Below are 72089 nucleotides of genomic sequence, written 5' to 3'. Positions count from 1 at the left end.
TATAACCTTCCATCCTCTCATTCCTCTGCCAGAAATTCCCTTTCCCTAAAAATGTTATATAAAAGTTATCCTGTACCTAGTAACTGCAAACAAAACAAAACAAAACAAAACAAAACAAAACAAGGCTTGGTGTGTAGGATTGAAATTGCCCATATGTGTCACTTCAAGACCCATCCCTCACTTCTGTCTGCCATCTTGGGTGACTCCCCTTTCTGAGCCTGGCTTCCTCAGCTATAAAATGAGAATACTACTACCTATGTTACAGGGCTTTTTAGATTGCATCGCATATAAAGTATCTGGCACACTGGAATCATTCAATAAGTGTGCGTTTGCATCGTCTTTCATCAGAAGCCCTCGTGAGCCTAATGAGAGTAAAGGAGAGATGCTTACTTAACAATTTGGACCAAAGCGACTCTGGTGAGCTGACGTGCATTCTTGATTTCATTACGTGCCAGAGGATAAAAATGAACAGTCCTCTGATGGCACCCCAGCCCTCGCAGCTGCCTCTCTGCTGAGGGATTTACGTTCTGCGTGATTAGGCCTGAAATGGACAGGAAGCTTTATTGTGCTAGGCTGGCAGGGTATGGAGGAGCAAATTGATAAAGATGCCTGGGTCAGTGGCAAGCTGGGTGGTTCCTAATTTATAGAAACACATCGAGAACCATTACTCAGGCTCTTTCTTCCTGCTCCCATCCCCCCCACCCTTTCTACTAGACCCTTCTCTGCTCCTCTTTGCCAAATGGGGACTTATTATTGGGAGGGAAGAGGATTTACTGATAAGGATGAGGCATCAGCCAACCCACAGCCAGTAAATTCCCAGAGAAATAACATCTGGTAATTTGCCTTAATACAGCAAACATTTGTTGAACTCTCCCTGCCAGGTGCGTGGACAGCAGTGATGTGGGGGACACACAGGTTAGATCTAGTCTCAGCTCCTTATGCATACAGCCTCTCTGAGCCTCAGTTACCTCCTTGGGAAAAAAATGGGGATGATGCTAGTTTTTCTCGCACAGAGTAAATGCTCAATGGAAATTAGCATTTATCAATATCGTCCACCCAGATTTCCAGACTCCAAACCTTGGCATCTTCCTTAAAAACTCTTCCCATTGACCAAACCAAGGCTACAGATGCCAGGTTTACAGAAAATATCCCACCCCTCTCAGGACAACTGTGCTAGTTCATCCCTTCTCTGGACTTCTGCTTCAGGGAAAGGGGAGGATATAGGAGGGGCAGGAAGGGCACTAACATTCATGGAGAAACTCCTTTGGGCCAAGGTGTAGTCATTTTAGACCAATCCTTTTAGTAGTCTCCTAGTGAGTCCCTCGCCTTCGGGTCCACACTTTCCTTCAGTCCTCCAGATCAACCAAGATATATTTCTCAAACAAAGTTCTGATCCTACTGGGGCCTGATTAAAATCTTCAAGAGCTTCTCATTGGCTGTCATATGAAGGTCACAGTCTTTGGTCTGACAGCCAAGAGTCTTCATGATCTGCTCCCAAGTAAACCCAGGTCCCAGGTAAAGATCTAACTACTCTTCACCACCAACTCCACAGTCTACCCAGATTGCTTACGTTCCAAGCATTCCACTCTCACATCATCCTTGCTTTTATTCATGCAGATTTTTACTGATATTGCATTGAATGTCCATATTAATCTGAGAAAGACTGACTTCTTTAAGCTATTGATTGACTCTTCCCATTCAAGAGCACAATACGTCTCTTCACTGATTCTAGCCATTCTTCATGGCCTTCAGTAAAGTTTTATAATTGCCTTCACATAAATCTGGCATATTTCTAAGTAATCCTAAAGAGTTTTATCTTTTTTGTCATTGCGCTATTATGAATGAGATCCTTTTATATATTACATTTTCTAATTACATGTCTCTGATCAATAGGAATGCTATTTTTTCTTCATGTTCATCCTGTATCCGGACCTTATCGAACTCTCTTATTAGCATCAACTGCTTTTAGCTGAATCTCTTGAATTTTCTAAGAAAGCCACATCATCTATTAATCATGACTTTGAGTTTAAACAAGCATGGTAAATTTATGATAGGGATATCAAGGCACCTCACAAAGCCCAGGAGCTCAGGAACAAGCAGAATCAGAGTCTCAAATCCATGAGAATTCTGTCCTTCCATCTCTCTCTAATGCTGAACTTAAATTCAGCATTTTTATGTTAATTTATTTTTGAGTGGATTAAAGTGTACAATCCTTTCCTTGTTGGTTTGCTTCAATTACTTTATGCATTAATTCAAAAAATCTTCATGTTATAAAAACACATATATACACATACTTAGCTACGGATTACTTTTTAAAGACATTTTTCAAAATAGCCTGAAAACTCAAACAATATAAAACAAATTTGTTTTTTCCCTAAACACTGCAAGATAAATAAGTGTTGCACATGTAGTTAGAGTCTATTTTTTATTGTATTTTTTTTAAATAACAATACAGGAAAATTGGATCTTTTTTGGTGCACAGTTCTAGGAGTTTCAACACATATATAGATTTGTATAACCAACACCACAGTCAGGCTACAGAGCAATTCCAAATAATTCTTTTGTACTGCCTCTTTTTAGTTAACACTTCCTCCCATCCCCAACTCCTGGCAACCTGTGACCTGTTCTCCATCATTGTAATTTTGCCTTTTCCAAAATGTCATATAAATTAACCCACACAGAAACGGGAACCCTCTTTCACTGTTGATGGGAATGCAAACTGGTGCAGCCACTCTGGAAAACAGTGCGGAGGTTCCTCAAAAAATTAAAAATAGAACTACCCTACGACCCAGCAATAGCACTGCTAGGAATCTACCCAAAGGACACAGGAGTGCTGAGGCATAGGGGCACTTGTACCCCAATGTTTATAGCAGCACTTTCAACAATAGCCAAATTATGGAAAGAGCCTAAATGCCCATCAGCTGACAAGTGGACAAAGAAGATGTGGTTTATATATACAATGGAATACTACTTGGCAATGAGAAAGAATGAAATCTGGCCATTTGCAGCAAGATGGATGGAACTGGAGGATATTATGCCAAGTGAAATAAGCCAGGCAGAGAAAGACAGATACTGTATGTTTTCACTCATATGTGGATCTTGAAAAACTTAACAGAAGACCATGGGGGAGGGGAAGGGGGGAAAAAGTTACGGGGGGGGGGGGGGAGGCAAACTATAAGAGACTCTTAAGGACTGAGAACAAACCAAGGGTAGATGGGGGTGGGGGAGAGGGGAAAATGGGTGATGGGCATGGAGGAGGGCACTTGTTGGGATGAGCACTGGGTGTTGTATGGAAACCAATTTGACAATAAATTATATTTTTAAAAAAATTAATCTGTACAGATGACATTTTGAACCTTCCTAATATTTGTATGTTTCTTTTTTCTTGTCTTACTGCTTTAGCTAAGATGCCATTAGATTCTGTCGGTTTATTTGTGCTTCCCCAACTAGACTTTGAGATTCTAAAGAGTGGGGATGGTGTCTCCTTGAGCACCTAGGCCAATTCTTAGCCAATGTATGAGTTTACTACATGTTTGTGGAATAACACATCAGGGCATAGTTGTCAATGGGTGGGCTTCCTATAGGGCCACCACTCAAGCTTCCCACAACACCAAAATTATTTCCCAGGAAAGGAGTACCTTCTAGTGCCTAGATGGGTCATAGGCCTGGAAATAAGTCCCCAGGCCCATTTTTGTTAATTAACTCATCAAGACACAAAGGGAAAATCCCACTTATTACATGCTCACTGTGACACATGCAATTGTCAGCCTCTAGTTAGAATTAATTACCTAATGTGGGTTTCAAATTTGAAAGACAAAAAGCTCTGCCTGTGTGCTCATTTGGTGTTAATTATTATGGAAACCTGTTTCAACCCAGAGACTCACTCAAAGGGCTGAGGCTCTCCCTCCCACGTAGGATCAAGAAGATAACCAGTGTGATGCTGGCTGACTATCAACAGGGATCTCTTGTTATAGCAACATCTTGGGGAGAAGAGAACTCACACTCATGGTTCTCCAGGATTTTTATCAATGTTTCCCTCTTAAGAGAACTTCTGTGGAGAATTCAGGATATCTTAGCAATCCAAGAACAAGAGTTCCAAGTTCAACAGGCAAATGGAAATAAAATTAGGAGGGGCTGGGTCTGGAACCAGATGCCCCCATTCAGTGGGGCAGCAGGAAAATTACTCCCAACCACTCTCTATGGAAGGGTCTCTACCCTTCCTTCGAGACTGTGCAGGATGATAGCTTCTTATACTTGCCAAAAAACGAATAGAACAACCTTCTTGTCTTGAGAGATATTTGTTACATTTCACACAGATATTCCACGGAAGCATATCATATTCTGATCTGGTACTGGCCTCCCATAATGTGCGGGTATTTTCCCCCTTTGTTCCATAGCCATTGATGGATCTGGATCCATCTACCTATCTAGACCACAGCCAGAGTGGAAATCAGAATTCACACTGGGGCCAGCTGGGCAGCCAGCAGTTCTAATTTTCACAGCTGAAATAAGTCCTACTTTATCATTCCTGTAAAATTCTGCTGCCTCTTGCTCATTGTTTAGTCAGGGTTGGTAATACAGCTGGTCCCTTAACAAAGGCACTGAGGATAGGTTAATGATTGATGGCAATAATTCCAGAATCAAAGATTTACTTCTACCCTAACCTCAGAACCATGAAAAAAGAGTAAGACATTTAAAAGATAAATTAAAAAGTTAAAATGATTTTCAAAATTCAGGTCCTCTATTGGCTAGACTTAGATAAAAGTCTAAGCTTTTATCTGGACAATAAAGCAGGAGAATGGGCTCATTTTTGCTTCTGTCTCTCAGCAAACCTATTTCCTTCCCTGGGTTGGGTCCTACCAAATCTGGACTGATTTCAACCGGAGGTAAATCTGTAGGCAGGGACCCCGGGAAAAGATTACAGCATACATAGTAATATGCATTGAAATCACCTGGATTTGATATTGAACTGCAAATACTGATTGGTAGGTCTGAGGTTCTTTGTTTCTGAAGAGCTTCCAGGTGATGGTGATGCCATAGACCACACTTTGAGTGGTCATGTGTATTAGTTTCCTATTGCTGCTATAACAAATTACCATAAATTTAGTAGTACAACATAAATCTATCTCCTACAGTTAACGGTGGTCAAAAGTCTGAAAATCTATCTCTAACAGCAGTTAATAGATGTCAAAAGTCTTACAGGACTAAAATCAAGGTGTTAGCCAGACTCTGCTATTTCTGGAAGCTCCAGGAAAGTATCCTTCCTTTGCTTCTTCCAGCTTCTACAGGCTGCTCACATTCCTTGGCTTGAGGCTCTGCCAACAATGCCAGCATTCCAGCCTCTGCTCCCATTATCACATCACCTTCTCTGAATGTGATCCTCCTGCCTCCCTTTATAAAGACCTTTGTGATGACATTGGGCCTATGTGGATAATCCAGGATTATCTCCTGGTCTCAAGATCCTTAATTTAATCACTCTATAAAGTCCCTTTTGCCATGTTAGGTAACATGCATAGATTCCAGGGATTAGGCCATGGATGTCTTGGGGAGTGGGGGTATATCATATTCTCTGTCCACCAGGGATTAGTAAGCCTGAAGGAAATGGTTAAGGATATGGTTGTTAGGTGGTTGATGTTTGGAACTGGTCTGGGTTCTCACAATGACTATGGGCTGCAAAGAAGCAATATTGGGAGTTCCTATGATTTGAGCACATGGGTGGACAGGTTGTGATAGCTTTCAGGAAGTCTGAGAGCAGGTACTGTGGTTTGGCTGAAATTAAGACAGGACTTCAGGGACTGCAACAGAGCTCAGGCAGGGGCCAGGTCAGACCAGCTCTAGAAGTGAGAGAAGCTTAACTTGCTTCACATCTCATTTAAGAACAGAGAATTGAAAAAGCTCTTGGCTTCTCTTTCTCACTATCCCACCTCCCAGGAGACCTGCTTCTCCAGCCCTAATTATTACCAGCAAAGAGGAACCAGTTGGCAAAGTGTAAGTGACAGGAGCCTTGAGGGAAAGTGACCATATCAGCTCAGAGTTCCTAATGGCCAAGAAAAGGTTGGACACATACCCTAAAAGTTAAAGAAGCTTTCAGAAAGTCCAGACAAAGATTGGCGTAGGCTGTGACAGAGAAGATGGGCAGTTCTCAGAGCCCCAGTCTGATCATTTGCGGCCCTGGAGAGAGAGGTCGAACATGTATAGTTAGGGATCTCCCCAGGGGCTGTGGGTTTTTGCAGGTCAAACAAAGATGAAAACTTGGCATATCACCAAAGGGTGGCTGGCATGAGGGTGATACTAACTGGTAAAAATGGATGGGGAATCTAAAGCCCCAAAGAGCTGGGTCTATAAAAAGTGTTCAAAAACAAGATAAGCTTTCATAGTTTGGTTTAGAAGACCAAGAAGATCAAGTAAGGGAAGAGGTCTGATCTTGGGTCTTGTGGGGGATATTCTCTGCTTACCCACCCCTGCCCCCAACTCTCTACTTCTGCCATGAATCCCTAGAGAATGAATGATCTCTATGGACTCTATCACCAAACTCTCTCTCTGGTTTTGGCTGGGCTTGAACAATGGGAGACATAGGCAGGAGACAGAAGGGTAGAAGTAAAGAAAAGTCAAGGTACTCATTTTCCAGTTCCCTCCCTGCTGGACCGGAGTGGGCCATGGCTGTATTCTCTTACTCAAGGCCACGGCCCCTGGCAGATAGCCCTCTCCTAAAGCTACAGCTCTCTCTTGGGTACTGGCAACTGCTCCCACTGAAGACCTTCTGTGTTCCACCAGCTCCTGTTAGTTTCCACTCAATTGGCCTGCCCCTTCCTCAAAATCTCTTCAATGAGCCCTCTGAGGGTCCCTCTGTACCCCAGCACAGCACTTGTAACCTGCCTTGTTCCCCACCCACCACACTTCCTTCTTCCTGCCCTACTTCCCCCTCCCCTTCTCCTCCAAGGCGCTCAAGCTCCCTGTGTGCCCCCCACTCCCTCCGCACTCCATACACTTGCTTCTCCGGGTGCCTGTGTTCACGCACAATATGTCTACACTGGGACTCATTAAAAAGGAAACAAGTTATATTCAGAGCTTGAAATTTTTCCCCGGTTGGAGAAATTGGCAAAGTCTAACTTCTGGAAAACATGGAGAAGAGATTCTTCTAATTTTATAATTCCATTTTGCTTGGTCATATTCTGTTTGGGTCTCTGGGGCACAATTAGCTACAATTACCTACAAGGCAGAATTATCCTGAAATAGTCCTGAAACCCAACAGTCATGCCAACCACTGGAATGGAGGCTCTGGCTCTGTTTTCCCCCCAAAATAGCCCTTCCTCCTGTATCCATATTGATTGGCTCCATCTACCCAGTGACCTAAACCAGAAACCTGTGGATCACCTAGACTCTTAAGAGCCCTCACTCTCCTGCGATGCCTGGGTATGTGGCTCAGTCACTTAAGCATCTGACTTTGGCTCAGGTCATGATTTCTTGGTCCGTGGGTTCGAGCCCCACATCAGGCTCTGTGCTGACAGCTCAGAGCCTGGAACCTGTTTGGGATTCTGTGTCTCCCTCTCTCTCTGCCCCTCCCCCACTCACACTCTGTCTCTCTCTCTCTATATATATTAAAAATAAATTTTTTTTTAAAAAAAGAGCCCTCAGCCTCCCTCATCCCCTGTAGCTGATGAATCATCAAGTCCTGTCCAGTCTAACTATATAAAAATCTCTAATGGTTCAACCTGCTTCTCCAGTCCATTTCTCCTGCCTGCTTCAGGACCCTATCTATCAGTGCTTAGATTATTGGAACTGCTTCCTGTTTCCCGACTCTAGTTGTCATACATACCCCCTCCAGTTATGTATACCAGCTGCCACTTAAAACCCCCAAAATGCTCAACACCCACTCTCTATTCAAGAACCTTTGGTGGTTCCCTACTGTCCAGCAAAAAAATGACCTGAATTTGGAACATGCCCTTTGAGTCTCTTTGTGATCTGAAACCCTGCCTATGTGTCTGTCAGAGACTCAAAATGGATAATGATGATAATTCAACATTTAACTGCTGGCTTTTTTGCCATGCTCTGTGCAAGAACGTTACGTGGAACCTCAAGTCTCAGCTCAGTTGGAGGTCTCCAAGGGATCCTTGACTTCCAAAAACTTGCAATAGGCTGAGTTCTGATGTGTCCTCTCAATTCCAGCATCCATGTACCCCAAAGCTCAAATTAGAAATGCTACTTAACTGTCAGAGAAAATCCAGGTCCCTTTCAAGAGGGCCATGAAAATGCAGAATAATGTGGGGGTAGATATCCTAAAGCAATTAGTAAAAACAAAGACAAACCATTATGTAAACATACAACTGTTTAGTTCCATGCAGATTGCAGTGAAGATACTGAGAACAAGCAGAAGGAATCGAATCCAAGTTTTTTTTCTGCCTCTTCTCCCAGTTCATTCTAATTCTCTTTGAAAATTAGGCTTCCATATGGTTAATATCAGGTCTCTGTAGCATTAAGAATCTGCAGTCTTAGCTCGTTAATACTCATTAACAGGAAAGGCTCATAATAATAACCCTTCGCGTCTGTGCAGCCCTTTATGGTTTTAAAGCCATACCATATGCATTATCTCATTTAATCGTCTGTAATCCGTGGGATATAGGGTCCAGCTAGAGGAGTTCATTGATTGAGGAGGAGGATACCCCCACTCAGAAACCACAGGAAAGGATGGGAAGAAGACCAAGGGTGTCTAAGATGTAATGAGATGTGATGGCGAAATCAGTTCAGTGTAAGGCTGTGATTTACAAAATATTTTTAAAAAGAAATGCTGTCAGTGCTGCTTGCAAGAGAATAAAGGAACAGGAATGGATTTAACAGAGGACTGCCCAAACAGACCCGGCTTTAATGGGCAGATAAAAGCTAATTTATAATGAGCACATCAGAGTGTGGCCCATCCAAGACTGAACTTGGCTTCTTTTGAAACAATGTACTTGAAAGACCACAGCATTCTCAGGCTGGGTTAATATCATTCTTGCCCTTGGCCTTTATTTTCACCATAAACCAAGAGGGATGTTCCTGCTTGTGCAAGGTGGGCACCCACAATCACGCATAACACAGTATGATAGAAGAGGAGATTTAGAGTAGGGCTCTGGAATCCCAATGACTTGTGCTCAGCTCCTTTGAAAACCCTTCTCTTTCCAAGATACACCAGCTCTTTCAAGCTTGGGTTTCCTCATTTGTTAAAAAAAAAAAAAAATACTCCTTATGTCATAATGTGGCTGTGAAAAATCAAATAATCCAAATGACAATTCAACAAGTTAGCAAATCCTCACCTAAGTTTTCCTATTAGTATCACTAGTATTTAAATACAGACTTCTGTGTGCTTGCTGGGTCTCCAGTGTAGCGGGATTCTCACACAGAGAGATGGACATGGAGACTCTTCTTTCCAGGAAGCAGCTTTATTCGTGCCGGCAGGGACTCAGCAGGCTAAGACTCCAAAACTGCTGAGTCCTGAGCACAGCAGGGCGTAGACTTTTATGCAATTTCTACTTCTTTGTCTCCCATATAGGGTGACACATATAGTCTGATTGGACACAGTCCAAGTTACAGAATCATGTCAGTTATGCATATGTGTATAGGAGGTGATTGGGCCATGTTGCACATTGCCTTCCTTTGTTCTAAGAAGGCCTCTACCACATTCCTTAGGGAGGGGCTCCACCACACCACCACTACACTTTGAACCCCAGAAGAGCAAGAACTGTAGCTGATCTATCCATCTAGTGAGCCAGCACAGGACAACCCAATAGCCCTGGCTGCAAGGATTAGATGAGTCCCTCCAAGTCACATGATTTAACAGTGCCCGTCATAAGTACACGATCATTACTGGCTCTTATTGCTATAGTCTGTTAATATGTGTGGCCTTGAAAAACTTCTAAGTCCTTGAGAAATGTTGCTTTGTAAATATTTAGGGACCCCAAAGTCCACAGGGGTCCACAGGAGTTCATATAGCAGATAAGGGCCAGACCCCAAGTCAAGAAAAATGGCTCTCTGGCTGGCTCTACCTCCACTCCAAATGCAACTCCAGACAGCACACTTTTGCTCTCCAGACCTCTGTTGCTACCATCTGTTAACTGAAAATAGAGTGAGAAGTTCCTTGAGGGCCTCTCAACTGGAGATAGTACACCCTAGGGCTGGAGCTATATAGGTGATGAGGGAACATAAGGCAAGCTGACACCCCCTACACACCCCCTCCCCCAGGTGGGTTATGTGTGACGTTTCCCAGGCACTCCTGGCTGCCCAAGAACAAAGAAAAGGGAAAAACCAACATTTAACTGATAGAGATCACAATCATGTAGGACCGGAGTCTGCATCAGTTTGCAACTGCCTTAATGATTTACAAAATAAAAAAAAGGCAATCTTATCAATAGCCTAACCACCAAAACCCATAGACTCAGTTTCCTGGAACCCTAACATCACCCTCCCCTCCACAGTGATGTGGGGGAACAAAGGCAAAAAGGAAATGGTAGGTAAAATTAAATTTCTTCATAACCTGCAGCCCATTGACAAGTACTTGAGGCAAATACAGAGTATAACACTTCTCCAGGAACTCCCTACCTTCCTAATGCTAATACCCTACTCTTGGAAAACAACAACCTTAGTTTGATAACAGCTAGGCCTCCAGTATCTTCTGAGTCTCTTTAGCATATGAATGTCCTTTTGGAAACTTACCTCCCCCAACTCTACAGTATATAACCAGTCACTTCTCACAACCCCCTGTGCAGCCCCTTCTGCCCACAGGTCCTGTCCCCATGCTTTAATAAAATCACGTTTTTGCACCAAAGATGTCTCAAGAAGAATTCTTTCTTGGCCATTGGCTCTAGACCCCCACCACTCCAAACCCACATCACGTGGGCTTCAGTAGGCCTATCTTTTAGTGCGGGGAATGTGTTAATCCAGAAAATACAATGAATCTTGCATCCTTTGCAAAAGGGAAGTGATCTTGTCTATACTGGAAAGTTCTAAGGATTACATGAACTGAGATGAGCAGGCCAATGACAGGTAGCAAACAACAACTGTATATTCCCTTTCTCCCCATTCCCTAGCATGCTGTGGTTCTAGAGTCTATGGTCATAAGACAGGATTGGGCAAATCACAAATCCAGTGAAATATTACCAAGAAGATCCAATGTGTTACCATATTGGGGTTACCATATTTAACAACTTCTCCATTGAGATAGAAGTAGCCACACCAGACTCCCCTCTGAGAAATGGGGCAAAGACCTCAGGCCACCTGGGGAATGCCTGAACTCATAGCCAAGGTCTTTGTAAGAAGTTCTGCCCCACTCTGGGCCTTGAATTACAAGGCATGATGCTCTTGGCTCTGGGTTGAGGCCTTGTTTCTGTATGTGATAGTGAATTTTATGTGCCAACTTAAAGGGGCTATATGGTACCCACATATTTGCTGAAACATTATTCTTTGTGTGTGTGTCTGTGAGGATGTTTTTGAATGAGATTGACATCTGAATCAAGTAGACTGAGTAAAGCAAATTGCCCTCCCCAATGTGGGTGAGCCTCATCCAATCAGCCAAAAGTTTGAATAGAATAGGCTGATTCCCCTTCAAATAAGAATAAATACCTCCTGCCTGCCTACCTTGAGCTGGGACATTGGTCTTTTCTTGCCTTGAGACTCAAACTGAAACACTGCCTCTTCTTGACTATCCAGTCTGCTGGCCTTTGGACTGGATGATACCACCCCACCAACTCTCCCAATGTGCAGAGTGCAGACTTCAGGACTTCTCAGCCTCCATAATCATGTGAGCCAATTCCTTATAATAAATCTATCTATCCCATTGGTGCTATTTCTCTAGGGAACTCTAACATGCTTGATCATCGCCCTGAGCTACAACTAGAGTGGAAATAATCATCCCATTAATGATGCCCACCTTGACTACTGGCTGCAGATATCACTGTTAATCCCTCCGGAGAGAGAGACTGCTGACCCAGCCCTAGGCCTTGGATCTGCTGCAAGGGAGTCTTGGATTAGTCCATGCAGCATGAAGGGAAGTTCTCTGGATCAGTAGTTCTCAAAGGGTGGCCCCCAGATGAGCAGCATCCGTATTACCTGGGAACTTGTTAGAAATGCAAATTCTCAGCCTCAGCCTGAGATCCTGTGAATCAGAAACCCCAGAGGGAAAGCCTAGCTGTCTGGTTTTAACCAGGCCTCCAGATAATTCTGATGTACTCAAGTTTGAGAACATGGCTGTATAAAGTTTGGTGTTTGGGAGAGGGGCTATATCCATTGAATTGAGGCAGCTGGAACCATGCAGTTTAGAAGTCTGGGTTCAAGTCCTGACCCTACTATCCCTCCACTTATCCATGGGATCTTGAGCAAATGATTTAATCTCTGTAAGCCTCAGTTTCTCCCATGTTCAAATGGGTATAATAATGTCTTTCTAGGTGCTCCTAGTTCTTCAGGGAATACAATACCTCCTAGGGTATGAGAAGTTAACATGCACAAAATAATGACCTGGACCTTGCACAGAGTTCTAGCTCTCAAATCTTTACTTTCCCTTCCCATATGGCTAAATAATTCTCTTCATATTTCCCTGAAAAGTCTCAGTTCTTTCTCATCCTGTTCACTTGATGTTGGTGCTTCTCAAATTTTAATAGGGCCTATGAATTACCTAGACATATTAATATGCATATTCTGATTCCTTCGATCTGAGGTGAGATCTGAGATTTGGCATTTCTAGTAAGCTCCCAAATGTTGGTAAAGCTTCTGGTCCATGGACCAAACATTATTTAATAAAAGTCTAACCAAAATAGCATCCAATTTCCACCAGATAAAGTTCTACTCACCTTTCACTGCCCAGTCCTAACAGGACAGTTTCCATCAAGACACTGAAAATAGATTAAAGTATGGGTTGGAGAACAGAAAGGCTGAGGGCAGAAAGAGGCTTTAGGAAAAAAAATATGACAATATTACTGGCATGAGGGGGTCAGCCCTCTAACTAGGAAAGATCACTGGTGGAAGCAGTTAGGAAAGGACATGACTGAGAAATTTGAGCAAAGGTCGAGCTTATTGACCAATGAGTTGTAGAGAACCAACCAGAACAGGTGATATTTATTGAGTCAGAGAACAATTGAGAAGGAGCAGGTGAGAGAAAAGGAAGTATATAATCAGCTTGGGTATGGACCCTGGGTTGGGGTACCTATAGGTCATCCATTGCAGATGCCCAGTAGGTATTTAGGTATTTGGGTCTCGAATCAGCAGAGGTCTATGATAAATGCTAAAATTTAGAGGTCACTTGCATGCAGAAGTAGTCATAATTGTGGCTGAGATTGTCCAAAGGAGGATGGAGAAGGTACCAGAGCTATATGAGCAGTAGGGTGCATGCACATACCCATCCATGCCTGTCCTATCTCAACCCCTGTAATAGTCCATTCTTTAGGTCCATCTCTCCCAAGCCAGGGCTTTGAGGGGCTGGAGATCTGGAGAGGAACTTACATATCTCCTTGGTGGAAGAAACATGTGAGAATTTTGAAGGCAGTTAAATCCTGGTTAAACTTCAGCTCTACCACTTACTAGCTGTGTGGCTTCAAGCACATTGACTCAGCTCTCAGAGTCTCTATTTTGTCATCTATAAAATGAGAGTAATAACATATCCCCAGCTGGATAGCTGCTTCTTGGCACCCAGTAGGTGTTCAGAAAACATGAGGTCCCTTCTCCCTTTCATCCCCTTGCTGCCCAAAAGCCAAAAATTTAATGGTTCTCAGTGGTGACCCTCTTGGATAGTGGCCATTTCAAATCTGCCTCTTCGAACCTATACTCCATGGGGCTCAGGATGCTTCAACTGCCCAAAGCAGAGATTTCTTTCACCATCTTTTCATGTCTTACCAAGAAGCATGGTTCCATGCACCTCTCTTCTGCCCCAACGCCATCTCCATACCTGACCCTTAAAACTACAGCTATCCACACCCCCCAACACTATTTCCCATCTTAAATATTTGTTGAATAAATACATCTACATATGAAAAATCCTAGGCCCAGAGATGTCAAGAAACTTGTCCAAGATCACATTTTTGCCTTAAATCCAAGGTCACACAGTTGAGTACAAAATCTGTGCAATTTTCATGTTCCAATGATATCTGAACTTGTTTTCACTTGAGTAAGACTTCTGATGTATTTTTATTTTTAATTCTGCTTCTCCCAAGCCCAAATTTATGGTCTGCAAATGGACCCAAATGGCTTCTGCATTTGCCAAGGTCATTCTCTATCTGTCCAAGGGAGAGCTCTGCCCAGGGGTCACTGTGTATAGATGCTGCCCCAGTAATGCAGCTGTGAGGAAGTTTCCCCTGGGGCATAATGGACTTCAGGGGTCAATGCTTGTTGTTCCTGGCTTTACACTGCCTCTTGTTAATGTGCTAACTGCCTCCCAAGGAGAAAGCCCTAGTCAAAGTGGTTGATATTACATTATGCTCTTGAGAACTAGAAAGCAATTCACAGTGACAAGGAAAAAAAAAAAGCAACAGATGATGTTAGGAAGCCAGGGAGCAGCTCCTCCATCCCTCATGTTTTCAATTGGGCTTCCTAGCAGGGGGTAAACAACAGGTCTTTCTCTCTCCCCCACCCCTCTTGTTGTCACCACCCACTGTGGAGCTGAGCTGGGCCTCCACCCACCCCTCAGACCCCTGTCAGACACCACAACACCACCACTGCCAGCCAGCATCCTCCTAAGATCTGTGAGCTCTCTTGATTTCAGAAATAATTGCATGCCCCCTGGTAACAGGTCTCTATTTCCTAAAACCTTTCATTGAACAAGACGACAAAGCATCCCATTCAGGGCTCATGGTTCAAGCTTAACAGCATTTGACCCAAGCTGCAGTTCATAACTGGGAGGCAGGGACAGAGTGTTGGCTTATTAATAATGCACCAGCTAGAGTTACCAGACCAGCAGAAGATCAACACATTCACTGGGCTCCTTTGCTCACTACCATACATTGCTTTTCACCCTGAAGCTGTACAGAAGAATTTTTAAAGTCCTAGGCCATCTTCCCAAAATGTTAAGAAGCAGGTAGTCTACAGATTTCCATGCCAACTTAGTACGGAGTTTGTAATTACAAATGTGTGTGGTTATTTGACTGAAAGCTGTCTTCCCTACTAGGCTGTGAACTCCATGAAGACAGGGCTGGCACCTGTTTTGTTTGCATTTCTTTCACCGGAGGTACTCAACATTTATAGCATGAGTAAATGAATGAAAGATATACACAGAAAGGGTAGAACTTTCTAACCTCCCTACTCTGTCACTATGCCACAAGGCATGCTGGGAGCCAATGGGGAGGAAGCTGGAAGACTGAGTCTAGGGGAGCCCAACCAGCCCTAATGATCTGGCCCCATGAGGTCAGCAGCCAGAATCATATAGTCTGAAGGGGTTGTCAACTATCTCTTCCTAAGAGTCCATGTTGATGGTCCCAAAGGAGGTAGGATATTGGTTTCAGAGTGGCAATGGCTAAGATCTAGTGGTTCAGTGGCCAGAGAGGGACGCACAGTGAACACACACCCACACGTTGGCGATCAGTGCGTGTTATCAATGTCTATCAACACACATACAACACGAGTTGCTCAGATGAGCGAACCCCATCCATTTCCCAGCAACTAGGGTTACACCCACATGAACAATCCTTTAGCCCAACCAAAATTTCATTCAACCCTGAGCTAATCATTCTTGACTCATCACATCTTTCCATGTCAAGGACTCTCCAGGGATTCCCAGGTAGCAACCTGTGCTACCATGGAGTACAATCAAAATCAGAGAAGGAGTTGGAGTTCCAAACAGAAGGAAGCTTTAGCCCTCTTTGCTGGGTGCCCCTAATCCTTAACTACATCAGTGATAGACTTCCACCCACCAGCACCCTGAAGTTCTTTGCCTGGGGGGCTGTCTCCCACTACAAAAGCTTACTTTTGCCCATGAAAGTAGCCAGCCAGGAGGCATTAGGCATTCAATCTCCATACTCCCCCACTGATTCCATATACCCAAGGTAGCCTTCAACCAACATTTGATGGGGGGTCAGTGTGTAAATACCCCAGTTCTCCCACCCTTCCTGTGAGATAGCTCTGAGGCATGTTCTGCACTGGCTCCTAGACCCTCCCCAGTGGGTTGAACCCCAGCCACCGCAGGTTGGATGACACCCCTTCTACCATTTGCCTTTCCTTCCCAGTCTCTTCACCACTCCCTCTCCAGCGCTTGGTGGGATCAGCTCTTAAACTACTGGCACTTGAAACTTTGCCTCAAGTTCTCCTTATGGGGGCGCCTACTTTAACACAGGACTGTTTGTGTGCAGGCAAGTGGCCAATTTGGGGAACGCCAGTGTTTGGTGGAAGTAGAACAGAATACAGATGAGAATGGGGGAGCTGAGGCAGGAGGGGTTGCCTGGGGGCACTCTTGAGGGGCTTCTTGTACCAGGCTGGGGAGTCTGGTTTTACCTGAAGGGCAATCACCATCTGTTACCCAAGGGCCCATGAGGCAGAGGTCCATGTGGGAACAGCTCTTGAGACCACAAGGGACCTGACATCATCTAGTCCTGCCCCATCCAGTATCTGAATCCCTTCCCTAGTGTCCCCTTGTCTCCTCAAATGCTCCCAGTAGATTGAGAGCTTCCGCTTTTGCCAGGCTGATTCAGGTCAGCCAGGTCTGACTACTATTCACTTTCAAAAAGTTCTAGAAGTAGACCCCTTGTTTCTTAAAGAGACCTAATTGTTCTCTCATATGAAAGTCTTTCAATATATAAACCATGTCTCCTCCCTGACTCTTCTCTTCTCCGGGTTCAATCTCTCCAGTTCCTTTCCATCCTCCTCTATGTGACAAGGTCATTTGTCCCTGTTCCTCAGGCTGTCTTCCTCATGGACGCTAGATTCTCAACTTTGGGAATGATATTCCAGGTGTGATCCAACGAGCCCAGAGAAAAGGAGACTTCCAGTATCTGCTTCCTCTCTGGCCCATAGGAAACTGCTGACCAAAACCATTTTCATGCCCTCATTCGTTTATGCATTCAATATCTATTTATTGCTTACTTATCATGTGCTAAGCACTCTTCTAGATGCTGGGTATAGGTCCATAGAATTTGTTTAAACCCTGCTCTTACAGAGCTTATCTTCTAGAGCAGGAGTCAGCAAGCTACTCCTAATCTGGCCTGCTTCCTATTCTTATAAATAAAGTTTTATTGGAACAGAGCCATGCCCATTTGTTAGTTTACAAACGGTCTGTTTTCACATTACAACATCAGAATTGAGTGGCTGTGACTGAGATTGTATGGCCCACAAAGCTGAAAATGCTTACTATCTGTCTCTTTACAGAAAGTTCCTGACCAACCGTCCCTTTGCAGAAAGTTCCTGACACCCATTCTAGAGTACCCACCAGAATGTTAACACCGAAGGTACAACAACAGAGATACAAAGTCCCTGCTCTCAGAGCTTGTGTTCTAGAAGCCCAACTATACACCAGGCAGTTTTTAGGACATTTGGGATTCTGCAATGAGCAGTCAAAGAATCTTCCCTCATGGAATGTTCTAGAGGGCTCATAATGTGCCAAGCTCTGAACACACTAGTACAGAGGCAAACCAGACTGACAAAATCCTTATACCCATGGACTTCCCAGTCCAACTGGGGACAAAGCAATAAACACACAAATAAACAACAGCACAGCTTTCAATGGTAATGCGTGCTATGGGAAAGTAAGCAGGAGCTGAGATGTCCTTGCATGGACTGTTACCACGTGCTCCCCAATCTCCTCCTTGTACACTTGTTCAGAGTACAACTGGAGGTCCTGATGTGGAAGTAATTATGTTAAACTCCATCTAGTTGGGCTGGGCTTTTGGTCCCAGACTGTTGAGATGCCAAAGGGAACAGAGCCAATGTTGTCAGTCCCCTAGGGCAACCAGCCTGACCCCAAGCCCACAGATGCACAACACACCCTGTGTATCTTCTCACCCCTTCCTTTCAAAAGGAGGACAGCTGGATGGGTGTGTGTCTAACACTGACAGCAATCTCTACTGCTTCGCTTAAGTATTTTTGCACACAAGTTCCCCTGCTCAAGCATTCCTTCTAATTACCATTTTCCTTTTACAATGTGTTGTGCAGAGCTCACAGGAGTGAGCTCGTGGAGAGCAAGGGCCCCTGGGGTGGCAGGGAAAATAAGGCCCAGCTATTAGGGGTCTCGGGGAAGTGATGGCTTCTGTATCTTCCAGGCAGGGGGGAGAAACGGCCCAGAAACTGCGTGGCACCAGGCCAGACGCAGCACCGTAGGACCTGGCTCTGAGACGGCTTTGTGAGGTTAAGAAGTACCACTGACTTTGGAGGGGATGCAGATGCTCTTGCTAGAAGCTTGGAATGTACTGGAAAGTTTCCATTGTCCTGTGGATTGAGGGACAACCAGCTGCTCCACCAGAATCTGATTTCTGTATGCATGCAATGCACTCATTCAACAAATACGTGGTGGGTGGGTACTATGAGGACCACAGGGTTAATCCTGGGGAAGGCAGTTAAAACACTCCCTGAAACATACTATGCACGCAGTCAGTGCTCAGCTGTCACCATTATTATGATACCCAGGCACAGATTGTCATTCATTCATTCATTCAGTCTTCCAGCAGACATCAGCAGAAGGTCAGTAATGCACCAGGCTGCTGGAGGTAGAGACGGGAACCAGGTGACAACAGACATGACTTGTCAAGGAAGGGGATGCAGGGCAAGGGAGAGGGAGGGAGGAGGGCTGCTGGCTTGCGTTCTTAGGAGGATGGTAGTGGTGTTCATGGAGACAAGGAACCAAGGAAAAGGCCAGCAGCACTGGGCCAGGGGTGGGGGGTGGGGGGTGTGACCAGTAGAGTTACCTGCAGATATCCCAGTAGAGATGTTCATTGGGTAGCTGGGATATAAGCCTGGGGCTCCACAGATCTGCCCAATACTCAGAGGAGACCAGAGAGAGGCTGCTGGGGTACTGGGGGTGTTGGCACAGGCTGGCTTTCAAAGTGACTTATTTAACTGAAAACCAAAGGCAGTGATTTAGCCTCAGCCCTCAGCCCAAGAAGCAGGTGAGACTTATCTCATAGGCCACATTTATTTACATACACACATATTTTTTATATATAAATTTACGACATATATGCATTTATAACACACAAACACGTATATCCCATATTTATATATGTAATGTTTGGGGCATCACTCCACCAGTATTTACATATAATGTCTGGGGCATCCCTCTGCCAATGTCTGCTAGAAGACTGAATAAATGAACAAATGAATGCATGAATTAGGGACAGCGCCTGGGTATCATAACAACCAAAGCATTGATTCAATGTATACTGTGTTCCAGGTACCATTCTTTTTTTATTTTTTAATTGTTAAATGTTTATTTTTGAGAGAGAGAGAGTGCAAATGGGGGAGGGGCGGAGAGAGACAGAGACACAGAATCTGAACCAGGATCCAGGCTCCAAGCTGAGAGCACAGAGCCCAATGTGGGGCTTGAACCCACGAACCATGAGATCATGACCTGAGCCGAAGTTGAACACTTAACCGACTGAGCCACCCAGGCGCCCCATCCAGTCCCCATTCTAACACACATTTCTAACATACATTAACTGACATACATTCATTCTCTTTCTTCATATATACTATACACACACATATATTCATAGGTACTGTGCAACCAGGGTCTGTTCCACGGGCTTTACAAATATGAACTCATGCTCACTACAACCCAATGATTAGCTAGTATTATTCAATTTCACAAACAAGGAAACACAGAGAGGGTAAGTGACTTGCTTAAGGTCTCCCAGCTATTAAGAGCTGGAATTCAAACCCAGGCAGTGTCGCTCCAGGGTCTCTGCGCTTAGCTGCTGGGCTTTCGCTGCTTCCTAGCACCTGTGTAGCCCCCGTACAAGCCTGGAGAAATGCCCCTCCCCGCCCAAGTGCCATGCCCAGATCTTGTGGGGCTCACAGCAAGGGTGCCATGCTCCTCTGTCCCTTCCCTGGGGCCTCTGCCCACATGCCCCTCTCCTCAGACAAACCTGGCCCCCCTGCAGCCTTGGCTCCCTGCCTTCCTCCCCACAGGCTGGGGCCAAGGACAGTCCCAGGACCCCGGACTCAGCAGCAGGGACTGCAGTCTTGGTGGCAGGATGTCGGCTCAGTATCTCTGTATGGGCTGCCTCCTCCAGCTTTATTAGATGTCTTCTAAAATAGACTTTTCTATTTCAAACACCCCCACTTACCACTCGCTGCTCATCTTTCGGCACAGCCACTGTGTTTCCCTGTCATCATAATATGCTGCTTAGACTATCACAGACAGGCTGACTTTTTGTGAAATAGCAGCCTCTTGAGAGAGACTTCTTTCTCTCTTCTAATTATGCCATTTTCCAGCTGGCCCTTTTCTTTTTGAAAGGTGAGCCTCGGATTACTGGCTGTTCAACTATTAATTTCAACGTTTTGATCACACTTATCGGATGAAGGCAGGAAAAGCCTTTACATGATCGTGCAGTTCTACTGTCCTACCTTGCAAAGGAGACAATCGTGTCTCAGAGAAGGAGCTTGGCTTGTCTGAGATCACCCAGCCAATTAGTGGTGGAACTGGGGCCAAAACTTGAGCCAGTTAATATAGCAGCAGGGGGGCGGGGATTTAATAATAGAGTAATAATTTTTTTATATCACAGCATCAAAGTATACAAACCATGATTTAGTTCTCAGGTCTCTGGACTCTGTCTTCTATTAACTTATATGCTGGATCATCTCATCTAAGGAGAGAGGACCCTCTTCTCCCAAAGCCAACTGTCCACTCTATCCACATTTCGAATTCCCAGTGCTCTCATCCCATAAGAATCAAGTGCCCACAAAAACATTTGAAGCTTATCGAAAGGCAAGGAGTACAAATTTGAGAGCCATGGGTCAATCCCAAAGTAACCCCAAGGCTAATTCTGCAGCCCCGACTCCTCCACAACTCCCCAGACACCTCCTCTCCCTCCTCTTACTGGTGTCTGTTTCCTGTTGGGGTAGCAGGAAGGTACTGGGCTTCCGCCATCTAACAATTAAGTATCTTCCCTACAGAGTCTCAGCATCAATGAATGCCAACACTAGACCCACAGAAAGTATTTCATTCAGCCTTCCCACTTTATAGATTGGAAAGCTGAGGCCCAGAGAAGGAAAGTGGATTGCCCAAGATCACACTGCTTTGAGACAAGAAACATGTGCCTGGACCAGATGTCTCTTGTTCTTTATTTTCTAAATACCCAACATCAGCCTCTAGCTAAATGCTGCCTTGAATAGGACCTGCCTTATTGTCTTGTTAAATACAAAATATTCCAAGTAGAACAGCAATAAAACTGTAGGGTAGTAACTAACAACTCACCCACTTCACCCCTTCACTGTCCAACTCAATCTTGGTGACACATCAGAACCCCCCGTGGCATTTGATAAACATTCAGATTCCCAGGCTCACAACAGACCGAATGTATAAAAAGCCCCAGGCAGTGGGGGCCCTGGCATCTGTGTTTGTTCAAAGTAGCACAGGTGATGGGAACAGGCAGTCAGGGACAGGCAAGACTGGTTCACCTGATGGCCAAGAATCACATCAGCAGGTGTGAATCATCATGGTTGAAATGGAATGTAACTAATTATATCTTTGAGCTTTAAAAGCTTAATTCAAATACAATTAAAACATGAAGTTGACAGAGCAGGACAGATTGCTGACCAGAGGAGCACTTTAGGAGTCACGCCCAATTCTGGAGGGCAAGCTCGAAACGCCTCCACTCACCCCTGCTTGCAAAAAAGAACACATCAGACCACACACCCATGAAGTCATCATGTGCCTCACCAGTGAAAACTGCAAGCCCTCGGTGCATGAAGGGCCATTCTCCTTTCATGTTGCAAAGTAAGGAAAATAAGTGGTAAATAATAAAAGGTATAGATAAAAATCAATCTTAGCCCTCCCACACGGTCTTTCATCATCTCCAGCTGTTGCTCCCGATATCCGGTCTGTCCCCAGATCAAGTGTGAAGTCTAAGTCCCAAGTCAAAATCCTTTTGAAGGGCAAGGTACATGGGAAGGTAGAAGGGCCCAAGAAAATTCATAAAATTAAACGGAGGTCCTTGTAGGAGTCAGAATAACCATACTTTGAACCCAAGCTGAGGGGCGACAAGGCTGCAGGGAACCAGGGAGCATCCTTGAAAGTGACAACTGGACAAAAATGCACACCTGATGAGTGAGGAGACGGGATAGAGGTACATCATCCTCAAGCTGTAGAAGAATAATAAAAATCAAGAGGTTTTTCATGTGTTTTAAGAAATACAAGACAATAAATGTTCAGGTTTCCCCTGAAATGAAAAGGAGCACCTGCTCTGCTAAAGGGAGAGGAAAAAGAAGTAGAAATAAGCACAGGCTCAGGGTAGAATGCTTCTCTGGCTCTGTATTAGACCCATGTCTTCCACATTCACCTGCTCCTGATTCAATCATCAGCACTCCTGCATGAATGGATAATTATAATTACCTGCATAGTAAGAATGAGAGAAATGATGTTTGGAGTGGTCAAGACCTTTCGGAGATCCCACAGGCTAGAAGCCAATGCAGCCAAATTTCAATCCAAACAGAGAGTTAGATGTCTTTCCATGGTGGAGACAAAGGTCTGCTGGGGCATGGGGGAAGGCTGGGAAGGAGATAGGGCAGAGCTTCCTTTATCGGTTTTAGTGGGAGCCATGGACATCAGGCCATTGGACCAGGATATTATGTTGGAACTTTCCTCTAGCTGAGAATATCAGAAACATCAGCTTTTAGCACTTCTGGCTAATAAATAGAGGTGTATATGAAGACCAGCATTGGTTAACCCTCCCCTTGCTTGCTTTCTGCAATTATTCATGCTTCTCCATGTGTCATTGTTTCAAACCCTCAAATTGTCTCTTTTCCCTTCTCTCAGTCCCTCACCACGTCTCCCTTCTCTGGGGAGCTAGGAGTTGTTTCTTTCCTCTCCGTAGCTCTACCTTCCAGGCCTCAGGACAGAACCAAAGCCAGCTGTCCAACAGAAGGACAAGAGGCTGAGCCCAACACAGAGTCAGAGCTCAAGAAAGGGAAAGACCAGGGGAGCCAATGTTTATATGTGCCAGACCCTGAGCTAAAGGCTTGATCTACATTGTGCTGTTTGATTTTCATAAAAAAAAAAAACAAAAAAAACGGTGAAGTCATGTTGTCCCCCATTTCACAGCATGGGTAAGTTAAGTAACTTGCCTGAAGCCCTACAGTGAGTGTCAGTACCAGGCTTTGAATCCAACACGGACCGGAAAACTGTTGACCTGACCTGAAAAGCGTTGTTTCCACAGTTCAATGCATGCCCAAGAACAAGGAAGGAGCACCAGAGTGAATGGTTAAGGTAGGAGTAGAGTCATGGGGTCTGCCCATAGCTGGTTAGCTAAAGATCAGAAATGGCTCGAACTGAAGCCCAGGGATATCAGTAAGTGTCCTGATGGGAATGAGATGGCAGGCTCCAACTGGATAACTTAAGGACACTTGAGTAAAGAGACATTTACAAAGGTGTGGGCAGGGTGTCGGAAAACCACAAAGAAGAGTGCAGAACCCTGGGGATAGGAACAGGCTGCTCTCACCCACCCTAGACTGGAAGGAACAAGGGGAGAGAGCAGTTACCAGAACCTGGAGGCCTGATGATGCAGTCCACACAGGTCAGCCTCCCAGGCACAGAGCTGGGTAGGAAGGGGTAGAGAGCACATCTAGAGGAGCATACAGAAGAAATCCACCCTCTCAGTCCCAAGGAGAGGCAAAAGTCACAGAAAGATCCAGAGTGAAACAGATGCAGCAGTTGTAGGGTCCAGGTTTCAGAACCCAGGCAGTCATGAGTTCCCTTAGATAAGACCTGCCTGCCAAAATCCCCTTCCAAGGGCTCAGGGCTCACTCTGTGGTTACAGGTTCAACTGTCTTCAAGATTCAGCTCCCTTCAAGATTCCTCCTCCCACCCTTGCTGCCTTCAGAGGACACAGTGGTTATAAGCAGAGGTTTTGACCTAGATTCAAATCCTGGCTCTACTTCCACCAGCTGTGTGATCCAGAACAAGTGACTGAACCTCTCCCTGCCTCAGTTTCCTCCTCAGCAGAATGGGTAAAAGAATGGTGCATCCCTTAACGGAATGCTATGAGAAATGAATATAGTAAATGGTTCACACAGTGCCTGGTAGAGATCAAATATTATTAGTGATTATCATTAGTATTATTCTCCCTTGCACATATTTAGTGAGCTTCAGGGCTCAATGAGCTAGGAGAATTGTTTGCAAGTAAATGCCCATGTGAGAATGTGCCAGTGACTCTGGCCAAATATACGTAGATGTGGTAATGAGCAAGTATGCGGTGCCTCTGATGAGGGACCTGGGGGCTCCAACCATAAATCAAAAGGAAACCAGAGGCTGAGAATAATAAGTCAAAGGCAGTAATTACAAAGTGTAACTCAAATGTATGTGAGCTTGAAGGAGTCAAATTGCAAAGGATGGATCCCAGCCTCCCTCAGCAGCTGCGGGTGAAGGATGTCGACTGAACACAAGCAGCAGCCGTGGAATTCAACCAACACTCCACCTGGAAACTTTTTGGTTTTGTTCTGCACTCTGGAGCCAAGCAGTCCTTCCTGGAGCACTGAAAGACAGCGTTCCTGGGCAGCTCACAGAGTCATCTCTGCACAAGGTTTTAGCAGAGTCCATTTGCATAGAAGTAGCTGCATTTGCATGAATCACTACAGGAGCAAATGGGAACAGAATAAGCTAACACAATAAAAATAAGTTGGCGAAGACTTTTAAGAGGCTAGACTGTAAGAACTGTCATCATGCATGCTGACGTATCTCTGCAATGGGTGTATCCAAGGAAGCAGATTGCCAATATCCCTACCAGGCAAGCAAGGAGGGCATGAGACACTTTGCCCAGAGGCCCATGTCCTGGAGCCTGGCTGTGACAGAAGTGCTGTGCTCTTCTAGTGCTGGGCTAGCTCTCAAGACAGCAGAACCAAAAGTGGAGGAGGGCCAGAAGAGAGCAAAGTCCAAATCAGATCACCAAGATGAAGTGATCCAGGTGTGGAACCAAACAAGACAGGGTTCAGAGGGGCAGACAGAGAGCAGGTACCAGACCCCAGGCGTGTCTAGGACGGGAACAATTTCTGAGTCAAAGAATGGGCCTCCTGATTAAGGTCTTCTAGTTCCTGCAACCATGGGCAAGGACATGCTAGGAGAAGATAAAGGGCCAAGGAGCAAACAGTGACCAGGCTGACCTGTTACAGCATAGGCCATTACATGAATTCATCCATCCATCCATCCATCCACCATCCATCCATCCATCCATCCAACAAACATTCATTCATCACCTACCCTGTGCCAGCTACTATTTCAGGCAAAGGGTATACAGCCATGGAAAAATAAGTCAGGTCACTGCCTTCATGTAGCTCACACTCTGGTAATGGGAAACAGAGACAAGCAAGTAAACTAACAAATACATAATTTCAGGTAAAGACAAGTACTAAAATAGACGAATACAGTATGCTATAAAGAGAGGTGGGGACAGGGGAATAAATACATGAAAGCCTAGCCTTACCCTCCCCTTCCCTGGCTTGGCTCATCCACAGGGGATACGCTCTAGGACACTGCCTGGTGGGGGGTGTCACCTCACTTTCCAATGGGTGTTGTATTTTCTCTTTTCTTTCTCTTCTACCCAGTTGCAGGAACAGCTAGCCATCCAGGAGCCATCTTTCAGAGCAGACCTGGCTGGCTGCCTCTTCTCTCTCTCTCTCTTTTTCATGCATCTTAAGCAGCAAGGTACTCTGCTCAGGCAGAGCTGGCTCTGCCAGAACATGTCTGACTGCCTCCCGGTCTCTTCTGGCCACTTTCCTACATGCAACCCTGCACACAGAGACCTAAGGCTCAGATTTGGACATAGTGGGGACAAGGACAGCAGTGAGAGCCCACTTCAATCTGACATGGTCCAGCCCAGCTCATCAGCCTTTTCTCCTTTGGGTTTGGAGAGCCAAGAGTAGTCAATAATAACATGGTGATTCTTCATCACTTTCCAGTGTATCAATCAGCTATTGTCATTTAACAAACAACCACAAATCTCAGTAGCATTCAACAATAAGCAGTTATTTTTTTTGTGCACCTGTAGGTTGGCTGGAGGTTCTGCTGATCATGGCCTGGCTTGGCTGAGCTAGGAAAGGCATAGATGGGTAGCTCTAGGCTGAGGGTCAGGTGTAGTTCTGTTCTCACCGTTTCCAGTGTCTTTCAGCCTCCTCTGACCAGCTGGCTAGCCAGATGTGTTCTTTCCATGATGATGACAGAGGCACAAGATAGCAAGCAAAACACCAAAGGCACCTTATAACCTAGGCTTAGAACTAGCACAATATGAAGTGGTCCGCTTCTGCCCACTTCTTCCCCTGAGTCACATGTCTGAGTCCCATATCAAAGGGCAGGGTCCTGCATCTGCCATTAGTTGAGCAGCCACAAAGTTGCCTGGCAAAGGCCGTGGTTATAGGAAGGAATAAAGAATTAGTACCACACATTCTCAGGTGCACACCTCTCTCAGGAACGGTTTAGGGAGAAAGGGAGCTTATATGGACCGCCCACCTCAAATGTGAGCTCACCTTTGAGTAGAGATTGCCAATAAGGAAGCAGTTGACTTGTTAATAATTAATGAGCCCTTACCAATAATTTTTGAAGCCAACATTCACTGTTTGTTTGTACTTACAGTGTTAAGTACAAACCCTCTCTCTTAGGTAGGTACCATTCTAAATGCTTTGTAGGAATAAATCCCTTTTAATCCTCATAAAAATCGCCTTCATTTTGCAGGTGAAGGGGAAGTAGCTTGTTCAAGGTCACAGAGCTAGAGAACACCAGAGCCAGGATGGAGACCCAGGCATCAGGCTCCAGGACACATCCTCCCAAACGCATGTAATACTGCCTTTGTCAGAAAGCGTGGCCCGACTCTGCATGTCCCTGGTCTGTTCTGTGCCTTTCCACAATTTCAGTAGATGTTGACAACCAGCAGAGACTTTAGACTGGGGATGAGGGACACTCAGGAGCTTGACCAGGACAGCAAGGAGAAGAACTAGAAAAGGAATGTCGGCTTCTTGGGAACGCAGGGAGGAGTCATGTGGGCAGAAGAAAGGCTGGGTGGACTCCAGTGCCTACAAAGAGGCTCTCAGGACTAAAGAGAGACTTGACCTTAAGATTCTGCATGGCTGAATCTCTCAATATCCCTTGTCTCCCTAAATATGTGGGACCTGGGGATCCTTGCCAAAGCCCTGCTGAGTGAGGGCAAAGGACAGGATCTGAGGAGCCAGAAGCGGATGCCCTGGGGTCACGTCCAAGGCAGTTGTTAGCATTGAGACAGGGAGAGTTGTTAGCATAAAGAGACAGGGAGACAAGGAATCCCTGAGGCATATTGCTAGTTTCTAGTCAACTTGTCCCTCACTTCAATCATTCCTTGTTTTCTGTGATGATAGGCAATGACAACAGCTTACTCAGGGAGTGTTTTATAAAAGACAAGGCATTTTCTGATACAGGGATTGCATGTGACACTCACAACAACGCTGTGTTGGAGCCAGCGTGTTTTAAAAAGAAGGACATGAGGGCTCAGAGGGGTTAAGTGGCTTGTTGGGGATCACACAGCTCATTAGAGGAACTGGAATCAGCACCTTCGCCCTCTCAGCCCTGCACCATCTTCACATTTTTCCCTGGAAGGAGGGGAAGCAGAATTACGTCAGGCTTTGCGCTCTTAGGAGAAGGTGGTGTTTTGTCTCTATCAATCATTCACACTTTAGTATGATGTATTTCCAGTCCTGTCCTGACAGTAAGAGGATTAGGTGCACTGGAAGGATGCTACAAGGGCTCCACCAAGAGGTAGAGGGGAAGCAGTGCAGTGAACATGAAAACACAATTTCACCCAGTCTCCATTTCTCCCTCCTGTGGGACTCAGCTGGAGCCACGCTGACAACATCTGACAACACAGATGTCAGACGAAGACATTCAATGAACACTAATATTATTATTGGGGAGCCTGGGTGGCTCAGTCGGTCAAGCGCCCAACTCTTGATTTCGGCTCAGATCATGATATCACGGTTTGTGGGATCGAGCCCCGGGTCCAGCTCTGCATTGTCAGAGTGGAGCCTGCTTGGGATTCTCTCTCCCCACCCCCCTCTCTCAAATAAGTAAACTTAAAAAAAAAAAAAAGAATAATAGGATTATTACTGAGCCCCTTCCGGGTGCATGGTGCTGTGCCAAACACTTGGGAGACCATGGTAAGGAGGCACAGACACTTCCACTCCGGGATGGGGGAGGCAGTATGAACAAGCAGACAATCCAAAGGTAGAGTGCAGTGGGTGGTGTAGACAGAGCCATGTTATAATGGATAGACAGTTTTGAGAGTGGCAGAGTGGGGCTACTACTTTGGGTTTGGGGGGTCAGAGAGGACCTCTCTGAGAACACGACATTGGCGTAACACGTGAACAAGGAGAAGGTGCCAGGCTCACCGAGATCTAGTTCACTGGAAGAACAACGTCAGGGCCCCGTGTCAAAGGTGACCATGGCGGCCACACTACCATGGTGGTGGAGTAGCAGTGGTTGCCAGTGCTGTTGTGACACTTGTGTGATGGGCACCGCTCCAGGTAGTCCAAACACTCACCACAATCTCGCGAGGCATGCATCGCCGCCCTCCACGCTGAACAGCGGAGGAACACGAGGCACCCAGAGGTTGAGTGGTTTCTCCAAGAGCAAATAAGAACCGGAAGTAAAGAAAGTTGCTGGGTGACCAGTGGGCCTGTGCCCAGGGTGCCAGCACTGAGTCCCAAGAGGCAAGATGATCAAAGAGCCCAGGGCTGAAATCAGGCAGCATTTTGCAGACTATGTGAAGGCCCCCCGTTTCCATCACCAAGCTCAATGCCAAAAGTCCACCTGAGCCACAGCACCAGACTGATCATGTGAGCAGATGCATGGGTTTGGCAACAACCTCCCCACAGATTCCTCCACTCAGAGAACGTTTGCAGCACAGGACTGAGTGTGGGATGGGAGGGGGGCGGTCAGCTACATACCTTCCGCTGCCGACCTCATTTTGGCTACAGATAACATAGTTTAGAACAAGAAACCCACAGGGAGGGGTGCTTTTATTCTTAAACCCACTTTCCCATCCGCTTGCACCACCAGAGTGATGGGTGACCTGAATCCAGCCTCAGACAGGGCAAACTTCAGTGTGTCAGGAAATCAAATGGTTTATATCAAAAGATCCAGGCAGAAGCCCTCGTCTCACCACAAGCAGGAAAGGGTGTTTGCTCTCTTCCTGCAGGCCCTGACCTCAGCTAAAATTGCCATCATCCACCTCCCCCCTTCCCCTGTCCCTGTCTCTCATTGTTGTGGGTCTGGTCATTAATAGAGCACGTGTCACACTGTAGCATTACAGGACTTGCATAGATCCGTAGGAGGAAAGGAAAGTGAGAGGGAGGGAAGGTCCAGGCTGAAGGGTAAGGAGAAGGACATTGCAAAGCCTGCTCCTAAAGCGCTCCTAGCTAATGGGACATATGGGCACATAAATATGTGAGGACAACCCAGTATGGCACGTGGTTTAGGAAAGATCTGACCAAAATGTGGCAGCAGAGCCAGCAACAACTTCTGCTACGGACGGCAGGAAAGTCCTTTGAGCTGAGCCTTGAAAGGTAAGTAGAGGTCTTCCAAGTGGGGAAGGGAAGGAGAGGGCAGCCCAGGCAGAAGAAAGAGCATATGTAAAAACAAGACACATAAAGGAGCCCACTGTGTGTCGGGAGACAACACTGGGGTATCCATCAAGGCTGTCGATGTCACCAAGCTTGATTCCTCCTCCAGAGTTGAAATCTGAGAGCACCTGCTGACTCCTCACGGCCATCTGCTCCCCATATCCAGACACCAGGCCCAGCCATTTCTGCCTTATAACACTTGTTAGCTTTGCCCTTGACTCTGGTCCCACTGCCACCACTGCTGTTGAGGGTCATTCATCCATGGCCTCTTTGCCAAGCCTTTCTTTCTACAAAGGCCTGCCTCCTGGTTCTCCTCACCCCAAACTGTCCACTCTCGATGACCTGTTTCTGAGCCAGTTTTGGAGAGCCTCCCTGGCTAACGGTGACCCAAGGAGGATGACCCTTGCTTCTGCTAGAACCCAGAGAGCCCACCAGAAGACGGATTAGGAAAGAAAGAAACCTGCAAAAATCACAGAACCAAGCAGCAGGACCGTAGCTGGGCTGAGGATACAGGCAGGATTGATTAATTAATTAATTCCACAATACTGCAGACTACTTACTCTGAGCCAGTCTCCACTCTAGGCACAAGGTATGAGATGGCACACAAAAGAAACCCAGTCCCTAATGTCCCTGCCCTCATGGAAACTGGAAGAGACAGCTATTACTCAAACAATTACACAAGTAAATGTAAAATTACAAATCATGATAAGCACTAGAAAGAAAGCTTCAAGGGGGCTCTGTGTGCTGACAGTGGTGATGCAGGCAGTCAAGGAAGACTTCCAAGGATGGGATATTTGAGCTGAGATCTGAAAGGTGGATTATGAGGTGAATGGTGAGGAACAGCTTCATGTATTAGTTAAAAGAGTCAGCCTAGGGGCGATCTCCTCTGGATTTGAATCCCATCCTCACCAGTAGTTCATTTGGGCACATTATTTCACTCTTGCATGTCTTGGTTGCTTCGTATGGAAAATGGGGATAGTAATTGTATTTACCTTAGAGATTTGTTACAAAGAGTTAATAAGACTGTATCGAGTACAGTACAGAGCAAGGGCTCCATAAATGGTGGGAGTACCAGTAACAGTTGCCTTAGCCGTGTGATGCTGATTGGAGTGATGCTGCTGGGGATGATGATAATGAAGGAGGTGGTGGTGGTGATTATGGGGGTGATCTTGATGATCACGATATTGATGGTGGTCATTATGAGAACAAAGGTGGGAGTAATGACACTGATGAGGAGGAGGAAGAGGACAATGGTGACAATGAGGATGACTTTTGTGCCCACAGCAATAGGAACACCATATGCAAATGCCCTCAGGTTGCAAGTATGGTCAGCATGCAGGATAGGAAGCGCTAAGGGGAGTTGCTAATCATGTCTCTTAAGGCAGACAGAGCCAGGCTCTGCAAATGCCAATTTATAGACTCTGGATCCTAAGCTTCTTCAAAATGTAATCAAAGAGCTCCAAAACGGATCCAAGAGTGTGCTATTATAGTTGATCCTTAAACAAGGTAGGGGTTATGGGCACTGATTCCCCATGCAGTCAAGTATTTGCATACAACTTCTGATTCTCCCAAAACTTAACTACAAATAGTCACTGTTGACCAGAACATAACATACCAATAACATAAACATGTGGTCAATTAACACATATTTTGTATGTTGTATTACTTAACTACATTCTCACAACAAAGGAGCTAGAGAAAAGAAAATGTTAAGAAAAACCTTACGGAAGAGAAAATACATTTAGTATTGTATTTATCGAAAAAAATCCACACATAAGTGGATCTTCTCAGTTCAAGCCTGTGTTGTTCAAGGGTCAACCATACAGTGATGACTCAGATTCAGTTAAAATTTATTGAATTCCAGGGGCGACTGGGTGGCGCAGTCGGTTAAGCGTCCGACTTCAGCCAGGTCACGATCTCGCGGTCCGGGAGTTCGAGCCCCGCGTCAGGCTCTGGGCTGATGGCTCAGAGCCTGGAGCCTGTTTCCGATTCTGTGTCTCCCTCTCTCTCTGCCCCTCCCCCGTTCATGCTCTGTCTCTCTCTGTCCCAAAAATAAATAAACGTTGAAAAAAAAAAATTAAAAAAAAAAAAATTTATTGAATTCCCTGCCTTAAAAAGTCCTGCCCTTATGCCAACAGTAGTACCAGGGGAGTCAGTGTTAACTGAGCGCCTACTATGTCAGGGACAAGTATTGACGTGTTGCTCCATTCTATCCTCATGACACTTACCCGTTGACGGACACCATACTGAGTCCTGCTAATATGTTTGTAAACAGGATACAGATATTATGCCCATTTCACAGAAAGGAAAATAAACAAGGCATAGAGTCTTTAAGTAATTACCCAAGTCACCTGGCTGATAAATAATAAAGACAAGGTTTCAATTCAGGCCCAAGTATCTCCTAGTTTAACCCCCTTTTGCAATGTACCACAATGACTTTTGGTGCTGAGGCAGAGGACTTCAGACTTACGGATGCAGGGCTATAGGACCCAAGGCCCAGTTGACAAAGGAGCTCTCTCCTGCTCTATCCCTAGAGTGGGGACAGCTCCCCAGATGCTAGCAGAGCTCACAGAAAGTCCTCAAGTTGGGCCATCTATAATTTGCAGTAACTGTTTTTAAGAGATGACCAGAGGGAAAAAGGATATAAATGTTCACCAAGCCCCTCCAAGAAGGTAGGTGTTTTATATACATTACTTCATGGAGACCAATCCCATTCCTTACTCTTATTGTCCCCCATTTATACAAAGAAGACTCACAAGGGTTGCAAAACTCATCCAAGGTCACACAGCGGGAGCATCATGTTTAATCCTGGACTGTCTGACTCCAAAGCCCAGCCTCATTAGCCCAATTATGTTCTTTTGTGGTGAAACGCACACAAGCATGCATACACACACACATACATACACACAGGCATACAGCCAAACACAGTGATGGACAATTAAATGGATTTTACTCCAACTCTGAATGCATATAAATTCATAATGCTTTGAAAGATGCCCCAGCTTGGAGACCCAAGCAGGAAGAATGAAGTAGAGAGCTGCCTGCTTTCCTTATGTGTTCAGGCTGCAGCATGGCTTTTATAGATTTCCAAGCACCTGGCTGCTTGTTCCGTGCTCTGTGAAGGATAACAGATGATAACAGCTGAGGTTTCAAGGTTGAGGCTTTAGATACTAGAAAACAGGCTTTTGTTGGCTATTTATTTTATAGTGTCCTCAGCTCCTCCAGGAACTGAAGTTACTACATATCTCCAAGCCAAGGGCTGAGCGGGGACCCTGGAAACACACGTGGGCCCATGAATAATGACTAATGATTGTGCGTTTCTGGAGACAATGGTTAAAAGTGGGTTTCTAGGCAGACTCTGTCCCTTTCTAGCTATGATCTGAGCAATTCATTTAACTTCTCTATGCTTCAGTTTCACCATCTGGGAAATGGGAATGACAGTGTTGCCCACCTGTCTTGTCTTAGCTGCCGCTGAGATAAATATGGAGTAAGGAGCATCTCAGAGGTTTGCCACAACAAGCATTTCATTCTCACTCACAGGCCTGTAGGCCAGCAGGGCAGCTCTGCTTCAGGCTGTAGGGTAAGTTTGGGTCTCTTTCATTTTAGGATAAAGGGAAGCAGGTATCTGGAACATGATCGTCCCATGGCCAGGCACAGGAGTGCAAGAGGGCTGGACAAATTGAGCATGTTTAAGGCTTTTGGTCAAATGTGGAGTGCATTGCATCCACTCATTTCCCAATAGCTAAGATTAATCATGTGACCAGGTCTAAAGTCAGTGAGGTGGGGAAGAATATTCCACCCACAGGGAGGCATCAGAGTGGCATTCCAGTTGCTGTTGGTGTATAAAACGTACTCCAAAGCTTAGTACCCCAAACCAGCCACTTTATTTCACTAGTGACTATACTGGGCAGGATTTGGGGGAGGGCTCAGCTGGGCTCTATGCTGTGGCTGCAGACAGGTGGCAGCAGGACCTGCCGTCATCTGAAAGCTCAACTGGGCTGGACATGCAGGATGGCTCCCTCATGTGGCTAGCCCTTACCGCTGGCAGTCAGCTGGGCTGTGGACCAAAGTGCCCAGATGTGGCTTCCCCAGCACAGCCTTCTCGGGGGAACTGAACTTCTTCCCTGGTGCCTGGCTTTCAGGGAACACGTCCCAGACTAGCCTCCTAAGGAGCATCAATTCTATGGCATTCTACTGGTTACAAGTAAGTCACTAAGAACAGCTCAAATTCAAGAGCAGAGGACACAGACCCCCCCCCCCAATAGGAGGAATATCAAAGAATGTGCAGGCGTGGTTTTAAAGCATCACGGGAAGCACAAGAGGAAGGGGAAATGAATAAATATTGTCTGCCTACTCCCTCCCCATGGAAGTGGTGGAGAGAACGTGTGTATGACGAGGAACAAGCACTTCACTAACGGTAACCACGTGAATCACAGCTGGGCAGAGATGCCAGCTGACTCACCTGTCTTGCTTGGTAACTTGGTAGACTAAGTGGACTACCTCACTAAGGCCAGAGAACAACGGGACTACTGTTCACAGCTCACTAGCAAGGTGCTAAGTGTGTGCTAGGAAGTCTCCAACCAGAGTCTCAGCTAACCTCAACACGCCTGTGAGGCGGCATGGTTACCGTTACCTGTATTATCTGCAAAGTCTCACATCTACGTCACCTCTACAAGCTCTGTGAACACGCTCCCGTCAGTGAACTGGGGAGAGCAGCCAAGCATCCCCTCCCCACCCCCACCCCTCCTCCTGGTTTAATGATCCCAACAACTAAAAGTCCATGCAATCTGCTTATCCCCTGTCACAGCACTAATCCCACTGTGTGTCTCTCCTGTCCCACTGCCATGTCCCGGAGAGCTCCTTGGAAACGGGGACCATGGCTGATCTAGCACCGGACCCTGGGTCCAGGGCAGGACCTAGCCCAGAGGAACATGGACATCTTCCATTTGTTCTTCCAGGTCCACTTACTACACTTCTCTACCTGTATGGACTAGATTGACAGGTTCCCTTGACCTCTGTTTCTGGAGTCCCAGTTTTAGTATACGTGCTGAAGCAAGAACTCCACTGAGGAGTCTTAGTAGGGGTCAGAGGAAAGGAGGAGAGTATAGCCAGGGCATTTATGCCTCCAGGCCTCTGCGAGGTTTCCTGGATCTGGCTGGCTCTCGCTGAGGGGTGCACCTCCTACCCCCCAGCTTTCTCTCATGCCTCCCTCCACCCAGGCTCCGATGCTTAGTGCTTCCTCCTGCCCCCTCCCTTTGGCTCTAAGGAGGGGACTAGTCCCAGCATGGCACTACCTGATCTGATTTCCCTACACCGTGCCCACTTCTTAATAAATAGCCCTTTTATTAATTCCTCCTTGAATTAACTGAATTGGACCATGCCATCTGCTTCCCACTGACCCTCACTGATATGGACACGTTTGGGGGACAGTTACCAGACATGTGTGTCCCCAGCTTTAAGGCCTAGGACCACAGACTCTCCTGGATGCACTAGCCCAGCCAGAAAACTCAGGATGCCATGGAGGTCATGACCAATTCCGTCTGCAGTGAGTGTTTAAACTGCCAGAGCACCTCCTACCTGGGCCATCAGGCTTCCATCCAGGACTTCATGTAGGAACAGAGCCAGCTCTCCCCTGACATATCAGTGACAGAGAGGATTTCAATTAGAGCCATGGGAGGCCTCGGATGCCTGACATATCTCACAAGTGACGGTGAAGCGAGCAGGTCCTGCCGTGCCCTGAGGCTTGCCAGCCTGCCTTCCGCCCTCTCCTCCTCCCACGAGGCCAGACAAGCACGCTGAGCCTGCTCCAGGCCCACGGCCAGCCGAATGCTTCAAGCTCCCACCTGAGAAAATCTCCCAAAGCATCCCCCAGCAGGGAGTGTGACCACCATCTTATCTGCTTACAGTCATGGCCAAAATCCCCACCCCTTGTTCAATCCCCCCAGTGCCCTCCATTTACCCTAAGGCCCAAATGCTACCGGAGCCCTAAATGAGCCCTCCTGTCCCCCCAGACCAAGTCAGGGTCTCCTGTCTTACACTCTGTAAACACCCTGGACTCTCATCATACTTGTGACGCATCAGTCACTTACATAGTCATCTACATTCTATTCTCCATCACTGCACACCTGTGAAAACCTAAGTAAGATCATGAGATCAGGTCATGTCATTCTTCAGCTCAAACTCTTGGCTGGCTTTCCTTTTCACTAAGTAAATGCCAGTCTTCACAGTGGCCATGAGGTTCTACCCAGTCAGGGCACTGTGACCTTCTGCCTCTCCTTCTCCTGAGCTCTGCCCCAGCCAGCCTAGCCTCCCTTCACTGCCCCCAAACAGGTCAAACATGCTCCTGTCTCAGGGCCTTTGCACATGCTCCTTTGCCTAGAATATCCCTGCTCACATAGCCCCAGTATTTCCACTTCCTACCTCCTTTTCATCTCTTTTGAAAGATTCACCGTGTCCAGGGCATAGGCAAAGACACAGGATACATGAACATTCTCTTTTTCCACAAAAGCAAATGTATATAGTCCCTTTATTGGCAGAAAATAGCAGGCTCAAGTCACTGCCATTGTGGGACCTGGTTTTCCAATGCCAGGTAACCCCTGGTGTGCTGCTCTTTTCCTGGTTCTTTCTTGGGTCATGTGACCACCATTCTGGAAGCGAGGAGGTCACAGTGAACGCCAGCTCCAGTCTATGAGGTTCCCTTTTATGCCTGATCACAAGTTACATGTTGCATTATCTGTTTCATTGCTTTTTTAAAAAAAATAATTGAGGTAAAATTCATATAACATAAAATTAATCTTTTTAAATTTTTAAAGTTTATTTTGAGAGAGATGGAGACAGCAGGAGTGAGGGAGGGGCAGAGAGACAGAGAGAGAGAGAATCCCAAGCAGGCTCCACACTGTCAGCACAGAGCCTGACGTGAGGTTCAAACCCACAAACCGTGAGATCCAGACCTGAGCCAAAATCAAGAGCTGGACACTTAACTCACTGAGCCACCCAGGTGCCCCCACTTTCTTTATAACATCCTTTGATGTAAAAGTTTTTAATTCTGACAGAGTCCAGTTTATCTACTGTTTTTCTTTAGTTACTTATGTTTTGGGTATCGTATCAAAAAGTCCATCGCTAAACCCAAGATCACACAGATTTATCCCTATGTTTTCTTCTAAGAGTTTTACAGGTTTAATTTTCATATTTAGGTTGTTGACTCATTTTAAATTATTTTTTTTCCTCTGATATGAGTTTGTGACCCAACCTCATTCTTCTGCGTGTGGTTATCACTTGTCCCAGAATCATTTGTTAAAGATGAAGATTTCCTTCCCATTGAATGGACTTGGCAACCTTGCCAGAAATCAACCGGCTCAAGATATATGGGTTTATTTCTAAACTCTCCATTCTATTCCAATGGTCTATATGTCTATCTTTATGCCAGTGTCACACTGTTTTGATTTATCTTTATGGATAAGAAGTCTGAATCCTCCAACTTTGTTCTTTTTCAAGATTGTTTTGGTTTTTTCGGGGGCCCTTGAAATTCTCTAGGAGAATGAGGATTGGCTTTTCCATTCCTGAAAAAATTCCTTTGGAATTCTGATAGGGTTTGCACTGAATCTGATAATGTTAAGGTAATATTACATTGGCCAATTCATGAACACAGAATGTCTGTTGATTTATTTAGGTAGGCTTTTACTTCTTTCAACAATATTTTGTATTTCTCAGTGTACAAATATTTCACCTCCTTGGTAAAATTTATTGCTAAGTATTTTATTCTTTTGGATGCAATTGCAAATGGAATTATTTTCCTAGTTTCCGTTTGGATTTACATAACCATTCTTGTATGCTGCAGCCAGAAGACAATCTGATACAAACTTTCTGAAGTTCAGCTTGGTTTTTTATCTAAAAATACATGTACCTTAACGGGGGCGGGGGGGGGGTGCCTGGGCAACTCAGTCCATTAAGCATCCAATTCTTGATTTCGGCTTAGGTCCTAATCTCATGGTTCATGGGTTTGAGCCCCAGGTTGGGCTCTGCACTGGCAGTTCAGAGCTTGCTTGGGATTCTCTCTTTCCCTCTCTCTCTGCTCCTCCTCTGCTCTTATGCATACTCTCTCAAAATAAATAAATAAAACTTAAAAATAAATAAAAGTAAACAAAAATAAAAATACATGCACCTTATGACCCAAACTTTCCAAATACAGGAATTTACTCTAAAAAGATAACAAGATATGAAGATATTTGTGCAAAAGTGTTCATTCTTGATTGTTTTATTAAAATTTTGAAACAAACTAAATGTCAACAAGGAACTCGTTAAATGATACATCCATACAAAGGAATACTACCACAGCCGTTTATAAAATGATGATGTAGAATTGTTTTACGAAAATGGAAAGATGCTCACAATATGTTGAGTTATTTTAGTTTATAAAACAGTGTGTGCACCTCATAAATATATATTTATGTCAATGTGTATGCTTTCAAAAATCTGATAAGGTACTGGGACAGATGTCAAGAGTGTACGTCTTTGGATGGTCATATTTGAGGGGTTTTTTAAGAGACATTTTTTAAAACTTGCAAGGAAACCCATGTCATGCTTTGGAGTGAGAAAACCCAATATAATAAAGATTTATTCCTTTCTAAATCTGTAAATTTCAGGCACTCCAAATAACAAAATAAGACTTTTAAAGGTATTTGACAAAATAACTCTAATATTTATCTAGCACAAAAAATGCATATAGATATTTTAAATGCATAGAAGAAGATATTTTAAAGAATAAGTGAAAAGAGATTTGTCCTACCACATTTTAAGTGTATCACCAAGGTACAATGTGGTGCTGATGCTGGAGTATGTTCATTTTGCAAATAACATGGAGGTGGCCCTCAATAACTCTCTGTAGAATGAAAAAATAAATGAAAAAATAAATATCCCTGGTTATCAGAGAAATGCAGCTTTAAACTATGGCTACAAGTGGCAAAACACACGTAATAACAATACTTAGTGTTGAGGAGGGTGTGCGAAAGGCACTAAGCATTGCTATTGAACATTTAAATTGGTATAACCTTTGTAATCGAGCAAATTAGTTACATGTTCGCACGTAAATGCCAACTACAACACTGTTTATAATACATTGGGAAGCAACGTTTTGTCCAGCAATAGATCAGTTCAATTATGGTACCTCCATACAATGGAATACCATGATCCCATTAAAAATGACAATGTAAATATACATTTCTTGACAAGGAAAGATCCTCACAACATACCGTTAAGTGAATTTTTTTAAAAAACAGAATTTTAATCTTCTACTTCACAAATACTTATAACGGGCCCTCTGCTGGCCTGACACAGAGGGGAGTGGAAGACCCAAGCTCGTCAGGATCTATTCTCGGAAGTCTTACCACCTAGCAGCAGCACAAGATACTAAAAACAGCCTGAGTGTTCTGGCAGAAAAGTGCAGGCTACTGAGGGGTGTCTAACAGGCAACATAATTTTACATGAAGACCCCTGAGTAAGGATGAGGGAGGGATGTCCAGGCACAGTGGGAGTGGGGCGCAGGGGGAGGATTAAGAGTGAGTGAAGTCCCACATTGGGCTCTGCACTGGGCATAGAGCCTGCTTAAGATTCTCTTTCTCCTGGGGGACCTGGGTGGCTAGGTTGGTTAAGCATCCAACTTCGGCTCAGGTCATGATCTCATGGTTTATGAGTTTGAGCCCTGTCGGGCTCTGTGCTGACAGCTTGGAGCCTGGAGCCTGTTTCAGATTCTGTGTCCCCCTCTCTCTGGTCCTCCCCTACTCACGATCTGCCTCTGTCTCTCAGAAATAAATTTAAAAAATTTAAAAAAATGTTTTTAAAGGTTCTCTCTCCCTCTCTCTCTGCCCCTTCCCCATTGCGCACACGCATGCACTTGCTCTCTCACTCTCAAAAAAAAAAAAATTAAAATTAAAAAAAGGAGAAACTTAAAGACTGCTGGAGGCTGGAGTTCAAGCATCCCTTGGCTTGCCCAGGACACAGGCTCAGCCCTGCAACAGGACCCATCTCCTAGAGAGATCCCTGGGCTGCCTTGTGTCTCCAGACCCCTCCCCTGCAGGACTGTGTGGAGGGACCCCTGTGTTCTTAGAGGGAAGGTACTGTACTTGTAGCCTGGGTCCCCAGGAGACAGCACAACGCAGAGAGTCTCTGGAGTTAATTAAGGCACTGCAGGATCCCCAGCCTGCAGGGACAGCTGTGAGCCGTGGACACTAAGGTTCAAGTCACGAAATGCAGACCAGGAGCTCATGAGCCTCAAGTCTAGAAAACAGAACAGGACCCCCATCCCTGTGTTCTCTGGAGGGTTCTGGCTCTTGGGCTTACAAATGGAGCCAAGAGGGTCCCTGACAAGTCCAGAGTGAGAATGTAGCCCAGTGACAGCCCCAGTGTCTGTGGGTGCCTGGCAACCAGAAGCCCCAGGAAACAAAGGGATTCTGTCCAGGTCTAAGAAAAGCAGAATTTTATGTGCATATTTATTGCCCTCCTGGCAATTTCCAAATGCACTGTCAGTAGGAAACTGTTTCCCGGACACTAAGACTAATCAAAAGCCTGTTCAAAAACGCATTATGCAGGTACCTAACATAACCACATACATTAGTTTCTTATGGTTTTATATTCAATTCAACAAAAATTTATTGAGCACAAGCTCCATGTGAGACATCATGCCAGGTGCTGTGAGAGCCCATGGAAGATAATACACAATCCCTGCTTGCCCCCAGTCCTCAGCTGCTCACGTTCTGGGTGGGGGTAGGGAGCCACTAACACTGCAGGCCTCTAAGAGGAGGATTGCTGCCCTAAGTGCTGTAACACAAGTCCAGACAGCCAGATGGGAAAACTGAGGAAGTGACTGCCTCTGGCTGGGAATTGGGGATGGTTTAACGCAGACACTAATTTTTCCTGAGCACCACCTCTATTATCTTATTTCCTCCATATAGCAACATATGGAATAAGTATTATTATTACCCCCATTTTACAGATGAGAAAATTGAGGCTCAGAGAAGTTAAGTAGGTTTCCCAACGGCACACAGGTAGTCAAGTCTGTTTGAGTCCATCGCTTGGACTCTACGGATGATACCAGTGGTACTTTCCTAGAGGTATATAGATCATCCTAAGGAAATTCTTCAGGATACACATGCCCACACCTCACAGCAGATACTCTTAATCAGTCTCTGGGGCAAGTCCCAAATATGTAGGTTTGGAAAAAACTCTGGTATGTATCTTAAGTTATGCCCTATTAGAAGAGCTTGAATGGGACATCAACAGGTGGGTTGGGGGAAATAAAGCAAACCAGGCGGATGGAACTGGATAAGCAAAAGTGCAGAGCTAGGAAAACGTAGGGCCTTTTTAGGAACCAATGACTTGGCCCGAGGAGAGGATCAAAGGAAGACAGAGGCAGTGTCTGCCAACGAGCTTGGGGGCCTATCATTTCACTAGTGCCCCTCCTGAATGCTCAGACCCACCCCCACCCCGCTCAGGGCTCAGCCGCACCCCCACATCTGTCCACACAGGCCAAACCCGCCTATCAGCTGTCAATGAGTGAGATCTGCTTGCACCTTAACTGAAAGAAACCAGCCTCTGTTCAGAGTAAAGATGAAAGCCTGTCTGACGTTATTGAGCACCTACTAATTGCCAAGCACTGCATTAAGCCCTTTGCATACATTATCTCATTGATTCTTTCTGACAACTCTGAAAGTTGTATATCATTATCTACATTGTTTAAAAGATTAATGAGGTTCAGAGAGTAATTTGCCCAAGGTCATATAGTCAATAAGTGACCTAGCCAGGATTCGACCTCACATTTGTCTGACTTCAGTGGTGTGCTCTTAGCTCTGGGATTAAGTGCTCCCGGAAGGTTGTCCAAAGGGGCTCGGAAAAGAGGAAGAGAAGGCTGGGTCATGTGAGGAAAAGGGAATCAATGGAAACTGTTCCTGAGTAAACAGAATATAGCTCTTTAGCCTGGGTTCCCATAAAAAGAAGAGCCTGAGACAAGGATTTGGATGCAAGCAGTTTATTTGGGAGGTGACCTCAGGAAGCACCAGGAAAGTGAGACAGGGAAGAGAAGGAAGCCAATAAAAGGTACAGGCTACCACTGTGGGCAACTGGGGCTCAGTACCACTGGGGACCCTCTGGCAGATTGTGTGGAGCATACATCAAAGCTGCACCACTGAAGAACAAGGAAGCTGCTGTCTTTGTGATTTCACTGTCAAGGGCTATTCCCAGAACACTAACTCTCCAACATTGCCAGCCTGCCCTATTTGAGGGCTGAACATAATACCCTGGCCAGAAGAACACCTTCAGGCAAAGAAGTTACTAGAAGCCTTTGGTGTATATGGGAACTGACCACAGGTTACCTCCAGGGCTGGCTGATGGGATATCTGTGGGACATCATTGGCATCTCCTGCAATGATTGTGTGCAATACTTAGGGACTAGAACAAAGCATCCCTCAAGAAGGCCTCCTTATGTGAATCCAATCTAGCAAACTGGTAGGAACCAGATCAAAGAACTGAGCAGAATCATGTGAGACAAACAAGAAGGCCCCCAGGCCTGAGGGTCAGGGCTATAATCTGATCAGATTTATCAAGGTCTCTCAAAAAGCAGGTGTGGGGTTGGAAGGGGACTGGTCAAACACAGAAGGACAGATCAAGCTGTCCCAGCAGCAGGGGTGATGGGGTCTGTCCCAGCCCTGTCCAAGGAAAGAGGCTCATGGTCAGTGGATTACAAGGACTTCTGGTCCCACTGGCCAGACAAGCCCTATTATAAGAGGGAGATATCTCAGCCTGGTACCCTTAAAAATCACAAGACTGTCTCCCCTGGTCGGCCCACTGGTCTGAGGGTGGACTCTTCTGGTACATTCCCATGTGAATCTGGCCCTAGAGAGAAAACTCCTATAATGGTAGTTTTTACCACCAGGGTCATAGCTCAATATCATAACTCCAGTTAATGTGCATCTACCCAAAAGATGATCCTGTTCCTCACAATGAAGTAGACAAGGATCCCACTCTGCATGGCCAAAGTCCCAACCCCAAACTAACCTTATTCTGAGTGACCCCACATACCGCCCTCCTGCCTTCCCCAGGCAACACCCTAAAGTCAAACAATCTGAGCAATGGCCTTTTCTTTCTATTTAAGTTTCTACAGTAAACAATGTGTGGAGGCTTCAAGGAGAAGGTGGCTAGGGACCCAGGCCCTTGTTCTCACAATCATAAGCCTCAGACTCATTCTTTGTGGGACATTCTCCTTGATTATGTATGTACATGTGTGTGTGTTTCTGTATCTGAATGTTCAGGTATCTGTGTGCATATGTATTTATGCACACGGATGTTTGTGTAAATATGTGTGTGGAAACAGCAAACGTGAGCTCTGTAGGTACTATTGTGAGTTCTGTGATCTTGGGCAAATCATTAATAACCCATCCAAGCTGTTTCCACACTTGTAAAATGGGTATAACAGTAGGGCCAACCTCACACAATGGTTTGGGGGACAAAATCGGGTAATACCTGTAAAGCAGTTTGGTTTAAGCCTGAGTGAATGCCCAGTTAATGCTAGCACTTAACATTTTGGGTTATCACTCAAGGTGCTTCTGTGAGTATGCATGCACACTGTGGCCCCTTTAAGGTTCCACTGGTACTGATCTATTCATGACTTTTGCCCTGTGTCAAGTTATGGTCACCAATGGGGTCAGTCAAGGGAAAGTCTAACAAATAACCATAAAACCACATGAGAGAATGGTTGCCATACCAGTAGAAAGGCAACCCAGGAGGATCCAAAAGCCAGAATGGTGGACACAGGGAGAACCAGTCAGGGAGAAGTGTGTCTGTGGCTTCAGTGGACAGGACAGCACGAATCAGCACATGATGCCAAGCCTTCTTTCACGCAACACCCCCAGATAGACCATCAGCCTCAGGCCAGTGGTATTCCTCAGCACAAAATCCCAGCCTATCTCTTGGCCGATTGATGGTTTTAGCTGGACTGTAGTTACAAAGTAACAAGTCCCCACCCACGCCTGCCCAAACACATCTAGGAAGACTGCAGAAAAACATCTCTCCTTCTTACCGCATAGTGGGGCTCTGGCTTTGGCTGTTTATCTCCAGTCTCAAGGCCTAAGATGATTATTCTGATAAACTGGAATGAATCTCGCAGCAGAAGGGGAGCTAGCAGTAGCCATGCTGATTTATCACCCTTTTCAACCCAGTTGGGTTCCAAGAGAATAAATCTTGCTTGCCTCTGGCTAGGTACCCGCAATCATGCCATGGACCATGACTTTCATATCCCATTAACTCTGAATTACTCAGTCTGGGGCTGAGCTGAGAGGTAATTTAAAATGGCAAAAGGGGAAAAATGTTCTGATTTAGATCTGATAGAGACTGGATTAAGTCCTCCTGTTTTTTAGAGCTTAAATGTGAGCTCCGTGGAGGGGAGCACCTGCGGGTTGGACTGGACTCCTGCAAAGGACCTGACTCAAACCCATGTTCCAAAGGTCTGGAGGCTCCAGCTCATACCCACTACGAGGCAGGGGCTGAGTTTCTCTGGACTCAGTCCATTAAAAATCACCATCTCCTGGAGCGTAAATTCCCACAACCCTTTAGGGTGGCAATTTGGCAGAGGACCCATCAAAATGAAAAAGACTTATGCCCTCTGACCCAGACATTTCACTACAGAAACACTTGGCCGTGCTCGAGGGGAGGTATACAAGGATGTTCGTTGTAGACTTACTCACAATACCAGAAAATCAGAAACAAACCAACTAGCCCATCAACAGGGGAATGCCTTAGAAAAAAAGTGGCACACACTTCTGTAAGATGTTAAGCAGCCATTAAAGAGAATGAGGGGGAAGGAGGCCCATGATATGTTATACAGTAGAAAGGAAGGAAGGACAGATGGAAGGAAGATAGCCAAGTATGGCATAGCTGCATGTAAAGTGCACTATCTGTTTAAAAAAAATTATTTGGAGATTAAATTGAAACCACTTTGTTTTCCCCTCCATCCTCAGCACTGGCACAGTTCCTATAGTTTGAGCCACTTTCAAAGTCCCACGATAAATTTCACATCCAGTCCGGCCAGGTATCTTAGTCTCTCTGATCAGGCCTCCTGGCCAGGACAATGACTAGTGTCCAGCTAACATTCTTGCTCCACAGAGCCACAGAGACCACTGGTTGGTGGGGGCGGGGAGGGTGGGGGAGAAGACAAGGCTTTTCTCAGCAGGAATCTGCCTGGTTCTCATCTTTCAAATGAACATAGAGGCCAGGCCCTCTTGGCACTGAATCACCTGTAACAAGTGCAGAAGTGAGCACTCGGTCTTCCCCACACCCACAGCTCTACACTGCATGAGTATATGGGAGGCAACAGGCATGGGGCTTTAAGAGCAGAAAGCCCTGGGCCTGACATTCAAGGCCCATGGCAATCTGGTCCTGCATTAGCCAGAATAGAATAAAAGATGCTACAGTAACATACTGCCCCCAACTGCAGTGGCTTAATGTAACCAAGGTTTATCTGCCCCTCACAAAAAGTCTGGTGCCAGCCCCACCCAGTGACTCAGAGATCCAAGCTGTTACATCCTGTGGCTCTGCCGTCTTCACACGTGGCCTCCAGTGTCGCTGCAACAGAAGGGTAACAGGAGAAGGCATATGTGCTCTTAAGTGCCTCAGCCCACAGGTCACTCCCACTAGTCCACTGGTCAGAACGGGCACGTGGCCCCAACCTAACCCCAAGCGAGACTGGCAAATAGAGCTTTCTGTGTCCCATGACAAAGACACCAGATACTTATCCCCTTTTCTTGACTCAAGATCCCAACATGCCCTTCCAATTTTATCTCACATACACTTCCTCCCTCGCCTGTGATGCACAGCACCCTCTGCTCTGACATCCCCACCGGGGAAGGAAGACCCAACTCTAGCCTCCAGACAGATGGGATACGAGTTTCCTCACTCTAGGCTTTTGCTGACGCTATTCCATTCATTCATCCATTCATGCAACACACGCCGACTGTGCGCGAATAATCAGCCAAGCACTCTGCTAGTCCTGAGGAACCAGTAGCGAACAAGAGAGATACAGTCTCCCCCCTCAGGAAGCTTACAGTCCAGGGACCTATTCCTTCCTCCTTCTCTGCCTCCTCAACCCTACCGGGCTCCTCAGCTCAGCTCCTCTCCTACCTCTTCCCACCTCCGGTGTGTCGGGGAGATTCACTCAGCTCGTGCGTGGGAGGATCAGAACCCGGTGCCTGGCACAAGGCAAATACTCAAAAGAGGTGATCTGCCAGTAAGAGCAGCCACCATAGTTCAACAGCAGCCCCGACAGGTTGCCCTTGATGGTCCAGAGTCTATTCAGCCTCTTCCACTGCACCTGTTCCCAAAGGCTGAATGCCCAACCGCTCGCTCTTCGTCACTTAGAGGGCCCTGTCTGCGAACAGAGCATAAGGAAACCAAAAGATTTAACAAGGGGCGAAGCTTCTCGTGTAGTTCTTGAAATTGCTTCCTTTGGGCTTTGAGAGAGACCTGGTCTCTTCGAACATGAGGAGGTCTGAGGCTCCTTGAGGGAGTTCCGGGACCTTATACCAGATACGGTGACACAACAAATCAAGAATGAAGAGAAGGGCTGTTAAGACGTTTGGACTCACTTCCTGCAGGTGTCTGCTCAGGTTTCACTCCCCAGAGAGGCCCTTCCAGACCTCTGTATATAAAAATACCATTTCCTTCATTCTCTATTCCTTTACTCTGCCTCATTTTTCCTCCAGCCATTTATCACAACAATAAACAATATGCCTGTTCAAGGTTTTGGAGCCCCAGCCTGGAGAGTGTGCTGTGGCCCTGTTGCCGAGGGCACGGACTAAATCTCTGTACTAGACGGCTGGAGGACACAGAATGGACGGAGCAGTCCTCCTGGGCACCCTTCCCAGGGCCTAGCACAGAGTCCGGAAGCATCCATGCTCCCTAAATATGCTTCCTAGACTGAACGAGTTTTACAAAACAAGACAGGAGGGAGACCACAAGGAAGTATGCTTCTATACCTTAACTTTGTAAATCATGTTAAAACTTCAGGATTTCTGCAGGCACTTGTTTACAAATAAAATTAGATTCATCCAAAATTGAGTTATTCTTCATGGTCGGTTAGTTATTACTGGGAATTTAAAAGCACTTATTTGGATAATATCCAGGTCATTTGGAGTCGGCATCTTCTAAAAGTTGGACCCATTACAGATAAACACTCATGCTGGGCTCCAGCATAAAAACTAGCAATATGGTTCATTTCCTAAAACATCTGATGAAAGGGCAACTCTTTCCTCCATCCCCTAAATATAGCCTTTCTCTAAACAAAATATCCAATACTTAGCATGGGATTGCATTTGTGTCCCAACATGGGTTTCTGTTAACATACCTCATGCTGCTTTTAAAAATCAGATAGATTGGTTAAATCCTTTTAAGAAAATTAGGCAAGCAAAGATGCCATTAGTTCTAGAAACCCATCACATACACAGCAGAAGCAGAGTAATTATTTTTAAGGCCATTCTTTTTTATAATGCTTGTCATTTCTGGGTATTAGCTCAAACAGCCAGAACTTGGAGCCTCTTTAGGAGATGTCCTTAGTATCAAAGATAATATAACTCATCACAGAATTTGCTGGTGGCTTTTTATCTTCTGTTCAATTCACTTGTCAGTTTTATACAGGACGGCCATATAATTTACTGCCCCAAAAAGACACTTAGGAGGGTGAAAAGGGTTCTGTTAATATGAATAATGATGTCAGCACAACAAACTGGGCATGCAGTTACCCTAGCTTTATATCTGATAAAATATAGTTTCCCTTATGAGCCACAGACTGAGCCAGACTCCGCAGTAAATGTACTCAAGTGCTGGAAGGTAAGCAAGGAGAGAAACCCTGGAGCTAGATCAGGGATTAGCAAACTTTTTTTTTTAATGTTTATTTTTGAGAGAGAAGAGGCAGACAGAGGGAGACACAGAATCTGAAGCAGACTCTAGGCTCTGAGCTGTCAGCCCACAGTCCAACGCGGGGCTCAAACTCACAAACTGCAAGATCATGACCTGAGCTGAAGTCAGACCCTTAACCAACTGAGTCACCCAGGCACCCCAAGTAAACTTTTTCTAAAAGAGCCAGATGGTACATATTTAAGCTCTGGGGACCAAGAGGCCATAAGTATCCATAGAGGATACTGTGCAGGTACTTCTATAACCATTTAAAATGTAACCATTTAAAAATGGGGGCGCCTGGGTGGCGCAGTCGGTTAAGCGTCCGACTTCAGCCAGGTCACGATCTCGCGGTCCGTGAGTTCGAGCCCCGCGTCGGGCTCTGGGCTGATGGCTCAGAGCCTGGAGCCTGTTTCCGATTCTGTGTCTCCCTCTCTCTCTGCCCCTCCCCTGTTCATGCTCTGTCTCTCTCTGTCCCAAAAATAAATAAACGTTGAAAAAAAAAATTTTTTTTTAAATGTAAAAGCTATTCTTAGCAGTTGGCTGGATTTGGCCTATGGGCCCAAGTTTGCCAACCTCTACGCTACAGCATTACAGGTATTAAATACTGAGCTAAGAAGTTTGGATTTAATTCTGTGGCCAGGAGTCTCCAGCAGTATCTTTATTTTAGGAATAGAAACATGTCCTCAAAGGAAAGCGTGTATGGAAGCCCAATATATATGCAAAACAGATAAAAATGGGTCCGCTGTGTTTGAAATGGGAATGAGAAGCATCCAGCACATCTCTCACCCCCAGTGGGTCCCCCCTGAGGGGTCCTACTGATCACAATTTAAAAACCACAGCCACAGTCGTGTGGGGGGAGGGGGGTGTATTAAGGACCTCTGAGCAGAGGGGTAAAGTGATCACAGCTGTGTTTTACAACAATCACTCTGGGCACAGTATGACCAGGAGGCAGAAGGCCCAGGGCAGAGAGACCGGCAGGGAGGGTTCTGCCTGGGAAAACAGGTGGCAGGGACACGGATGTGGGGGACTAAGGCATCCAGGCAGGGCCAGCTTCATGGGCGTGTGGCCTATGCCACCCCCAGAGGGTCCCAGTCTTGCTTTAATGCTCTGCTGTCACCATCCTGAAAGTCTTAGCAATCTTCCCACCAGGGCCCTACAGGTTATACAGGTCTTGCACCCAGGGGTGACTCCGCATGTGTCTGCACCTTCCTCCCACAGTCCTGACCAGGGGCACTCTACATCATCCCTGGTGACAAACATTCTCTAGAAAAAGGCACTGGACAGCACTTCCTCCAAGCCTCAGGTCACCACCTCCCACACGCACTGCTGCCCCGGGCTTCGTGGGAATCCTGCTGACCAGCAGCTACCTCCTGCTGACCGGCAATTCAGAGACATTAAGTCCTAAGCGTCCCTTTGGGTGGGACTCCACCAGGAGCAGACACCGAGAAAAGGATTCAGGCACAAGCATGCTCGGGAGGGGGTGAGGCAAGGAGACAGCCGGTAGGGGTGTGAGCAACCACCGTGGGCAGTCGGGAGACCCCCGGAGCCTCTGATTACACCCAAGGACTTCTCCCCAGACACGCCAGCAAGCTGAGGTATTCATCACCAACTCCACCCCTCCCCCAGAAATTAGGGCTGGCCCACAGGCAGGCCAAATATCCTCTGTGACCAGAGACTGCCCTCACACAGAGACACAAAGCTGCCACCGTCTACCAGAACCGTCTGCGGGGGGCCTCTGGGTGGGCTGGGGACCTCTGTGCATGGCACCACCAGTGTCTGAGCCACCCTCAAAGCTGCTGTAAAGGAAAAACACTGATTTGGGGAACAACATGGACTTCAGGGCACTCCAAGTGTGGAAGCACTCCCGCCATGATTCCTTCAGCAGGTCCTTCAAAAGGTTCCTGGAACACCTGTTACGTGCAAACTTCTATTTGTGTGCACAGTGCTGTCCTATGCACCAAATTTACAAGCAGCAGTTGTCAGACTGAATGCCAGGAAGAAAACAGATGTGCTCATCCACCAGAGGCCAGGACCACCTCCCCCTAATTTCTTAACATGTCCAAACCTCAGCTTTCCTTTTATACCTGAGAACATCCCAGACCACCTTGGAGCCTTGAGGGTAAGCAGAGGATGGGACCTGAACACACAGAGAAGGGAACTGTAGCCATGAACTAGAACCTTCGTAAAGGCTTTTAAAGGGGCACAGATGGCATGTGTTTGAATATTATCATATCCTGGTTAAGACTTTTTTTTTATGTCTATTTCCTTTGAGAGAAAGCATGAATGGGAGAAGGGCAGAGAGAGAGAGAAAGGGGGAGAGAGAGAGAGAGAGAGAGAGAGAGAATCCCAAGCAGGATCTGTAGTGTCAGTGCAGAGCCCAACGCAGGGTTTCGATCTCAGAAACCATGAGATCATGACCTGAGTTGAAATCAAGAGTCACTCAACCAACTGAGTGATCCAGGTGCCCCTAAATGAGATTTTTAACTTTTTAAAAAAATTTTTTAATGTTTATTTTTGAGAGAGAGAGAGAGGGAGGAGAGAGACAAAGCACGAGCAGGGAAGGGGCAGAGAGAGAGACACACACACACAGAATCTGAAGCAGGCTCCAAGCTTTGAGCTGCCAGCACAGGGCCCAATGCAAGGCACGAACTCACAAACCGTGAGATCAAGACCTGGGCCGAAGTCACTCAACCAACTGAGCCACCCAGGTGCCCCAAGAGATTTTTAACTTTTAAAATACATAACATGACCCCCATAAAACTGCTGGTGGGATTATAAAATAGTAGAGCCATTTTGGAAAACAGTGTCACAAAGGTTAAGCATAGAATTACCACATGACCCAGCAATTCCACTCCTAAGTATACGCCCAGGAGAAATGAAAACCCAAGTCCACACAAAAATCCCGTATATGTTCATAAAAACAATACTTATAATAGCCTGAAAATGGAAACAACCAAAAGGCCTATCAACTAATACAAGAATAAATAACATATGGCATATCCGTGCAATAGACTGTTACTTGGCAATAAAGAGGAATGAACCACTGACACATGCTACATCATGAATAAACTTCAAAAACATTAAGTACAAGAAGCCAATCACAAAGGAGCACATATTATAGGAGTCCATTTATGTGAAATTCCAGAATAGACCTATCAGAGTCAGCAAGTAAATTTGTGGTTGCCCCAGAGGCTGGGGGGAGCAAGAGGGGCAATGAACCGACAAAGCGTTTCCTTGGGTCGTGGTGAACACATTCTAAAACTGATCATGGCAATGGCTACACAGCTTTAAAAACATAAAGAAGAGGGGTGCCTGGGTGGCTCAGGCGGTTAAGCACCCAACTTCAGCTCGGGTCATGATCTTGCGGTTGGTAAGTTTGAGCCTCACATCCAGCTCTGTGTTGACAGCTCAGAGCCTGGAGCCTGCTTTGGATTCTGTGTCTCCCTCTCTCTCTGCCCCTTCCCCATTCATGCTCTCTCTCGCTCTCAAAAATACATAAACATTAAAAAAAATTTTTTTTAAAGATGTGGTATATACAATGGAATATTACTCAGCTATGAAAAAAATGAAATCTTGCCATTTGCAATAATGTTGATGGAGGTAGAATGTATTATGCTAAGTGAAATAAGTCAGAGAAAGATAAATATGATAATTTCACTCATATGTGGAATTTAAGAAACAAAACAGATGAACATAGACAACAGGAGAAGAGAATAGAGGGAAACAAACCATGAGAGACTCTTAATGATAGAGAACAAACTGAGGGTTGGTGGAGGAAGGTGGATGAGGGATATACGATGGGGGGCACTTGTTGGGATGACCACTGGGTGTTGTATGTAAGTGATGAATCACTGAATTCCACTCCTGAAACCAATACTGGACTGTATATTAACTGAAACTTAAACTTGAAAATGTTCATAAAAATAAATAAGAGAAGTCCAGATATATATATCCACAGAGACAGCAGAAATTACTGCAAGGTTTGTTCTAAACCTTGTTTCTGGCTGGAATATAGAATAACCTCATATAGTTCAAATATATGAAGATGTGTTGCATGATTAAAATGAGTATTTAAAAAAAAAAAACAGGGGCGCCTGGGTGGCACAGTCGGTTAAGCGTCCGACTTCAGCCAGGTCACGATCTCACGGTCCGTGAGTTCGAGCCCCGCGTCGGGCTCTGGGCTGATGGCTCAGAGCCTGGAGCCTGTTTCCGATTCTGTGTCTCCCTCTCTCTCTGCCCCTCCCCCGTTCATGCTCTGTCTCTCTCTCTGTCCCAAAAATAAATAAACGTTGAAAAAAAAAATAATAATAATACAAAAAAAAAAAAAAAACATACTGGGGTTCCTGGGTGGCTCAGTCAGTTGAGTGTCCCACTCTTGATTTCAGCTCAGGTCATGATCCCACGTTCCAGGGATCGAGCCCCATGTTGGGCTCCACACTGAGCGTGGATCCTGCTTAAGATTCTCTTTCTCCCTCTGTCCCTCTCCCCCACTCACGCTTTCTGTCTCTTGTTCTAAAAAAATAAATAAAAATAGAAGATAAACCCACACAAAAAAACACTGAATTGTACACTTTAAATAAGTAAACTGTGCAGTATGTGATTTATATCTCAATAAAGCTGTTATTTAAAGACGTCACATGAAGTTCTAATATCAACAAACTGACAATAGCACTGCCTCTTGGAGCATCCATCCTGGTGAGGAGAGAGGACAGTAAATGCTACATCAAATATATTGTCACGGAAGGTGACCGGTGCTGTGAACAAAGTGAGAAGGTAAGGAATCTGGGGTGGCAGGGAGAGCCACCGTTTTAAATGTGGCAGTCAGGGGGGTGCCTTGGTGGCTCAGTCTACTAAACATTTGACTTTGGCTCAGGTCCCAATCTCATGGTTTGCGAGTTCAAGTCCCACATGGGGTGAGCTCCAGCCCCACTTGGGATGAACACAAGCCCCACTTCGGGTGAGTCCCACTTCTCTTTTTCTCTCTTTATTTCTCCTCTCTCTCTCTCCCCCACTCACTTGTGCCCTCTAAGAGTATAAATAAAACAAATAAATAAATATGGCAGTCAGGGAAGGCATCATTGAGAAGGTGACCTTTGGGCAAAGGTTTGAAAGAGTTGGTCATAAGGACATCTGGGATCAAGCATTCTAGGCAGAGGGCATGACTGGGACAAAAACCTGGAGGCCAAGGAGTGCCAGGATGTTGGACAAATAGCTCCAGTTCTGCTGGAGCACAAGAGGGGGGACGGAAGGAGAGGAAACGGGGGTTCCTGTGGGCCATGCCAGACTGCGGGAGGCTTGCCACTGCTCGGATCAGATGTGCAGCTTCAAAGGGAAGCCGTGTTACCCAGGGGGTAAGGGAGAGCTGGTCTCTTCCCCACAGTGGCTGGCCCAGCTGGAGACCAGGGCTCTGGCCACCATCATCCCTACCCATCCCCACCCCCCAGCAGAGGAACCAGGTCACCCAAGCCCACCCAGGCAGAGGAGGGGGTATACTGTGGGGATGTGCCAAGCTCGAGCCCTGAAAAGCAAAAATGAGAAGTCAGGAAGCAGCAGGCTGACAGGAAACTGCAATTTCACCATCTAATAACCCAGCATGTTTGTGATTTTCAGGTTCCAATTTTTGTATCGTCACGGTCAATTACAGGTCACAAATGATTTCCAAAGTGGGCTGCCCAGGAAGATGGTTGTGCAAATCCATTTTCCACGCCGTCCCGTTTCAGGGCTGCTCAGAGCACATGGAGCCAGAGTGAGGGGGAGAATGGAAGGAACCAGCCTGGGGCCCCAGGTGGTGTTCCCAGCCCAGCTTTGCTGCATACCCGGCTGTGAGACCGTGACCCAGGCACCTCGCCCCTCCGGAACTCTCCTTACAGAGAAGGCTAGACCCGAATCACCTCACAGGGATGCTGTGAGACACCCCACTGCAAGGGACAGTGCGTTGAGACATAATTTACATCCCCCAAAATGCATTCATTCTAAATGTATGATTTAATTATTTTTAGTGAACTTATAGAATTGTGCAACCATTGCCACAATCTGATTTTAGAATATTTCCATCAACCTACAAAAGAGAACCCCAGAGCAGTCCTCTGAGTTTAGAGTTCCATACATAACATTAACGCCATATAAAAGCAAAAGAGAAAAATGGCGACTTATTAGGTTGAGTCACAAGAAACTGCCATTTCTATGTGTTAAAAATGTCCAAATATTGGCAACCTCATGTAGTTTAACCTTTTATAAAAGAGAACACTTACAAACACAGTACAGTAAAATTATACTTTGCGTATTAACTCATATACGATATGTGATTGCTTGTGAATTGCCTGTTATGAATTATACATTATTATACAGAAAACCATGCATGTTGGATTTTGTGGGTGATTTAAGGGATTTGGGATTTTTCAAGGGAGAGATTTTGACTGTACGGTTTTCACCTTAGGCACGGTCTTTGAGAACACACCTTCACGGAGATTGCTCACTTTTGAGCTAGCTCAAGCTAGCATCTCCAATTTGCAGTTGGAAAAAATAAGACTTAGAAAGCATTGCTGCACTGTCAGCTACCCCATACTGTTCCAAGAAATGGGAATAAAACTTTGTAAATGGAAACACCTTGCATTTGTAAAGCATAAGAGAATTATGGTTTGTACTGTATTTGTCATGATTTTGCATGCTTACTTCTTTTGGTGGGGGAGGGGTCTCTGTCCCCTTATGAGAGTCTAAGATCCATGAAGAGAGAAGCCAAGACTTCTCTCACCTCTATCTCCTCTTGCTTGGATGTATAGTTCTTGGCATTTACTACATGCTCAATAAACATTAAATAAATGAAATAAATTTGATAGAAAAGATGCTGATTCATAACTATCTCTCATTCACACACACACACACACACACACACACACACACACACACACACACACACACACACAGAGCCCATCACTGAAGACACCAGAAGAGAGTTTGTGAGGAAATGACTGCATACACGGGTCCGGAAGGCTTTGATGTCAGTGTCTAACAGATCCATTTTGAGTCAGTTCTGTATATCCTTCTTCAAGGTAAGATACTTTCGTTTGCAGAGAACATAGGACAGTCTGCCCTCTAGCACCAAAGTCAGGACTTTCCAGTGCCACACCTGGGGAAGAAAGGGGTGAAGCGGCACTAAGAACACCACATCTCACCAGGCACCTGCTGTCTTCACAGGGCTAGAGGCCAGACCCCTGGCAGGGAAAGGTCTGTAGAGATAGTGCCCAGAGAAGCAGGGACACTAGATGCTAAAGCTGGTGCAGATGCACCCAGGTGGACTCTCCGGGGCTTGCAGACTACAGACAGCTATATAGATGGAGGGGGAGGACTTGCGTGCAGGCGTGGGGGCCCTGTTACTGCTCGAAGACCAGGCTGCTTTCTGCAATCCCGCAGGGAGAAGATGCTACAAGCCCTCCTCCCACCACCCTCTTCCCCAGCTCCCCTAAAGGGAAGAGGTGTCGCCAACCTAACTGAGCAAACCCTAAGACATGGATCGAATGTGGGCGCTAACAGACAGGGTCACTGTGTTAAAATGTGTGTGTGTGTGTGTGTGTGTGTGTGTGTGTGTGTGTGTGCGCGCGCGCGGTGAAGGGGACAGGCCCAGCTTCAACTAGATTCTGCATCAGGAGGTATCAGTCACCATCTCCACTCTTAACAAAGCAATTTTGCATCTCCCACTGGGTGTCTGCTTCTAGCACATAACTCCCCCAGGAAGCCCATGTGGCAAGGGCACTAGGTGTATCACACTATGCTCTGTGTCTAGGACACAGCACAGCTCTGCACACAGAAAGCACTCAGTGCTCATTTGTGGAATGAGCACTTATAATGGAAGCAGACCTACTAGAGGGAGGCATCCTCATTTTCACAGATTGGGAAACTGAGGCTCAACAAACTTCCCTGTTCCTATGGATTAAAGCAGAGAAGAGAAGGAAGATTGGTGCGGACAAGAGAAGATAATGAAAAGAAGGAAGCAGCTCCCAGAATCCAAGGAATTCGGTTCCTATTTGAGTTAAGTTGCAGGAAGGGGGGAAAATCCCATTTTGGTGGATAGATGTGTGTGCTGCCTATTGTCAAGAAATAAGCATGACATACTTTTCGTTTCTTCATCTGCCATGGCAACCGGAAAGCTCAGAATCAGATTTATTTGCTTAAGAACCAGCTCTATAGTCTAGGAGTGCCTACCCCTGCTCCCCTCCCAGAGACACTGTTTTCTGATTTATGTTTCTCTCTGCCCCATGGAAACACCCAGTCCCTGCCCTAAACCTGAAGCAGCCTGGAGGTGTTTTCACATATTGTATTAATTGGCCTGTTCTGTGATTCCTTATATTTCACTAGCTCCACACCAATCATGGGAGTAATATCAACCATAATTAGGCATCATAAGGATAATGATTTCATTACAGCTCCTTTAATAGGTTCGGACATGTGTGAGGAAAGGTGTTATACAACACAGTCAAATACTTTATCACCTTGTGATAATTGGAATCGCTGAATTACAGTAACAGAGCAACCAAAGATAATTTCCTATTTGGCCAAAGCCGTCTGGCCTCCCCCAGGCCTCCAATTATCATATTTCTTCTTGGAATCATGTCTCGCATCCACCCAGAAGCTGAAGCAAGCTCCAAGCTATTACAGTGGACTCTAAGCTTGCACGGGAGCTGTGAAGTTCTAATTTTCTCATTACACAACCTCATCTGTCAGCTTTACTGGTGAGCCAGCTCTGTTCTTGAGTTCAGGTGATAAATAGGCATAAACAGCTTAGGAAGCACAGAGGCAAATAAACATTTGAAAATGATCAGGCCCTGAGAATCTTCTATCAGATAGTGTTGTGGGTCAGAGATAACCAGAGCAAACCACAGAATGAAATACGGAGAAGAGGTGGACCAAATTTACCCTCTTTCACTCAGAATCACAATGACAGCAAGCGTTTCTTCCGCTACTCAGAGGGTCTCAGATGGTTCCTGAGACAGTGCTGTCAAACTCCGCAAAGTAAGCTGGTATCAGGAGAATAGTTTACACTGTGCACATTCATGCATTCATGCACTCATTCATTCATTCTCATTTAATGGGATCACAATGTTAGCTACCAGCTTCTGTTCATTCGTATGAATGACTTGGGGCTTACTTTGAGCTGAGTACCATAACAAACATCAAAGGTGCATTGTGAATTCGACAGACGTCATCATGCCTTCAAGTTACTTCCTGTTAGGGACTGAATGTTTGTGCCACTCCCTCCCCCGCCACTCAAATTCCTATGTGGACACTTGATCCCCAAATGTAATGGTATTTGGAGGTGGGGTCTCTGGGGTGATTAGGTCATGAAGGTGGAGCCCTCACGAATGGGTTTAGTGCCCTCCCCCTTTGCACCACATGAGGACACAGCAAGAACACAACTGGCTAAGAACCAGGCAGTGGACCCTCACTGCACACCAAATCTGCCAGTACCCTGATCTCAGACTTTCTAGCCTCCAGACTATGAGAAAGAAACATGTGTTGTTTAAACCACCCAGGCTATGGCATTTTTGTTATAGCAGCCCAAATGGACTACAATGCTCCAGTCTGGTAGGGTAGAGATACTCTCTAATTGGCATTGTTGCCATTACGATGAATACGATGAAGAATAAGTACAGGTGCCATGAGAAACTGTAACTAGGAACCTGACATAGTCTGGTGTTAGAAGGAGGGGTCAGCAAAGGTCTCCCTGAGGAGTGGTCTTTAGACAAAAATCAGAAATTAGCTAGGTAAAGTGGTAAGAGGAAGAATATTTTAGAAATAGGGAACAGCATGAATGAAGTCTCTATGAAGAAGGAGCTGAATGTCATAAACAAGGAAAGGGACAATCTGGTCGCAGCTTACTGAGCTCTGATGGGAGGTGACAGACACAGGTTGTATGTGCCTTGCAGCATATGATAAGAAGGTGAATTTATTCTCCAAGCAATGGGCAGCCATTGAAGGACTTACCCAAGCACTGACTGACTGAGCAATCATGATCTGTATGACTTCCAGACATACTGACCAATCCATCCAGAAATATTTATTTACAAACTCCTATATGAAAAATGGGGCATCTGGGTGGCTCAGTTGGTTAAGTGTCCGACTTTGGCTCAGGTCACAATCTCGCGGTTCATGGATTCAAGCCCTACGCTGGGCTCTGTGCTCACAGAGCCCGGAGCCTGGAGCCTGCTTCACATTCTGTGTCTCCCTCTCTCTCTGCTCCTCCCCCTGCTTGCTCGCTCACTCTCTCTCTCTCTCTCTCTCTCAAAAATAAATACATTTTTTTTTAAAAAAAATGGGGTGACTGGGTGGTTTAGTTGGGTAAGTGTCTGACTCTTGATTTTGGCTCAAGTCATGATCTCATGGTTTGTGGGATCAAGCCCTGAGTTTGGCTCTGTGCTGGCAGTGCAGAACATGCTTAGGACTCTCTCTGCCTCTCCCCCACTTGCATTTTTGCTCACATACTATCCCTCTCTCTCTCAAAATAAATTAAAAAAACATTAAAAAACAAGAAACTCCTATATGAAAATTGCTTGTGCTGTGATGGGAAAAATCATAAGAAATCTCTCACCATTTGCAGAATTATTTAAAAAGAATAGTTTGGCCAAAGCATAAGGTTCAACAGAGAACTGGAGGAGGATGACGTTGGAAGACCTGTCAATTTAAAATGCTAAGACAAGGGACCTAGACTTTTTTCTTTTAGAGAGAAGAAAAGAGGGGCAGAGGGCAGGGAGAGACTAACCTTCACTGAATGTCTCTCATCTGCCAGGCACTGTGCAGGATATTTTATCTAGATGATCTCATCTGATAATCAAAACTCTCAGAAATTAATTTAAGCTACTCTGCTCACCCTCATGTCATCAAACTTTTCAGTTTTGAACAGTGGGGCTTAGAAATATTCAAGTCACTGTCCAAGCTGAGCTCAAGATGCCCAGCATCGTCTCCCCATCCTCACCTTCTTCTAGGACATTCTAGCCCTGCCCTCATTCTTGCTGCCACATAGAGAGCCCCATCCACATACCTCTCCGGACACAATTTGTCACCCCCAGGACCCTGCCATGAGGATCCGGTTCCACAGATCAGATGAGGTGATCAGGGCCGCTACTGAGAATCTGAACTAAATGAGCCAGAGATGAGAGGAGTTCAAAACCCAAGCTTGAGCCATGCAGGTGAACACTGAAGTTGTGGGGAGAAGAGCCCATCTGCAGAGAAATGCAGGCAGCCAGGGCGCTTTGAGGTGCGGAGCAAAGGCAGTGCAGCATCATTAAGACACTGGGGGTAAACTTTGGTTTTTTTATGGTGAATATTGTAAATGTCATGTAGATTTTACCACCATTAAAAGTGATTTTTTTAAAGAGTAAGAGTCTTCATCTATGCATTCACTCATGGATTCTCGAGTGCCTAAAACAGTGCCTGGAACATAATAGACATTCAATAAATACGTGTTAAATGAATAAATACCAGAATCTCCCACAGAGTTTTTGTAAGTACCAAGCAGATACGAGCAGATTGAAGGCACAGAGTTTGGAATTTTCTCTCCCACCAAAGAGTGGTCCATCTGGGGACAGAGTGCATGAGATTCTGAAAACATTGTAGGAGACACCCTACTCCTGGCTCATTTTCAACAGTGGAACTTTTTCCTGACACAGGCAGGCAAAAATGTTGCAAGTCTGAGTAAGGAAAAAGTAAACACTGCAATAAAATTTTTATTCATAAAGGAAAAAAAGACAAAATTTTTACCAAAAAAAATGCAATAATGCAGATTTAAAAAAAAAAAATACTAGAAGCTTTCCTAGGACATAGGTCGAAAAAACAATAAAAATTTTAAGAAAGAAGATCATAGAAACGGAGGGCAGAAAATGGCAATGCAACACACGGATAACTTATTTCCAAATCAGAGTGGGACAGAAGCAACAGTAAGAAAGAAGCACAGAATGCTTTCCCAAACTAGACAAATAATCTGTAAGAACATTACAAGGATATCTACATTTCCTACATCTGACTTCAAAGTCAGTTGAAAGAGAGAACTATTTGGAAAGTTTTGTGACCCAGGAATTTTAGACCCAGAAAAGCTGCCTTTCTTTAGAATAGAGGCAATAGGAAAACATTCCCAACCAAACACTGAGAAAATGTGCCACCATGTATACTTCTGGCAGTAAAAACCAACTTGAGGGACGCCTGCGTGGCTCAGTCAGTTAAGCGTCTGACTTCGGCTCAGGTCATGATCTCATGGTTCGTGAGTTCAAGATAAGCTCTGTGCTGATCTCAGAGCCTGGAGCTTGCTTGACATTCTGTGTCTCCCTCTCTGACCCTCCCCTGCTTGCACGCTGTCTCTCTCTCTCAAAAATAAATAAACATAAAAAAAAAAAGCAACTTGAAATGAACACTAACTAGTCAAGATATGGTCTAAACAACTCAACTTTAGGGAAATCGAAGCATAAAAAGGACAATGGTGAGTTTTGCAACCAGTTAAAAAGGAGAAATGTCTAAATGATACTTGCAAATCTGTTTATAAAACAATGTAAATGCCAAAAATTATTACTAAATATGAACAAGCTGGTACAAGACACTAGATGATGTTAATAAACTCCCCAAAAAAGTTAAGGGTAAGAGAAAACATGCTTATGCTGTATATTAAGTGGAAAACACTCAAGAATACATTTTCATACTTAGTTCTAAAAATTAGAAAACCGTCAATTAAAGACGACGTTTGAAAACTTAGGGGTGCCTGGGTGGCTCAACTGGTTAAGCCTCTGACTTCGGCTCAGGTCATGATCTCACAGTTCATAGGTTCGAGCTCCATGTTGGGCTTAGAGCCTGGAGGCTGCTTCGGATTCTGTCTCTCCCCCTCTCTGCCCCTCCTCTGCTCGCTGGTTCACTCGCTCTCTCTCTTTCTCAAAAATAAATACACATTAAAATTTTTTTTAAAAAACTTAAAACCACCACTCTAATATACATCTTCCAAAATAACATTTAAAAATGTAAATAGAGTTCTGCACTAAAAAAAAAAACACAAAGACAAACAACATTGAGGTATAAAATTTAAAGGTATAAAACAAACTTAAAGAAGTAATACAAAATGGCTTGAACAGGAAATGTCAATGTGTTAAATTCCACTATTAAAAGACAAAAATTCTCAAATTAAGTCAAAGACAAAATCCAATTATAGTTTTCAAAAGACACAAATGCAACTGTCTTTTTATATTAAACATAAAAAGGGCAAGTGTGTATTAGGCAAATGCAAATTTCCAAAGCGTTTAAGTACAACATTCACATCAGATAAAGTAAATTCAAGGCACAGACACATATTAAACAAGACGGTAAAGATTGCCATATACTGATAAAGTCTAGGCTTCATAATGAAGATTCCATTGTCACGTCTTAGCCTCTATTTCTCCGGAAGAACATGGAACAAAGGCTTAAGTTCAAGGACACACATAGCATGGATTACAAAGACTGACCATATCCTGGACCAAAGCAAGAGTCAACAAATTTGAAAGGATTTAAATCATGCAAAGTTAAGGCCTCTACCTACAGTAAAATTAAGCTGAAAATCAAGAACAAATAACAAGAAATTCCCATATGTTTAGAAATACAAAAATATATATATGCTTTTAAACAACCCATGAGTCATAGAAAAAAATCACTAAGTAAATAAGAAAATATTTTTATTCAAATCACAATGAAAATATATCAAAATTTGAGGGCTATCACTAAGCCATGCACATACTAGGGGGAAAAAACACAGGCACAAAATCAATGACCAAAGAATTCAATCTCAAAATTTGAGAAAAGAAGAGCAAATGAAACCTGAAAAAAAAAAAAATTAAGTACAAGGAAGAAAACAAGAAAGTTAAGAGTAAAAAGTAAAAAGCAGAATATCATAGAGCGTCTTACGGTAGAAAAAGGTTTCTGAAACCACACATGGAAACGGCGACCCAAATAGAACAAAGGGTAGTAAGTTGCACTATGTTGTAATGAAGAATTGTCCTTATCAAAAAACATCATTAAGAAATTCATGAGAAGAGAAGTCCAGAGAAGAAGTTATAGCAAAACATAAAACCAACAAAGAACTCATAACCAGAACATTTAAAGAACTCCTTTAAACCAATAAGTCAACCCAATTAAAAAATGGGCAGGAGACTTGAAAAGGTACTTTCCAAAAGAGACAATCCAAATGGGCCCCCATAAGAAGATAACTATCTCTGTCTTACTAGTCATCAGAGAAATGCGGATTAAAACTAGAACAAGATACCACTCATCAGAGTGACTAAAAATCAAAATTCTGACCATGCCAAACCAAGCTGTTGGCAAGGATAGGTACGTTGAAAATCCTCCTACACCACTGGGAAAAACGCGTATGGGTATGGCCGCTTTGAAACAGTTTGGCATTAAAGACACTCAGACCCCCTTCACCCAGCAATTTTACTCCTAGCAATGCATGCTCACATACACCAAGAAACATACACAAGAATGTTTATAACAGCACTATTCGTAAAAGGCAAAAACTGGAAACAAACCATTTAACCCCATTTCACGATTTATCCATTATCGACTCATTAACCCCAACGCTGGAGAGACCCATTAACCAAGACAACCCGTAGGTAGTCAGATGAATAAATGGTCGTATGTTCATGTACTAGAATAAACAAATAAATTGCAGTATATTCGTATAATGAAATAAACAGCAATTAAATGAGTGAACTACAGCTACGCATCATAAAGTGAATCTCACAAAGATAATGTGAAGCCAAACAAGCCAGCGAGACAAGAATAAACTGCATTATTCTGTTTATATGAAGTTCAGAACACAGGAAAAACTATACTGTTGAGGTACCTGAGTAGGGGGTGGTAGTAAAAGAAAAGCAAGGAATTAATTAACATGAAAGTCAGGATAGTGGTTACCTTTCTGGGGAAGGAGGTACAACAACTGAACTGAGGTACAAAGGCAACTTCTGGAATGCCAGCAATGATCTACTTCTTTATCTGGAAGGTAGATACTTAGGTGTTTGCTTTTCAATAAATCATCAAACTATAAAAATAAAAATTATAAATAAAAATAAATTTTTTTTTTAATTTTTTTTTTAATTTTTTTTTTTCAGCGTTTTTTTTAATTTATTTTTGGGACAGAGAGAGACAGAGCATGAACGGGGGAGGGGCAGAGAGAGAGGGAGACACAGAATCGGAAACAGGCTCCAGGCTCCGAGCCATCAGCCCAGAGCCTGACGCGGGGCTCGAACTCACGGACCGCGAGATCGTGACCTGGCTGAAGTCGGACGCTTAACCGACTGCGCCACCCAGGCGCCCCAAAATAAAAATAAATTTTAAAAAAATTTGTAGATGTGGCCAATGCTAGCCAATTTTCAAGGGAAAATTCATACAATTCAAGGTTTTACTTTCAAACAATAAGGAATATAAAATATTCACTAAACCTAAAATTCAAACCTTAACTATAAAATAGAAACTCTAGAAAATCTGAGATACCATGCAATAATTTGTTCAACACAAATCTCTTGAAGGCCTACTATCTGGTCAGCACATACAAATTTATAAAAATGCATATGATAGGTAATCATTTAGAAATGAAGTTTCATACACATACCCACATACCCTTCAGGGTGCATTCTGCATCAAAGAGGATGTAACCAGTTGATTGATGGAGACACCATTTGTTTTCCAATGTACAGTGCCACAATTTGCATTATGTGGTAGATTAGAAAAATATCCAGAATTCTCCACCCCTCACCACAGCCCTGACCTTTGCAACGTGACCTTTTATCACTTGCCCTCTAGAGATGGAGTCTACTCAGCAATAGAATATGACCCTGTGTGGTTCCAACCGTAGGCCTCCAGAAGCCTACACACTACCCCTTAACTCTCTCCTGCCATCATTATGTGGGCAAGCCCAGGCTGGCCTTCTGGAAAATGGGAGAACATGTGTAGAGATAAGCCATCCAAACTAAGGTCACCCCTTGGTTAACCAGTCCCCAGGTGGCCTGGCAGCTGACCATTCATCTAAGGCCAGAAGAATCTCCCAAGTGATCCCAGCCCAAACTGCCAACCACAAAATCATGTTGATTTTTTAAAGTACTGCATTTTGAAATGGTTGGTTATGCATAAAAGGCCGACGAATACACATCATGGAGATGATATTGGTTCAGAATTAGACAAGCTGAAGTCTGAAGATAGGAAAGCCAGCAGTCTTTTGTTTGAGTGGTTGAATATCAACATAGGAAGGTATGTGTTTATTTTGCTGCTAACTCCTGTAATTGTGCTACAAGCAAAAGTGTAAGGTCAAGTTCAAGGGTGAATCAAGAAGAATGGGAGTCTTCAGCTTGTGCAACTGTAAGGACAAATAAGGAGACATTTGGGTTTGTTTCTGTCAGTACTGATAAATCAATTTCTCATTTTTAGTTCGCAGTAACAAAATATGCCTGCAGAAATAAAAATAAGTAAACCTTTATTATGACATTTCTATATGAAAAATTACTTACTGTGTGTCTAAAATTCTCTAACTTCTAACCCTCTTGTGTCACATTGAAACAAATTTTTTCATATATAATCTTTGAAATTCAGTGTTTCTAATAGTATGATTGTTTTCTACCAGAAAAGATAGTAAAAAGAAATCAGAAAATGTACATGGGATTTTTCACAATAGCGGGCATATCCCTTTTTACTCATAAGAAAGTATTATGTATAATCCTGTGCTAATAAATTTGAAATCCTCAATAAAATAAATTTTGGTAACTTATATGTTCCTAAAAAATATTTGAGAAGTTGGAATACTCTAACAAACCATTATTCAGGTAAAAAATATTTCTGAAAAAGAGAGAGAGCTTATACTCTAATGATCAGAAGTATCAGATATCCAATTCAAATTCATCTTGGCATAAAGGGATTTATTGGAAGGATAATGGGACATCTCATGTAACTGTAAAAGTGAGAGACGGCCCTTAGAGCTGAGTGTCAGAAACAGCTGGAACCAGATAATGGGGTCACCGGTACTCTCTCTCAATTTTTAATTTTTTTCTCGGAGGATTCAATTCATTCTGTCCTTTAATGTCAAGGATACAGTTGAGCTATAATTCCGGATTCTTCATCTTAAGGCTCTCACAATCAAAAGGGGACTCTCCCTACTCTCCTACTTCCAAATCAAAAATCCTAGAAAAGACCCAACTAGCTATGGCCGGGGCCAGGGGGTGGGGGCAGCCTCCCAAAGAACATTTGCAGCCCTTGGGAGCCCACCCGTGTACACTGCTGTCACTTCTGGAAAAGGGGAAAGCTATCATACACCCAGAATGAATTACCTCCGTGAAAGGAGAAAACCCCAAGCTGTTTCGCAGGCAAGTTTTTTTTAATGTTCAAATAGCAGATAATTATCATCATAAACTCTTCCAGAGCAAAGAAAAAGCAAAGTAAGAGACCACCTCCTCTATTTTTCCAAGTTAGCAGAACTGAATACCAAAAGTGGAGGAAAAAATGAACACCTCAGGTCAACTTCACTTATGACTATAGCTACAAAATAACTAATGAAACATTATCAAATACAAGTTAAAAGGGTGAAAAGTATAAGAGACAGTTCTATTCAGGAACACAATAAGGAGGCTCATTATTATTTAAAATTATCCTAGAAGTGCTGGTAAGGGAAGGAAAAAGAAAGAACAAGGTGGGGGGAGGGGATAGAGAGCGAGAGAAAGAGAAAAGAATACTGAAAAATTCACAAAATTAATTATAGCTATAGCACATAATGCCAGTTTCTATTTGAAAACCCAAAAGAATCAACTTTAAATTATCAGAACTAATAAAATAGTTCATTAAATTTGGTGTTTACAAAAATAAATACAAAAAAACAAGTACCTTCCCATACCTAAGCCATGGACTGGTTAGAAAATAGAGAGGAAGTAATCTCATTCATAATTACAACAAAAATACAAAATAGCTAAAAATAAATTTAATTAGCAACATGTAAGACTTTTATGAAGAAAACATCCAAACTACAGAGGTCATAGAATAAGACGACTCCCCTCACAAGAGGGAGATGATGGAATATTTCTGATGCAAGATTCAACTATATAAAATATAGGATCCCAAATCAATTATAAATTTGAAGCAACTGATAAAATTCTAAGGACTACTCTAAAGTTTAACTGCCAGAATAAACATCTGGAAGGAGCCAATTTTTTTTTTTTTTTTTTGAAAAATGGGAAAATACTGAAAGAATAGGAGACAGGAGCAATTGCCAAAAGGTAAAAACATTATATAGAGTTTCAATTACAAAACCACTTGGGTGGAGTCCAAGATTAAACAGATCAGTGAACACAATAAAAAGCCTTAGTATAAATATTTAGTATATGATAATGACAGCATTTTAAATCAACAGAAAAAAGCTCCAATTATATAACTATTTGAAAAGGAAAAAAAAAAAATGACTATTACCTGTACCATCCACATACCAAAACAAATCCCAGATGTATTAAACATTTTTAGGTGTAGGAAATGAAACTACTTAAGTGTTAAATAATATATGTGTAGAGATTTATAGAAGCTTGAGTTCTAAGCAAGCAACCAAAGGAAGGAAAACCATCAGTAAAAACTTGATTGATCTAAACTATATAAAAACATAATATTTCAGTACGTCAAGAAATACTATGAAGAAAATTGGAAGCCAAATGACAAATGAGGAAAATAACTGCAAGGTGCATGCCAGACAAAGGGTTGATATCCTCAATATTTAAAGACCCCTTACAAATTAGTGAGAAAAAGAGGAAGGGGGCAGTACAAAATTGAATGCAATCTGTGGCTGGAAATCTCATGAAACAAAACAAATAACCACTAAATATATAGAAAAAGTGTTTACCTTCCCTAGTAGTCAAATCAATGAAACTTCAAAAAATAATGTAACACCATTCCTCTTGCAGTGAATTGACAAAAAAAAAAAAAAGTTGAAGTCCACTATGGTGCAGAATGTCCAGATACAGGCATTCTCAAACACCACTGATGGCACACAAATGGACACTTTGTGGAAGGCAACTGAAGTACAGAAGCTTCTTAAATCTCCACACCCTATTTGCTCTACTTCTGCAACATGTTTGAAATTTTTCACAAAAAATATTTTTTTCAAGTTCACATGCTTTTACCTAGTCCGTTTACCTCCAAAATTCAATCCCAAGAAAATAATAAAAGATGTGCCTAAGATTTATGAGGCTATAGCTGCTGGTGACGGTCATGATGATGGTAAAGATAATAAGGATTTGAAATGAGATACAACTTGTGTTTCAAAGTCAAGGAATTTCTTTGGCTTATAGTCCACATAATCTGTGACCCCAAGTAACTAGATGGAAAATGAAACACCCTGCCCAGTTAGCAGACCCCCAAAGTTTCCAAAAATGAATGTGACGCCTTAGTTATATTTGCATAATAAAAATAAATGTTTCACATATTCATCCTCCTGTAACATCTTGGAAATCTCTCCTCAAAGGTGGCATCAGGGAGAGATGAAAATCTGAATCTGTTTCTTGGAGATGATCTCGTGAAGCCTTCATTATCTCCATTCTTCTGTGTCTTGCCCTTTCACAGCACTGGGAAAACAAACATACAAACAAACAAACAAACAAACAAACAAAAAACCATCTGGTGGGATAGGACCTTCTCCCTCCCAGGCAGGCTGGAGTCGAGTCCCAAACTCTGTGGTTCTGGTTTGACAGAAGCTGTCGGAGTTCATCTGGTCACATCTACCCAGGTTTCTTACTGAGAAAAAGATTTAAGATGAACAGCCCTGAGCACATGGTCTGCCACACAGCACAGAAACCTTGCATTTTCAAAATGGCAAATGAGGCCTCGGAAGCAGAAGGAAGGTTCACCAACCATAAAATAAAACATGGTCAATTCAGCCAGACAGAGGCACAATGGGTCTTGGCCAAATAGAAATTCAAAAGTGTTAAATATCAAGAGATGGCAGGAGAAGGCTTCACTCTTCTAGGAAAAGGTAAGAATTAGCAAGAAGTGCTCATCTTCCAAGAATCCTTTATGGAAGAAAACCTATCATGAAGGAATATTTCTTTCTTCTTCTGGGCTCTCTCCTCCTTTGCTCACGTCTAGGAGCTTGGACAGATGGTTCTGGGGTAGTCCAGACACTATGTAGTGATACCCAGAAGGGCCAAACTTCTGGGTGTTTCTCAGAGTTTGCTCTGTAGCCACCCTGCACCTTTAAAGCAGGTGAGTTGTCTCCAATATCACCAACCGGAACTCGCTAAGCCTGCTAAAATTAAACCCCACTGGCCTTCCACAAAGGCGGAGGTAAAAAAAAGAATAGGTTTTAAGCAGCCCCTGGAGGGGTGCCATACTGGGGTCATTTTGGATCTCTCCCAAGAATGTCTGGAGAGGGATGGGTCCCCAACAGAAGGGATGGAATTCCAGATGGCCAGAAGAAAGATCTGATCAAGGAGAGCCAGATTCAGCTTTGGGCAGCTGCCAAGTCAGCCCAACAGCCACACACCCCCTAGTCATAACACCAGGTCACCACAGCACCAACCAAGGAAGATAATTCCTGCACCATATGTCTTTTCTCTCCCCCAGTCCCAGCCCTAGAGAAGCCAGAGATGTGGGGTAAGGGACAGAAGAAGGGAAGAAGCCAACCACAGACCACCTCCCTGCCCGCTATACTTTTCTAGCCTGAAACAGGAATAAGCTGGGAGAAAAGAGAAGCTTGAACTTCTTTTTCCCCTTCCTGCAACTAGAATGCTGTATGTGACCTAGTATCAGCCAAGGAGATGCTCTAACTGGGATTCTAAACCCTGAGGGATTGCAAAGCTGCAGATACAGTTGAGAATGCATTCACAGCAGCAGGGGTCTCATTAAGAACCCAGGGCAGCCACATCCTGACCAGAGTATTCCCACGGCCCCTGATGCCCAGCTGCCTGCCTGGTTCTAAGCCTTTCCAAATTCTTTCTGTGAGCTACCCACTACCCCACCAACAATTTCCATTCTGCTTAAATTAGCCCTGTTTTCTCTTGGCTCTGGGACACACCCAACTGCACTATTTTTATCTCTTAGTGACTCCTACCTCCCAGGTACCACCATCTTCCTGCAGAAGCAGAGCAACTTAAGAATGGAAATGAGGCTTCTGACAAGCAACAGCGGGTATACTCATGCTGGGATAATCTGAGGAGGGTTCAATGAAAGGGCCATTTCCATAGGTGTGGGGAGGCTGTAGGGAAACTACAAAGGACAGAACAGTACCCTGGAATGAGTAAAATAGTGTGGTTGTTGCCCTTTTTTGGCTCAGAAGAGCAAGTGAGAGAGCAGATGCCAGAGGGCTTGAAGGAGCGTCATACAAAAGAGGCCACCTTGGGAGGAAGACTTACCTTCAGTTAAGAGGTACAACCAGGGAAACAAATGCCCTGACCACACTCTCTCCTCTGTCCCTACTTCTGATCTCCTACTAGGGGTCCCCATGGGAAGGACTCACCTGGCTGAAGCCAGAGGGCACAGACCCTGCCGACATGACCCTTAAGAGACAGTCTCCCAGGAAAAGAACACGATGGAGGAGGATGAAGAAGGCATCTAGGTGTGGAGAGGCACCTGGCAGGCATTAGATATAAACACCTAAGAAAAGATGAGCTTCAGGTATCCCCACAGGCCCACGTACTTATCTAACCTGGGTTCCTCCACCCCTGTCCCCTTCCAGACAACCCCAGGTCAAAACGCCATCAAGACACAAGAGCATACTTCCTAGGTACAGGGGTACTCTGCCTCAGCCTCCTTTATCTGTCCTGGGACTGCTTTTGCCAATGCACCTGCTTCTGCTTTGTTACCTCCCTGACTTCCTTCTCTTTCCCACCCATCACATTTTCATTACTTCTACTATAGCATGAAGCTGCCTACACAGACAGGCTGAGACTTTTTCAGCTGCGGACAGATCTAGAAGTTACTGTTTCTGCCAAAGCACCAGGGGACTCAGGGACAGTCGAGAGACAGAACAGCCTCAGATCACAGGGCGCTTAGACCCAAGAAACAAAACAGCAGTAAACGATGTGAGCCATTTGCCATTTCTGCAAACAACTGTCTGTAGGCATTTTGCTGAGAATATTGGAGGAACACGAGATCCTTTTAAAACACAGTTCAGAAAGAGTCTGTACTTGAAAACATTAAGACTGTAAGCAGCTGCAGATGGAGAGACCGAGAATTCTTTGAAACCACTGAGTATGAAGGGCTTTGATACAAGAAAATCCTTATCATGTAGACCATCTTGAGATATAGAAGCAAAGCAGTGAAAAAAACTGACCCAAGATCCATTTATTCAACTTTCTGCAAATATTTATCAAGCATTTACTGTGTTCTAGGCACTGAGCTAGGATTATAAAAGGCCAAATGAGCTACAACAGAATGTTTGCCTTTATCTATATCTAATTATACCTTTCCCCATTTCCCTGGGGAAGAGGGTTTGGAAAAACAGTCAACAATAGCTACCATTTATTGGGCATTTACAAGTGCCAGGTATTATACTAAGCATGTCTCATTCACACTTCTCTGTAGCCCTAACAGCCCTCTGTAGTACCTAACAGAGAGGTACTATTGTTACCCCCCATCTTACAGATAGGGCACTGGAGTCCCGTAACTTGGAACAAGTCACACAGAGAAAGATGAGGCAGAAAAATAATACCAGAACTAAGACCATCGGGGACAGTATCTCACTAACTATGTAACACTTTACATAATAAAAAGTACGTATGGGGTGCTGTGGGGAAATGGCTGAGGCAGGGGGGACAGAGGAATACATGCTATCCTTGGACACCTTTCCAAGAGGTTCAACTAAAATTTCAGTATAACTGATTCCCCCTCCTGTAGTTATTTTCTCCACTCACTGGTCCTCTGCCACAAGACAGTCCACTGACAATGTTCTGTCAGAAAATACTGACACTTGGACATTTAAATCAATTAATGCATCCATTTCAACCTGCTCGCCTGTCAGGAACACCAAGTTCTCTTGCCAAAGTAAGTAGAGAAATGGGAGAGGTGGGGGAAAGGAGCACAGAGTGTATTTGGGAAAGGATGCACAATTATATGCAAGTATTAGTGGTTTGTTAAGACAGAACAACTGAGTATCTAGCCCTGCATGCAGACTGCCTGGGTCTGCATGGCAATTCTAGCTTCAGGACTTCGAGAAGAACCCTCACCATCCTAAAACCACATCGCGGTAATAACATGGAGGGGGATAAGAGCTCCACTATTTGCTATTGAACAGACATTCTCCACTCTCTGTAAGACATGATGACCTGGCCATGGCACTACAAGGTTCAGGGCTAGAAGGCTACTCTCTAGCACACCTGCACTTGTGCTTCTAACAGTTGGGCTGTTTACTTCTGTGTTGGTTCCAAGCAGACTGATGCTAGGTAGACCTGATACCGTAATTACAGATATTGAATTAAATATCCTATATAAAAGTCAACGTGTCTATAAAAACTGAGTTGGAATACTTTGCACAAGGCAGATCACTTTTTAAAAATTCTACAGAATTAGGAGTTTGGGGAAGAAGTAAATTCTAGAAGGATTCTGCTCTCAGATTGCTGCATACCTTAAATTCTTGACCACTTCAAAGAAAGCCAAACAAGATAGCACAAAAGATAAAGAAATTTAAAGCAAGAAAGATTGGTGCTCAAGGAAAAGGCACTGAGCCCCCACATCAAAAGATGGGTGTACATGCTTGGGTTAAAAACCAAATGTTTAATGTGAGTCTATTTTGTATGATTTCCTGCCTTAATTGACTTTTTCAAGTATCCAGCCAGAGACTCATTCTAAAGAAGAGGCTATCTCCCAGACCTACCTCAAAGGTGTGGATCAAGTGGGAAAATTCAGGGACCCATGCCAAGCACATAGTAAGCCCTTCTGTAGAGCGTACGAACAGCGAGGCAATAGTACCTCCAAAGCAATGACCTTAGAAACCATGCAGTAAATGTTAGCTATTAAAATGAGTAGGATTTAGAGCAATCTAGATGTGTCACCAACTCATGGGACATCCACCATGTCATTTTGTCTCCTGTCAACAGTAAATGGGGGCATTTGGACTCAATGACACTCAAACTTTGATGTGCACCTTGTTAAAATGCAGGTGCTGACTGAGTAGGTCTGGGTGTGGCCTCAGATGTTGCCTTTCCCAGCTGTTACTGCTGATCTGTGGTCCACACTTCAAGTATCAAGGGCCTAGAATAATTCTCAAACTGCAGCATGCATCAGAATCACCTGTTTCGAGTTTACTTTCTTGTTATTGTTGTTGTTTTTTGTTTTTTCTTACCTGTTCAAACATAAATTGTTGGGTTAAAACACAGATTGCCTTGTGATTCAATAGATCTGGGAGGGGACCAAGAATCTGTCTTTCTAACACATTCTCCGCTGATGCTGATGCTGCCGGTTTGGAG

Source organism: Puma concolor, chromosome A3 (assembly GCF_028749965.1).
Source record: "Puma concolor isolate L17-30 chromosome A3, mPumCon1.1.hap2, whole genome shotgun sequence".
NCBI lineage: Eukaryota > Metazoa > Chordata > Mammalia > Carnivora > Felidae > Puma > Puma concolor.
The sequence above is the reverse complement of the archived record's forward strand: the minus strand, read 5'-3'. Positions refer to the sequence as shown.